The 72,089-nt window shown below is 38.0% G+C and overlaps 1 protein-coding gene, 1 non-coding gene and 1 pseudogene across 2 annotated transcripts; 1 reads left to right on the forward strand and 2 right to left on the reverse strand.

Annotated features, from left to right (window-relative positions):
• Nucleotides 1-11,977: 11,977 nt before the first annotated feature.
• Nucleotides 11,978-12,085, reverse strand: LOC148578399 (small nucleolar RNA R71). Its single transcript, XR_015904055.1, has one exon. It is a non-coding gene; the product is annotated as a small nucleolar RNA R71 (small nucleolar RNA).
• Nucleotides 12,086-33,769: 21,684 nt separating this feature from the next.
• LOC107611551 (uncharacterized) lies at nt 33,770-36,601 on the forward strand. The gene is made up of 2 exons (XM_021124026.2): nt 33,770-35,487; nt 36,010-36,601. Exons 1-2 carry the CDS (start codon nt 33,809-33,811, stop codon nt 36,302-36,304), a joined length of 1,974 nt encoding a protein of 657 aa, XP_020979685.1. The 5' UTR covers nt 33,770-33,808; the 3' UTR covers nt 36,305-36,601.
• A 17,388-nt stretch (nt 36,602-53,989) lies between these two features.
• Nucleotides 53,990-55,410, reverse strand: LOC148578400 (uncharacterized; annotated as a pseudogene).
• Nucleotides 55,411-72,089: the final 16,679 nt, after the last annotated feature.

Here is a 72,089-nt window from a genome sequence, read left to right on the forward strand (position 1 = left end):
AATCCAACATCATCAGCAGTCCTTCTTCAACCTCTGAATCTGATTTTTGCTCAAGTCCCTCAATTTCAGCCAGAAAATACCTGAAATCACAGAAAAACACACAAACTCATAGTAAAGTTCAGAAATGTGAATTTAACATAAAAACTAATGAAAACATCCCTAAAAGTAACTAGATTCTACTAAGAACATACTAAAAACAATGCCAAAAAGCGTATAAATTATCCGCTCATCACAACACCAAACTTAAATTGTTGCTTGTCCCCAAGCAACTGAAAATCAAATAGGATAAAAAGAAGAGAATATACTATAAATTCCAAACTATCAATGAAACATATCTCCAATTAAATGAGCGGGACTTATAGCTTTTTGCCTCTTGAATAGTTTTGGCATCTCACTTTATCCATTGAAGTTCAGAATGATTGGCATCTATAGGAACTCAGAGTTCAGATAGTGTTATTGATTCTCCTAGTTCAGTATGATGATTCTTGAACACAGCTACTTTATGAGTCTTGGCCGTGGCCCTAAGCACTTTGTTTTCCAGTATTACCACCGGATACATAAATGCCACAGACACATAATTGAGTGAACCTTTTCAGATTGTGACTCAGCTTTGCTAAAGTCCCCAATTAGAGGTGTCCAGGGTTCTTAAGCACACTCTTTTTTTTTTTGCTTTGGACCTTGACTTTAACCGCTCAGTCTCAAGTTTTCACTTGACACCTACACGCCACAAGCACATGGTTAGGGACAGCTTGGTTTAGCCGCTTAGGCTAGGATTTTATTCCTTTAGGCCCTCCTATCCACTGATGCTCAAAGCCTTGGGATCCTTTTTATTTGCCCTTGCCTTTTGGTTTTAGGGGTTATTGGCTTTTGGCTCTTGCCTCTTGGTTTTAAGAGCTTTTGACTTTTTCTGCTTGCTTTTTCTTTTTCTTTCTATTTTTTTTCGCCTTTTTTTTTTCTGCAAGCTCTGTTCTTTGCTGCTTTTTCTTGCTTCAAGAATTATTTTTATGATTTTTCAGATTATCAAATAACATGTCTCCTTATCATCATTCTTTCAAGAGCCAACATATTTAACAGTCTTAAACAACAACTTCAAAAGACATATGCACTGTTCAAGCATTCATTCAGAAAACAAGAAGCATTGTCACCACATCAATATAATTAAACTAAGTTCAAGGATAAATTCGAAACTCATGTACTTCTTGTTCTTTTGAATTAAAACATTTTTCATTTTAAGAGAGGTGATAGATTCATAGGACATTCATAACTTTAAGACATAGTTACTAACTACTAATGATCATATAATAAGACACAAACATGGATAAGCACTTAACATAGAGAAACGAAAAACAGAGAATGTAAGAACAAGGAATGAGTCCACCTCAGTGATGATGGCGTTTCCTTCTTGAGGAACCAATGATGTCCTTGAGCTCTTCTATGTCTCTTCCTTGTCTTTGTTGCTCCTCCCTCATTGCTTTTTGATCTTCTCTAATTTCATGAAGGATGATGGAGTGCTCTTGATGTTCCACCCTTAATTGTCCCATGTTGGAACTTAATTCTCCTAGGGAAGTGTTGATTTGCTCCCAATAGTTTTGTGGAGGAAAATTCATTTGAGGCATCTCCGGGATCTCATGGTGATGAGCTTCCTGCGCCTCTTGAGCTCCATGAATGGGCTCTCTTGTTTGCTCCATCCTTTTCTTAGTGATGGGCTTGTGAGATGAATCTTTCCATCTCCCATGGCTCAGAGGTGGAAGCAATTGTCTTTCCTTTCCTCTTTCTTGAGGTTTCTCTAGCCTTAGGTGCCATTAATGGTTATAGAAAAACAAAAAAGCTATGCTTTTACCACACCAAACTTAGGATGTTGCTCGCCCTCGAGAAAAAGAAGAAAGAATAGAAGAAGAAGAAGAATAAGATATGGAGGAGATGGAGGGATGTGTGTATTCGGCCATATGGGTGGGATTGGGTGGGAACTTGATTTTGAATTTTGAAGGTATGTGGAGTTTATGAGGTGATTGGTGAAGAGTTTTGGGAAAGAGTGTTTATAGGATTGTGTGAAAGAGGGGTGAGAAGAAGTGAGTGGAGGTAGGTGGGGATTCTGTGGGGTCCACAGATCCTGAGATGTTCAAGGATTTACAACCTTGCACCAAATTAGGCATGTAAAATGCCTTTGTACACAACTCTGGGCGTTCAGCGCCAGATTGGTGCTTGTTCTGGGCGTTGAACGCCCATTTGTAGCCTATTTCTGGCGTTGAACGCCAGAACCATGCTTGTTCTGGGCGTTCAGCGCCAGCTCTTCTCCAGGGTGCATTTCTGGCATTCAAACGCCCAGATGCTGCCCATTTCTGCGTTCAGCGCCAGAACCATGCTCTGTTCTGGCGTTGAACGCCCAAAACATGCTTCTTACTGGCGTTTAAACGCCAGTAAGGTCTTCCTCCAGGGTGTGATTTTTCTTCTGCTGTTTTTGATTTTGTTTTCAATTTTTATATTTATTTTGTGACTCCACATGATCATGAACCTAATAAAACAAGAAAGAACAAGAGAAATAAATAAATAAACATTGGGTTGCCTCCCAACAAGCGCTTCTTTAATGTCAATAGCTTGACAGTGGGCTCTCATGGAGCCTCACAGATGTGCAGAGCTTTGTTGAGATCTCCCAACACCAAACTTAGAGTTTGGTTGTGGCCTCCCAACACCAAACTTAGAGTTTGACTGTGGGGGCTTTGTTTGACTCTGCTTTGAGAGAAGCTTTTTATGCTTCCTCTCCATGGATGCAGAGAGAGATCCTTGAGTTGTAAACACAAGGTTGTCCTCATTTAATTGAAGGATCAATTCTCCTCTGTCCACATCAATCACAGCTCTTGCTGTGGCTAGGAAGGATCTTCCAAGGATGATGAATTCATCCTCATCCTTCCCAGTATCTAGGACTATGAAATCAGTAGGGATGTAAAGGCCTTCAACCTTTACTAACACGTCCTCTACTTGTCCATAAGCCTGTTTTCTTGAATTGTTTGCCATCTCTAATGAGATTTTAGTGGCTTGCACCCCAAAGATTCCCAGTTTCTCTATTACAGAGAGGGGCATGAGGTTTATTCCTGAACCAAGGTCACACAGAGCCTTAAAGATCATGGTGCCTATGGTACAAGGTATTAAGAACTTTTCAGGATCCTGTTTCTTCTGAGGCAATGTCAGTTGATCCAGATTACGTAGTTCATTGGTGAACAAGGGAGGTTCATCTTCCCAAGTTTCAATGCCAAATAATTTGGCATTCAGCTTCATGATTGCACCAAGGAACTTGGCAGCTTGCTCTTCAGTAACATCCTCATTCTCTTCAGAAGAGGAATACTCATTAGAGCTCATGAATGGCATAAAGAGATTTAATGGAATCTCTATGGTCTCTAGGTGAGCCTCAGATTCCTTTGATTCCTCAGAGGGAAGCTCCTTATTGATCACTGGACGTCCCAGGAGGTCTTCCTCCTTGGGATTCACGTCCTCTCCTTCCTTCACAGGTTCGGCCATGGTGATTAATTCAATGGCCTTGCACTCTCCTTTTGGATTTTCTTCTGTATTGCTTGGGAGAGTACTAGGAGGGATTTCAGTGATCCTTTTACTCAGCTGGCCCACTTGTGCCTCCAAATTTCTAATGGATGACCTTGTTTTATTCATGAAACTTACAGTGGCCTTGGACAGATCAGAGACTAAGTTTGCTAAATTAGAGGTATTTTGTCCAGAGTTCTCTGTCTGTTGCTGAGTGGATGATGGAAAAGGTTTACTATTGTTAAACCTATTTCTTCCACCATTATTAAAGACTTGTTGAGGCTTTTGTTGATCCTTCCATAAGAGATTTGGGTGATTTCTCCATGATGGATAATATGTATTTCCATAAGGTTTACCCATATAATTTACCTCTGCTATTGCAGGGTTTTCAGGATCATAAGCTTCTTCTTCAGAAGATGCTTCTTGGGTACTGTTGGATGCAGCTTGCATTCCATTCAGACTCTGAGAAATCATATTGACTTGCTGAGTCAATATTTTGTTCTGAGCCAATATGGCATTCAGAGTATCAATTTCAAGAACTCCCTTCTTCATAGGCATCCCATTATTCACAGGATTCCTTTCAGAAGTGTACATGAACTGGTTATTAGCAACCATGTCAATGAGTTCTTGAGCTTCTGCAGGCGTTTTCTTTAGGTGAATGGATCCACCTGCAGAAGTATCCAATGACATCTTTGATAGCTCAGATAAACCATCATAGAATATATCCAGGATGGTCCATTCTGAAAGCATGTTAGAAGGACACTTTTTGGTTAGCTGCTTGTATCTTTCCCAAGCTTCATAGAGGGATTCACCTTCTTTCTGTCTGAAGGTTTGAACACATCAACTCTAAGCTTGCTCAGCTTTTGAGGAGGAAAAAACTTGGCTAAAAAAGCCGTGACCAGCTTGTCCCAAGAGTTCAGGCTATCTCTAGGTTGAGAATCCAACCACACTCTAGCTCTGTCTCTTACAGCAAAAGGGAAAAGCATGAGCCTGTAGACTTCAGGATCTACTCCATTAGTCTTAACAATATCACATATCTGCAAGAATTCAGTTAAGAACTGAAAAGGATCTTCAGATGGAAGTCCATGAAACTTGCAGTTCTGCTGCATCAGAGAAACTAGCTGAGGTTTCAGCTCAAAATTGTTTGCTCCAATGGCAGGAATGGAGATGCTTCTTCCATGTAAATTGGATGTTGGTGCAGTAAAGTCACCAAACATTCTCCTTGCATTATTATTATTTTCGGCTGCCATCTCCTCTTCCTGTTCGAAAATTTTTGAAAGGTTATCTCTGGATTGTTGTAATTTAGCTTCTCTTAGTTTCCTCTTCAGAGTCCTTTCAGGTTCTGGATCTGCTTCAACAAGAATATTCTTGTCCTTGCTCCTACTCATATGACAAAGAAGAGGGCATAGAAAAAATAATAATAATAATAATAGGGATCCTTTATACCACAATATAGAGGTCCTTATGTGAGTAGAAGAAAAGAAGAAGAAAATCTGAACTCAAAGAGAGAGAGGGTTCGGATTTTTGGGGAATGAGGGAGAAATGTTAGTAGATGAATAAATAAAATAGAAGGAGATGAGAGAGAAGGAGAATTTTCGAAAATTATTTTTGAAAAAGAGTTAGTGATTTTCGAAAATAGTTTTTGAAAAAGGTTAGTAATTTTTTGAAAATTAAGATCAAAAATTAAAATAATTAGTTAATTAAAAAAAAATTTTGAAAAAGGGGGAAGATATTTTCGAAAATTAGAGAGAGAGAGTTAGTTAGGTAGTTTTGAAAAAGATAAAAAACAAACAAAAAGTTAGTTAGTTAGTTGAAACAAATTTGAAAAGATAAGAAGATAGGAAGTTAGAAAAGATATTTTGAAATCAAGTTTTTGAAAAAGATAAAATTTTGAAAAAAGATAAGATAAAAAAAGATATTTTTGAAAAGATATGATTGAAATTAGTTTTGAAAAAGATTTGATTTTTAAAATCACAATTAATGACTTGATTCACAAGAAATCACAAGATATGATTCTAGAACTTAAAGTTTGAATCTTTCTTAACAAGTAAGTAACAAACTTGAAATTTTTTAATCAAAACATTAATTGATGATGTTATTTTCGAAAATTAGGAGATAAAGATAAGAAAAATATTTTTGAAAAATATTTTTAAAATTTTCGAAAATAACTAAGAAAAATGAAAAAGATTTGATTTTTGAAAAAGATTTTGAAAAAGATAAGATTTTTAAATTGAAAATTTGATTTGACTCATAAGAAACAATTAAATTTTAAAAATTTTTGAAAAAGTCAATCCAAATTTTCGAATTTTATGAGAGAAAAAAGGAAAGATATTTTTTTGATTTTTTTTTGAATTTTTATGATGAGAGAGAAAAACATGAAAAAGATGCAATGCATGAAAATTTTGGATCAAAACAATGAATGCATGCAAGAATGCTATGAATGTCAAGATGAACACTAAGAACACTTTGAATGTCAATATGAACATCAAGAACTTATTTTTGAAAAATTTTTGATGCAAAGAAAACATGCAAGACACCAAACTTAGAAATCTTTCATGTTCAGACACTATGAATGCAAAAATGCACATGAAAAACAAGAAAAGACACAAAACAAGAAACATCAAGATCAAACAAGAAGACTTACCAAGAACAACTTGAAGATCATGAAGAACACTATGAATGCATGAATTTTTCGAAAATTTTATGCAAACTTTAAAACATGCAATTGACACCCAACTTAAAATTGACTCAAGTCTCAAACAAGAAACATGAAATATTTTTTTTTATTTTTATGATTTTCTAAATTTTTTTTTTGGAATTTTCGAAAATTAATGTGAAAAAGAAAAATAAGGATTCTAAAATTTTTAATATGAATTCCAGGAATCTTGTACTCTTAGTCTAAAGCTCCAATCTGAGGGTAGGACATGGCTTAATAGCCAGTCAGCTTTAGGATATACATCAGGCATGCAACAGCTGATATTCCAATTAACTTGCCTCTATGCTGATGGTTGGAAGCCCCTATCCTAAAAGAATTAGGCATGGCTTTACAGCCAGCCAGGCTTCAACATTTTTCATGAAACTCTAGAATTCATTCTTAAAAATTCTGAAATAATTTTCGAAAACAGATGAGAAATTTTTGAAAGATTTTTGAAAAATTTTTGAAAATTTTTGTGAAAACAAAATAAGAAGAAAATTACCTAATCTGAGCAACGTGATGAACCGTCAGTTGTCCAAACTCGAACAATCCCTGGCAATGGTGCCAAAAACTTGTGCACGAAATTGTGATCTCTGGTAATGGCTCCAACAACTTGGTGCTCTAATCTCAATTCATAATTTGTCACAACTTCGATACAACTAACCAGCAAGTGCACTAGGTCGTCCAAGTAATAAACCTTACGTGAGTAAGGGTCGATCCCACGGAGATTGTTGGTATGAAGCAAGCTATGGTCACCTTGTAAATCTCAGTCAGGCGGATATAAAATAGTTATGGAGTTTTCGAAAATAAATAATAAAGTAAGGATAGAAACACTTATGTAATTCATTGGTGAGAATTTCAGATAAGCGTGTAGAGATGCTTTCGTTCCTCTGAATCTCTGCTTTCCCGCTGTCTTCATCCAATCAGTCTTACTCCTTTCTATGGCTGGCTTTATGCAAGGGCATCACCGTTGTCAATGGTTACATCCCATCCTCTTGTGAAAATGGTCCAAATGCTCTGTCACAGCACGGCTAATCATCTGAGGTTCTTGATCATGTTGGAATAGGATTCACCCTCCTTTTGCGTCTGTCACTACGCCCAGCACTCGCGAGTTTGAAGCTCGTCACAGTCATTCAATCCCTGAATCCTACTCGGAATACCACAGACAAGGTTTAGACTTTCCGGATTCTCATGAATACCGCCATCAATCTAGCTTACACCACGAAGATTCTGATTAAGAGATCTAAGAGATACTCATTCAATCTAAGGTAGAATGGAAGTGGTTGTCAGGCACGCGTTCATAGGGAATGATGATGATTGTCACGTTCATCACATTCAGGTTGAAGTGCAAATGAATATCTTAGAAGCGGAACAAGTTGAATTGAATAGAAAAACAATAGTACTTTGCATTAATCTTTGAGGAACAGCAGAGCTCCACACCTTAATCTATGGAGTGTAGAAACTCTACCGTTGAAAATACATAAGTGATAATGGAGTTCATTGGTCTCGGCCCCAGAGGGGAACCGGAGTAACCAAGACTTCTATGATCCGAAGATAAAACTCAGGATGTCTAATACAATAGTAAAAAGTTCTATTTATACTAAACTAGTTACTAGGGTTTACAGAAGTAAGTAATTGATGTATAAATCCACTTCTGGGGCCCACTTGGTGTGTGCTTGGGCTGAGCTTGAATGTTACACGTGTAGAGGCTCTTTCTAGAGTTAAACGCCAGGTTGTAACGTGTTTCTGGCGTTCAACTCTGGTTTGTGACTTGTTTCTGGCGTTTAACTCCAGACAGCAGCATATTATGTCATCTAAACTCGGCCAAAGTATGGACTATTATATATTGCTGGAAAGTCCTGGATGTCTACTTTCCAACGCACATAGAAGCGCGCCATTTTGAGTTCTATAGCTCCAGAAAATCCATTTTGAGTGCAGGGAGGTCAGAATCCAACAGCATCAGCAGTCCTTCTTCAACCTCTGAATCTGATTTTTGCTAAAGTCCCTCAATTTCAGCCAGAAAATACCTGAAATCACAGAAAAACACACAAACTCATAGTAAAGTCCAGAAATGTGAATTTAACATAAAAACTAATGAAAACATCCCTAAAAGTAACTAGATTCTACTAAGAACATACTAAAAATAATGCCAAAAAGCGTATAAATTATCCGCTCATCAATACTCTTCTTGGCAATAACTGATGCGTGAGCATATTTTCTATCTTTTCCTAGTAAATTTGCATTTAAATTGTTGAGTTTAATCAAGAATTAATTATCTTTTAGCCACTATGGATGCTACTTTGAGTCTTGTGCAAATTTGTTTATTTTAGGTAGCATTCAGATGGATTTGATAGAGTTTCTGCAGAGAAAGAGAAGAAACCAAGGAGCTGACCAGCGAGGAGCGACGCGTGCGCGTGCCTGACGCGTACGCGTGATTTGGAGCTATTCATGGCGACGCGTGCGTGTAGTTGAAGCAAAAGTTGCTCAACGACGCATGCGCGTACGCGTGACACCCGAAAAAGGCCATCGACGTGTACGTGTGACTGACGCGTACGCATGACATACGCATGCAGAAAACACAGAAAACGTTGGGGACGATTTCAGGCCGAGTTTCGACCCTGTTTTCAGCCCAGAAACACAGACTAGAGCCATGGAATAGCAGAGACTCAAGGGAGATTCACACAAGAATGGTTATGCCCACTCCAAATTAGGCGTGGACCCTACAAAGCAAGTGGTCTCCATCCATTAATTGAAGACATGCTGATTGCTTAAATTAATTCTGATTTAAACTTTAATTTTTATTATAAAATAGGAAAAGATATTTAGAAGATAGATTTTAAATAAATTAGGATTAGATATAAAAAGGGATTCCAACAGGGGGATTCCAGCCCAACATTATTCCAATTCACAATTCACAGTTTATCACAATCCTAGTTTTGACTCTTTTTTATGAGCAACTAAACCTCCACTGTTAAGGTTAGGAGCTCTGTCTATTTTATGGATTGATTTTATTGTTTTTCTATTTTAATTCATGTCTTGATTTATATTTAAGAATTGTTTTCATTCTTTATTTTATGAATTTGGGTGGAACGGAAGTATGACCCTCTTTCTAATTGAGTTCTTGTATAACTTGGAAAAGCTCTTTACTTGAACAACAACTTGAAAACAACTTCTCATAAATTTCTAGTTTATCTGAATTTAACGGGATACGTGACATATAATCTTTTTATATTTGGTAACTAGGATTTCTGTGGCATATAACTAGAATTGAACTTCACCCTCTAATTGGAATTAATTGACCAAGGAATTGGCTGTTGATGAATTTTAAAGGAGACTAGGAAGGTCTAAGGAATTAGGGTCTAGTCACATATAGTTCGCCATGAATTAAATCTTGCATGATTAAGATAAATTAATAAGAAAAGTCAATCCGAAAAATAGATAACTCTGAAGCCTTAACTGTTTCTCCATATTTTATTCCCAACTTATTTATTTGCCTTTCTTTAATATTCTTGCTATTGTTTAATGTCTTTGAACTCTCAAACACTATTTTCTGTTTGCCTAACTAAGTAAATCAATTAACCATTGTTGCTTAGTGATAAACCACTATTTTATGGTTTATAATGTGTTTAATTGTGTGGTTTTATTATGATCTTTACCCACTTATTCATATAATTAGCATGCATTTATAATTCCTTCCTAAAATTATTACATGATTGAAAACTGCTTCCTAGAGACTTTTAATTATGTATTTTAATTCTCCTTTATTCCATTCGATGCCGTGATCTATGTGTTAAGTGTTTCAGGCTTTATAGGGCATGAATGAGTTGGAGATTGGAAAGGACGCTTGCAAAAATGGAAGGAACACAAGAAGTTGAGGAGATGACCAGCGAGAAGTGACGCGGCCGTATGACTCACGCGACCGCGCGAAAGAGAGAAAATCGCAGTAACGCCGCATAGCTCACGCAACCGCGCGGATTGGAATAGCACAAGTGATGCGGAGGCGTGGACGACGCGCCCGCGTGGCAAGCAAAACGCCGAATGACGCGTCCGCATGAATGACGCGATCGCGTGACGTGCGCGATCTGTATAATCTGCAGAATTCGCTGGGAGCAATTTTGGGCCCTACTTTGACCCAGTTCTCGGCCCGAAAAAGCAGACTAGAGCCAGAGAACATGCAGAAACCAACAACAACATTCATTCTACACAGTTTTTAGTTTTTAGATCTAGTTTTACTCTTCCTCTAGGCTTTCTCTGTTTACACATTCATAGTTCTTAGGATTTTAATTTCTATTGTTCTTTGCATTGGGATATTGAGAAGAGTTATTACCTCATCAAGACTTCGTCATTCTAGTTCGTTTTCTTTACTTGGCTTTACTCTTCCATGTCCTTTAATTTACTCAATTTTACTATTGGATTATTTTAGAATTTATTAATACAAGTATTACTTTTATTTTTAATTGATTCCTTTGAGTTTTATTTATCATGTCTTCCTTTAATTCCCTTTCTTATGTTATGAGTTCTACATTCACAATGAGCGAGTAGTTCCTTAACTTGATGGGGAGTTGATTAAAAGGAACGTTTGAGTTGGGGTGCTTAAAAGAAAAATTGTAATTGGGTTTATTGTTGGAATGCTCTTTAATCACTGACACTAATCCTTTTCAATTGAGCGGATTGGGACTTGTGAATAGAAACAGCATTCCGACTTGTTTGACCTTCCCTTACCTAGTAAAGGATAACTAAACAGAACAGCCTTCAATTATCAATTAATCTTGAGAGTACTGCAACAAGAATAGGGCTTCCAACTAATCTACTCCCAGTCAAGGCTTCTATTTAAATTACTTAATTTCTCCAATTTAATTTCCTGTTTATTCAACTCAAACTCTTTTTGAAAACATCTGATTAATAAAATAGCACACCTTTCTGCAACTCGTTGGGAGACGACCTGGGATTCATACTCCCAGTATTTTAATTTTAATTTTTGTGACATCCTTCTAAATTGATAAGCGGATTTCTGGTTGGTTAAGAACTATACTTGCAACGCACATCTTATAACAATTCTTGACTCGCCAATTTCCGCCACGTCAATTTTTGGCGCTGTTGCCGAAAAGTTGCAATAGAGTGCTAAAGTTATTAATTGGAATTTATTTATTTGCATTTTATTTTATCTTGCTACTATGAGCTGCTTGTTTCTTTCGCTAGATGACGCGTTCACTTCCTGATCCAAGCTTGCCAGTATTCGATCCTGAGATTGAAAGAACTATTTCATGAATAAGGCAAGCTCGGCATCAGTTAGTCCTCTCAGAGGGCGGATCTGAAATGTCATTTGAGGAAGAAACCAGCCCCCGTTCTACTGATTCGGTTGATTTACGTGTAGGTGACATGGCAGCACCTAGGAGAGTTACTATCCAGGAGGCTGGAGCCCCTGATTTTACAATGCAACCGTTTCAAGCGCATCACCCAGCGGTGGCTACAGACTTTGAAATAAAGACTGCACTGCTCAATTTGATGCCCAAGTTTCATGGCTTACCTGCTCAAGAGCCTATCAAGCACTTGAGAGATTTTCAAGCAGCCTGTTCTACTGTCAGGCGTGATGGTGCAGATGAAACTTCAATTTTGCTGAAAGCTTTCCCGTTTTCTCTTGAGGAAAAGGCAAGAGAGTGGTACTACACTCAACCCGCAACAACTGTATCCAACTGGGATACACTTAGAAGAGAATTCTTGGAAAAATTCTTTCCAGCTGAAGTTACTGATAAGCTGAGGAAAGATATTTCCATGATTGTTCAGGACGAATCTGAGACTCTCTATGAATACTGGGAGCGCTTCAATAATCTTCTGGAAGCATGCCCCCACCATATGATTGACAAGATAGTGTTGCTCGGTTACGTCACACAGGGCATGAGGCCCCAAGATAAGACCACATTGGAAAGTGCTAGCAATGGGTCTATGAAAAAGTACAAGACCACTGATGAGGTATGGCAACTGATCAACGACTTAGCTGAATCCACTCGGAATCACAGGCAGAAACAAGGCCGTTCAAAAGCCGTTGCAGAAGTATCCTCTAGCAGAGAGACTGCTGCTCTAACTCAGAGTATCTGTGAAATGACCAACTTGCTGAAGCAGATGCAATTGAATCAACAAGTTCAGCAAGCTCAACCTTCTCCACCATAGCAAAGCCAACAGTTAGTCCCACAGAGAGTTTACGGAATCTGTGCTGATTATAGCCATTATACTGATGAATGTTCGCAGCTCCAGCAGGAAGACAACACCGTGGCAGCCACTCATAACTTCTATGACTGCCCCAACCAAGGGTACAATCAAGGTGGCAATTATAGCCATGGATGGCAAGACAATTCTAACCAGAATTGGAGGGACAATAACAACAGAGGAGGTAGAGACAATCAGGGAAATCAGAGGTGGAATAACAACAACAACAAGCAGCAGAACCAGAACCAGCCTTACAAAGCACCTCACATGAGACAATCCCAAGGACCACAGAATAACCAACAGCAGACCTCTCAACTTACTTATCCTTCCTCATCTTCTAATGACGACTTACTACAATCTATTGATCGGAGGCAACAGACCATGGAAAATAACCTTTATGCTACACTAAATGTTCTAAACTCTACCCTGCAAGCTCTTGTCTCACAGATTGGATCAATGAATAACTCCAATAACCAGCCCTTGAGCTCCAGTGGAATCCCCTCTCAACCATTACCCAATCCAAAGGGTGGCATTAATGCCATCACCCTAAGGTCCGGAACCACACTGCAGGAGAGGAATCAGGAGGAGCCAAGCCCACCAGAACACGCCTCAGCTGAAGAGGTAGTGGAAATAGAAGATGTTGAAGAGGAAGAAGACATGCAGGACATAGATGAAAAAGAAGAAGTTCAACCACAGGAGGAAGTACCAAAGGGCGCAGACACTGCAGAAGACACCACTCCCATTCCATTTCCACAACTTGTAAGAAAGCCCAGGAAGCAGCTGGAACCTGATCCCAAAATGGTAGAGATATTCAAAAAGGTTGAGGTAACTATTCCTCTTTTTGATGTTATTCAACAGGTACCTAAATATGCAAAGTTTCTAAAAGATTTATGTATACATAAAGACAAAATTAATGAATTAGAAATTATTCCTTTAGGTAGTTCCATATCCGCTTTAATGGGAGGTTTACCTAAAAAGTGTAGTGACCCAGGTCCATGTATGGTTAATTGTACTATTGGTGGTGTAGTATTTTCTGACTGCATGTGTGATTTAGGAGCATGTGTGAGTATAATGCCTTTGTCTATATATGATATTTTGAGGCTCCCTCTCTTAAAAAGGTCGGCAGCTCGTTTTGTGTTAGCAGATAAAAGCATTATTACAGTGGCTGGAGTTGCTGAAGATGTATTAGTGGGCATTAAGAGGCACACATTTTCCATTGATTTTTATATCCTGGAGATGCCCCAAAATGACTCAGAGAAGTCATCATCAATCCTACTCGAAAGACCATTCCTGAAGACCTCGAAGTTCAAATTAGATGCTTTTTCAAGAACATACTCTTTTGAAATAGATGGCCGAGTAGTAGTCTTCAATCTGAATGGAGTTATGAAGCATCCTCCAGAGGATCATTCTATCCTCCAGTGTGACATTATAGATGAAACCGTGGCTGAAGTTCACCAGGAGGAATTTGAAGAGAAGTACATAGGACAAGGTCCAAGTGTGGGGATATTCTCTGAGGACAATGACAGTACTTTACCATTGTCACCAGCTCCAGACAACCCAGAGCCTGACCATGATCAGAAGTTGGAATTAAAACCCCTTCCTCCACACCTCAAATATGCTTACCTTGAAGCCGAGCAGAAGTTTCCAATTATCATTGCAAGGGAACTCACTTCTCAACAGGAAGAGCAGTTACTTAGTGTGCTGAGGAGGCACAAGAAGGCAATTGGTTGGAGTTTGGCAGACATAGTAGGCATCAACCCTCAAGTCTGTGAGCATAGAATATTTTTAGAAGGGGGAGCAAGACCTGTCCGTCAACCCCAGAGAAGACTAAATCCCACTATCTTAGAGGTTGTCAAAAAGGAAGTGACCAGACTACTGGAGGCAGATATCATCTATTACATCTCAGACAGTGAATGGGTAAGCCCAGTACAAGTGGTGCCCAAGAAGTCTGGAGTCACTACAGTGAAGAATGAGCACGGAGAGCTCATGGCAACCAGAGTTCAGAACGCCTGGAGGGTCTGCATTGACTACAGACGCCTCAACCAGGCCACTCGTAAGGATCACTATCCTCTTCCATTCATTGATCAAATGATGGATCGCCTGTCAGGTAAATCACATTATTATTTTTTAGATGGTTACACACGTTATTTCCAGATTCATATAGCTCCTGAGGATCAGGAAAAGACCACTTTTACATGTCCTTTTGGGACTTATGCTTACAGGAGAATGCCCTTTGGCTTGTGCAATGCACCAGCTACCTTTCAAAGGTGCATGATGAGTCTTTTCTCTGATCTCATTGAGGACTGTATGGAAGTTTTTATGGATGATTTTAGTGTGTACGGCGATTTCTTTAGCCTTTGCTTAGATGGATTATCTAGAGTATTAGATAGATGTGTCAATACAAACCTTGTATTAAATTTTGAAAAATGTCACTTTATGGTAAAACAAGGTATTGTACTAGGACATGTTGTGTCTAATACTGGCATTTCTGTAGATCCAGCAAAGGTGGATGTTATTTCTAGTTTACCTTACCCCTCTTCTATGAGGGAAGTCCGTTCGTTCCTTGGCCATGCAGATTTTTACAGGAGATTCATTAAGGACTTCAGTAAGGTAGCACTTCCCTTATCCAGGCTACTGCAGAAAGATATTGAGTTCGAATTCAGTGAAAATTACAAACAAGCATTTGATAAGCTGAAGACCGCCCTGACTCAAGCTCCAATTGTGAGAGGACCAGACTGGAGCCAGCCATTTGAAATAATGTGCGATGCCTCCAATCATGCAGTAGGAGCAGCACTGGCTTAGCGTGAAGGTAAGGACCCCTTTGTTATTGCTTTTGTGTCTAAAACTTTAGATGCCGCTCAGTCCAATTACACTACTAATGAGAAAGAGCTGCTTGCTATTGTTTTTGCTCTGGATAAATTCAGAGCCTATTTACTTGGTACGAAGGTAGTAGTGTACTCAGATCACGCAACTCTAAAGTATCTATTAGCTAAAAAGGGGTCCAAACCAAGGCTTATACGTTGGATACTGCTATTACAAGAATTTGATTTAGAAATTAAGGATAGGAGTGGTAACCAGAATTTAGTGGCAAACCACTTGAGTCGCCTTGAGCACATTACAGATGACCCTACCTCTATAGCTGATAATTTCCCATTTGATAACCTGCAAGCAGTATCTGAGGTAGTCCCTTGGTATGCATCTGTAGCTAATTATCTTGTTAGCCGCACCTTTCCTCCAAACTTTTCTAAGCATCAAAGAGACAAGATGAAAAGCGAGTCTAAATATTATATATGGGATGACCCATATTTATGGAGATGTGGCGCTGACCAGGTAATTAGACGGTGTGTACCTCAATCAGAATTCCAGTCCATCTTAGAGGCATGTCACTCATCTGAGAGTGGAGGACATTTGGGCCCTCAAAGAACAGCTAGAAAAATCTTAGACTGTGGATTCTGGTGGCCTACACTTTTTAGAGACGCTGCTGAATTTTGTAGATCTTGTTTTTCATGCCAAAAATTTGCTAATATATCCAAGAGGGATGAGATGCCTCAACAAATTATGCTTTTCTGTGAAATCTTTGACGTTTGGGGCATTGACTTCATGGGTCCATTTCCAAATTCTAATGGTTATTTTTACATATTGTTAGCTGTGGATTACATTTTCAAATGGGTGAAAGCAATTCCTACCTGCACTGATGATGCTAACACTGTTGTTTCCTTTATGAGAAACCACATTATTTGTCGCTTTGGATCACCACGAGTAATCGTGAGCGATCAAGGCACCCATTTTTGTAACAGGAGACTAACAGGATTGATGAAGAAGCATGGGATAATTCATAAGGTTGCAACAGCCTACCACCCTCAGACTAATGGGCAAGCCGAGGTGTCAAACAGAGAGATAAAGCATATCTTGCAGAAGATAGTCAAACCTCATAGAAGAGACTGGAGCACCAGGCTACAAGATGCACTCTTGGCATACAGAACATCATACAAAACACCCATTGGGATGAGTCCTTTCCGCTTAGTTTATGGTAAAGCTTGTCATCTCCCTGTTGAAGTAGAGCACAAAGCCTTTTGGGCAGTAAAAGAGTGCAACATGGGAATTGAGAAAGCCAGAGCTGAAAGGAAATTGCAACTGCAAGAACTGGAAAACCTTCGCCTAGAAGCTTATGAGAACTCAAGACTATACAAGGAGAAGATGAAGGCTGTACATGATCAGCACATCAAGAGAAAAGAGTTCCAACCTGGAGACTTAGTCCTCCTTTATAAGTCTCGACTAAGGCTCATGCCAGGCAAGTTGAGATCAAGATGGGAAGGTCCATACAGAGTAGAGAAGGCCGAACCATACGGAGTTTACCACCTAAGCCATCCTTCAAGCTCTGAACTTATCAAGGTTAATAGACATCGTTTAAAGCTGTACCATGGCAAGAAGCTGAAAAAAAAAAGGAGCTCGAGATCTTCCTCTTGGAAGATCCCCACATAGCCGATGCCTGAGCTAGTGGAGCGTCCAACTTACGGACGTTAAAGCAAAGTGCTAGGTGGGAGACAACCCACCATGGTATGATCGTTCTTTTCTTTCTTCTCAGTTTTCCTATTCAATAACTCTTCTCTTTATTAGTACATTTCGTGCATCTGCATTTACATACTTTTATTTAAAAAAAAAATTTCACACGACGCGACCGCCTCATTGACGCGTCCGCGTCGCAGAAGATGGGAGGAAATAATAAAACAAACAAAGAGTCCCGCAAGAGCGTGGCTGGAGGCGTGCCAGTGGCACAAAACGCCCCACGCGACCGCGTCGCCGACGCGTCCGCGTCACTAGGGAACATTGGCCTCCCACGCGACCGTGTCACTCACGCGGTCGCATGCCCTGAAATTCGGCGTGAAAAGGGTGCACGACCAAAAGTTGTGCTAGAGTGGTGCTGGATTGGTGCTGAACGCACAATCTTTTCCACGCGGCCGCGTGACCGACGCGACCGCGTCATGTCCTTCTCATGGCCACTCACGCGATCGCGTCACCCCAGATTTGGTAAAAATAAACTTTCAAACAGAGAGTTGTGCGAGTGCGAGGCTACCGTCGCGCCAGTAGCATGAAACGGGTCACGCGACCGCGTGACCGACGCGACCACGTCAATTATCATAATCGCAATTTGCGCGACCGCGTGCCCCACGCGGCCGCGTCGCTTGCGCTGCACAGCTTCCCTGATTTGCCAATTATCTTATCTTTCTTTTACCCAAATCCTATTTTCTCTTTTCCCTCCTTATTTCTTCCTTCTTCTTTCTTCCTTCTTTCTCACTTTCTACTTTCTCTCTCTCTCTCTCTCTCTCTCTCTCTCTCTCTCTCTCTCTCTCTCTCACCTCCATTAACAAGGTTTTCTTTTCTTCTTCTCCCCTTACTTTTCTATTATTATTCTTCTTTTATATTTTACTTTCTTTTATTTTCTTTTTACTTTCATTATCCATATTTTCTTTTTCTTTCTTTTTCCTTTTTACTTGGTGTTGGAATTTTATTTGAGTCATTATTTCTCACTATATGCTTGTGGATTGTTGTAAAATTGTTTGGAAATTATATATTGTTTTTTTTAAAAGTGTTGCTTGCATGTTTAATTTAATACTTTCTATACCCTCTTTACCATGCATGCTATGTATTTGTAAAAAAGCCCATATGGCATTATGCATTTTCCTACGTTATTCTATTCTACTACTCTAAATGCTTGCTTTTCACAAAACCCTTTTTATATTTTATTACTTAAATATAATTGTTATTATAAACAAATTGTTAGTTTGAAAGACTTGGTAACCTAACTTGGACATTGAATGCTTGATCTATACTCCTCATGCCTTTGCCTGCATACCAATAAACCTCTTGCATTTAATTGTCCTCATATGCACTTGCTATATTTCCATTGATGACCTTTTCACATGTAGTCATGACCATGTGTTAATGACATCCTCTTTACCGTGCATTGATTATTACTCCTACAACCCTCTTCCTTGCTCTTTCTCTTTGAACTTAATTTCCTTCCTCTTCCCTTTTTCAGGATGGCCACCAAGAAAGGAAAGGAGAAGGCTACTCCTAAACAACCAGCAAGAAGAGGAACAAAAAGAGCATTAGTGGCAGAACCCTCTTCAACTGCGGTTAAACCCTCAACAAAAAGAACTAAGAGGATTATAAAGGTTGATGATAAAGAAAAAGCCTTCCCAGCAAAGGACACTGCGCGATTTTCCAATCGCTACTGTGAGCAGATGTTCCCCATCCTGGCAGAAAGGAGCTACAACAACGAATACCTTCTTCTCCTCCCAAACCATATTGCTACCTTTGTTGAGCCGCAAATTGCACAAAGACAATGGGGTTTCCTACAGAGACAGCCGAGGCAGGTCAATCTTTCTTGGGTAGTCGAGTTCTACTCCAACTTCCACCTGCCAACCCTGCAGTCTGTTTTTGTTCGTCAGAAGCAAGTCCCCATTACAGAAGAGGCCATTCAAAGAGCTCTAGGTCTTCCCCCTATTCCAGAAGGTTTGGACGCCTTTCAAGAAGCCGCACTCAAGCGCCAGATGTACCAATTTGACTGGGACGCCGTTCTCAGAGTTATCGCACTACCTGGCAGCCGCTGGATCTACGGATACCATCGTACCTGCCCTAAGGGAATATCGGCTTCAGCACTTACCTTGGAGGCTCGCGTATGGGCACAGATCATGTCCCATTACGTCCTCCTGAGCACTCACGAGTCCTCCTTCACTGCGGACATGGCCGTTCTACTATGGTGCATCCTTACAGACCAACCTCTGAACCTACCAAGACACATCCGGAATGTCATGGGACACGTACAAATTGTGGGCAACTCACCTTTTCCCGCCTTGGTCTCAGATCTTGTCTCAGCAGCCGGAGTCTCCTACAGAGCTGGGGACACCAAAGCCATGCTTCCACGGGATGATCAGTATGCCCCTAACGGGAAATACATCAGACCTCCACCAGCCGCCACAAGCCATCAGACTGAACCGGTTGAAGATATTCCTTCTTCAACACCACAAGTACCTACAACAGACCAACTGCTCCATCAGATACACGAAAGGTTGGATCTGCAGGAACACAAAGCTAAGATGAGAGAGTGCCGTAACAAGCGCCGATTCACATACCTCAAGGAGCTGATTATGGGAAAATTCAAGGACTCAGACACCCCAGATTCTACTTTCTTTACCAACACAGGAAGCCATGATGGCCCAGACTGTGGAGATACTGCTACCAGCCCACCTTTGTTTCTGATAGATGGCACCGAGGACGGTGCAAAGCCTTAAGTGTGGGGAGGTCGGTTAGTACCTGACTTCCGGAGGTAATTTCTCTTCCTTAAACACCAATAAATTAGGATATTTAGTTAGTTTTTCTTTTATAGAATAGGATAAATTGCATAGTAATAGATTAGTTGCATGCATGTTCTACTTGATTGAAAAGATAATAAGTTTCTTCTAAGACTCTATTTTTGGAACAAAAATTTCACTAATTTTAATTAAAACTTTTATGTTAAATTTGCTTGAAGTTGTATTTGGAACATGATTTTTGAGCTAAAGAACACACAACCTATGAGATTTGAGCCTTTATGCATGGTTACATTATTTAACCATAATTATTTTATTCTTGTGTGTTTACTTCTCTATGATTGTAATCTATATTTTGTTCCATCCTATATATATGAGGCCATTAATTGTTTAGCTCACTTATCCAAATTAAGCCTACCCTTTCAATTACCTTTGTTAGCCACTTTGAGCCTTTAAATCCCATTTGTTCTATATTTTACCACATTACTAGCCTTAAGCAGAAAAATAATTATATATCCCAAACTGAATCTTTGGTTAGCTTAAGATAGAATTGTGCGTGCTAATTAAGTATGGAAAATTGTGGGAACAAAAGATAATAAGGGAATGTGTCATGATAATATAATGGAAATTTGGAGACCTACTCATGTGAAACTATAAAAATTAAAAATCTATGTGCATTGATAAGCTATGTTTATTTTTATGCTTATGAAAAAAATATTCAATAAATAAATAAGGGGATAAAATTACCCCAATGTAAAGTTAAGAATTCAAAGATCAATGCATGTATGATAAAATTAAGATAAAAAGTTGATACATGAGTATGGAATGTGAAAGGGAAATTTTGGGTAGCTAGGTATGAATTCTAAAGTTATATAGAATATATATATAGGTTATGTTAAAGCTTGGGTTAATTAAAGATTCAGTTTATAAGCTTACTTAGCCATATATGTATCCTTACCATTACTTTAGCCCCATTACAACCTTGAAAAGACCTCATGATGTTTGCATTAGTATATTAAATGTTGTTGATTGGTTAGGAGAAGAACAAAAATTAGAGAGCACGATTAGAGAAGGATAGAGTGATTGCCCTATACACTAGAGAGATTAGAGCGTACATACATCATCAGTGAGGGTTCAATGCTTAAAATTCTATGTTCCCTGCTTTCATGAGCTACCTTCTTGCATTTTTATCTGTTCTTACTGCATGAGAATTGAATTAGTGGAATTTGATTTGTAATTGTTTTGAAGAGCTTATTTACTATTGATTAAGTGGACAAGAATCATATAGTTGCATTCACATATATAGGTTGCATTGCATTGCATGAGTTTTACATGTTCCTACTCATCTGTTTTATCTCCTTCAACTAAGTATGAGGACATGCTAATATTTAAGTGTGGGGAGGTTGATAAACTACTATTTTATGGTTTATAATGTGTTTAATTGTGTGGTTTTATCATGATCTTTACCCACTTATTCATATAATTAGCATGCATTTATAATTCCTTCCTAAAATTATTACATGATTGAAAACTACTTCCTAGAGACTTTTAATTATGTATTTTAATTCTCCTTTATTTCATTCGATGCCGTGATCTATGTGTTAAGTGTTTCAGGCTTTATAGGGCATGAATGAGTTGGAGATTGGAAAAGAAGCTTGCAAAAATGGAAGGAACACAAGAAGTTGAGGAGATGACCAGCGAGAAGTGACGCGGCCGCATGGCTCACGCGACCGCACGAAAGAGAGGAAATCGCAGTGACGCGGCCGCATGGCTCACGCAACCGCGCGGATTGGAATAGCACAAGTGACGCGGAAGCGTGGACGATGCGCCCACGTGGCAAGCAAAACGACGAATGACGCGTCCGCATGAATGACGCGATCGCGTGACGTGCGCGATCTGCATAATCTGCAGAATTCGCTGGGGGTGATTTTGGGCCCTACTTTGACCCAGTTCTCGGCTCGGAAAAGCATACTAGAGCCAGAGAACATGCAGAAATCAACAACAACATTAGTTCTACATAGTTTTTAGTTTTTAGATCTAGTTTTACTTCTCCTCTAGGTTTTCTCTCTCTACACATTCATAGTTCTTAGGATTTTAATTTCTATTGTTCTTTGCATTGGGATATTGAGAAGAGTTATTACCTCATCAAGACTTCGTCATTCTAGTTCGTTTTCTTTACTTGGCTTTACTCTTCCATGTCCTTTAATTTACTCAATTTTATTATTGGATTATTTTAGAATTTATTAATACAAGAATTACTTTTATTTTTAATTGATTCCTTTGAGTTTTATTTATCATGTCTTCCTTTAATTCCCTTTCTTATGTTATGAGTTCTACATTCACAATGAGCGAGTAGTTCCTTAACTTGATGGGGAGTTGATTGAAAGGAACCCTTGAGTTGGGGTGCTTAAAAGAAAAATTGTAATTGGGTTTATTGTTGGAATGCTCTCTAATCACTGACACTAATCCTTTTCAATTGAGCGGATTGAGACTTGTGAATAGAAACAGCATTCCAACTTGTTTGACCTTCCCTTACCTAGTAAAGGATAACTAAACAGAACAACCTTCAATTATCAATTAATCTTGAGAGTACTGCAACAAGAATAGGGCTTCCAACTAATCTACTCCCAGTCAAGGCTTCTATTTAAATTACTTAATTTCTCCAATTTAATTTCCTGTTTATTCAACTCAAACTCTTTTTGAAAACATCTGATTAATAAAATAGCACACCTTTCTACAACTCGTTGGGAGACGACCTGGGATTCATACTCCCAGTATTTTAATTTTAATTTTTGTGACATCCTTCTAAATTGATAAGTGGATTTCTGGTTGGTTAAGAACTATACTTGCAACGCACATCTTATAACAATTCTTGACTCGCCAATTTCCGCCACGTCACTTAGTCCTTCAATCCTCGTGGGATCGACCCTCACTCACCTGAGGTATTACTTGGTACGACCCGGTGTACTTGCCGGTTAGTCTGTGGTTATAAATTACTGCACCAATAACCTCCTCCGGTTTCGTATGGGTACAATCCAACTCCTAATGCATACCAACCTAATGGATGTGGTGACCCTCATTGTGGTTGTCAACCACAATCACCATATGCATGTGACTCTCTTTCTCAACATAGCTTTTAACAACCCTACTCACTAGCTTCATACCACCATTCACCTCCATATGATCCTAACCCATATCCACCATACTAACCACCATATGAACCATACCTAGAATCACCACATTTCCAACACCAATACTCCCAAGAACCACCAATTCCATATATACCACCTCAAGACTCTCACCAATATGAACCACCTTCCAAATACCATACATTTCTCTCAAACAATGAACCCTCTCTTCCACCACCACCTTCATTGGACAAATCTCTCCAACTCCTAATGCAAAAACAACAACAACTTCGAACTCGTTGCCAAAAGTAAGGGAAAGTCGTGGCTAGCTTAACCAAAGTGATGAGCCAGTTGGCATTATTGTGCTCAAATATCCAAGACACCCTTATTGTTAAATATGGAGGATTAATTGAGGAGTACAATGAGTAGGAGAATTTGGAGTTTCAAGGAGAAGAGAATGAGTTGAAGCAAGAGTTGCAACAAGAGAAGGAAGTAGAGATAATTGAAATGGAAGAAGTAGTTGAAGATTTAGGAGATGTTGAATGCAAAGAGGAATCTAAAATTATAGAACCCTCTTCCATGGAGTTTGAAAGTGATGTTGAGGAGGCTAGTGCACAACCTCCAAAGCATAATGTGATTAAAGAATTGGAAGAAGTGGGACAAGCAATAAGTCCCCATATTTATGATGATTCCGCATCAACATATGATCCTTTTGAGCTTGATGAATCATTTCCCATTGAATTTGAAGTGGATGTTGAGGTAGATTTCACTCAACCTCCAAGATATGATTTGAGTGATGGGGAAGAGCTACAGTATATTAGTGAAGAAGCATTTGAACTTGAGGAAGCTTGGCAAGAGGTAGAGCTTGAAGAATCTTGTCAAGTGGTGGAAGCCCTTCAAAGAGGGTGGGTGGGAGTAGAAATTGTCCTATCAAGACCGTTAGAAACTTCTCTACCTAGGCCGTCATCTAATCCTTCATTTGAGTGGGTAAAACTTATTACTCTTAGCTTTATTATCCCACTTGAATTTGATTTGCTTGAAAGGAATGGCCAACTTAGGGCGCTTTGTGGAATGAAGCGTAAGAGAATGATGTTTAATGGTAGGCGTTGTAAATCTAGGCTCATTATGGTTGAGGCTTCAAGGTTTAGATGCGAAGGTTGGACTAGTGCTCAATTGGATGGGTCTAGGAGGATAGTTTGGTGCCTACATGAGAATTCCAAGGCAAAATCACCCAATTGGAATTATGATGATCAACTTGAAGACGGGTGTGAAAACAAAGTGTGGGACCCCGGATTACAAAAAGAGGATAAATTTTGGGAGCTCATGGTTTGTGAAGAAATCCGTCAAAACTTGGAGTTATTAATTTTGAATAATGGAGCTTATTGGAAGTCCAAGCATTGGTGAAAGTTCCAAGATGAATTCAAGCACAAGCCACCTTGATGAGAGCTCCCCATAACTCCAACATAAGGACAATAAATAAAAGTACTAGGTATGAGACACCCCACCATGGTAAAATCTTTTCATTTTCGTCTTTTTTAAATATTAGTACAATTAGTTTAATTTCATGTTTATTTTGGATTGTTGAGTTTATTTGGTAGTCTAGTATGTTAAATAAGGTTTTATAGTGCTTTGGTAGTTGTTTGGATGTTTGGAATGCTTGGTTTGGTGCAAGAAATTGGAAAATTTTGAAAAATAGAGCACCCAGCCACGCGTACGCGTCACCCACGTGTACGCGTGACTCCCAAGTTTCCAACATCTCATGCATACGCCTCGCCCACGCGTACGCGTGACCCCCAATTTTTTTCAGGCGCAGTACAAAAATCAGAGAGTTGTGCACGTAGTGTGCTGAAATTGTGTGTCTAGCACAATTTTGACCTACGCGTACGCGTCACCCACGTGTACGCGTCGTCTTCTTTTCTCTCCCATCACACGTGCGCGTCGATGATGCGTGCGCATCGTGCTCCATTCCTGCCATGCACGCGTACACATGACCTGACGCGTACGCGTGACGCCCTGCCCTGTTTCACTCACCTTCTTTTCTTCTCTTCTCTCTATTTCTTTTCTTCTTCCCTCTTCTTTTCTTTTCTTTCCCTCCTTCAACCATTATCCAACACTACCAATTACCCTCTATCACCATCTCTTTTAGTTAGTTAATTAGTTAGTTACTTAGTTAGTTTAATTTCTGTTTAATTTTCTATTTTTCATGATAAGTGTTGGATTATTAATCTTGTTTGCTGTTTATTGCTACTGATTACTAGTAGGATGTTATTTTAACATCATTATTGTTAATATTCATTGTTGGGTTTCTTTTATTGAGGTTGCCTTTTATTGCTTGGTTTTGAATTGATCATGCTTAACATTCGTGTATACCAAGTACTTATAACCTTCAAGAATGTTTTTAGGTTTCTAAATTGCATGTTTTGGCCAGCATGTGATTTGATTTCATTATCTATGATGAGGCAATTGTGTATTATCAATGCATTTTTTGTTAGGTGATGCGTGTTTATGATTGACCTTTATTTACATTATCTATTTCATGCATTGAAATTTTGGAATTATGAAATTGGATCGTAAGCTTACCTAATTGCATATTTTTTAGCTTTCCAAGTTTTGTGGACCATGTTTGCTATATGATTGATTTTCACTTCTATCTTATTTTTCCTAAGTTCCATAGCACCCATGTGTTCCACCTCTATGTCACTTAGGTGTTGCAAACAAATTTCAATATATGTCATTGTTTGATGTGTGAGCTCTATATTTCATTTGGTTCACTAAATTTACTTGCACATCAATCAATGTCCATTCCTTATCCATTTCACAATTGCTCTTTATTGCTTGAATGCTTTTATGCTTCTTTATTGCTTGTTTGGTTGTCTTAACCTACAAGTTTTCTTTGAAGTATTTCAAGCACACTAGAATGAGTGAAGTGTATGCTTTCTTTTGTGTACTTGTAACATAACTTTTAATATCAGTGTGTGTGTTCTAAATTAAACTGCATGTAACGTAGGACTCACACACTATTCTTCATTAATGTCACACTAATTCACTCACTTCATTCTAGTGATCATGACCTCATTCCAACAGTTTATGCTTCCTTGCTTTTCATTTTACAGTGTTATTTTCTATTTTTCATGGGTGAGTCATCATAAACAAAAATGGAAGTGAAAAAAAGAACATGCAGCAACCGGTTGACCCACCAGCTGAAGGTGGCAACCCGGACAGTCGCCGTACCCCCTTGCTCATCTTTACATGCACCGAAGACGGTGCAAACTTTTAAGTGTGGGGAGGTCGTCCGACCAATCGGCCATTTTTGGGTGACAAATTTCTAATCCCAACACTTTTGCATTTCATTTTTTTAGGTCTTTTAGGATTCTTAGTTGCATTTTCTTGTTTTGCATATATATATATATATATATATATATATATATATATATATATATATATATATATATATATATATATATATATATATATATAATAAGCTTAGTCAAGATAATGAAAATTTCCAAGAAATTCATCTATAGGGCACCCCAATTGATTTGAGTAAAAAAAAATTTTTTTAGAACTTGCTTGAATTATATATTGTGGAACATATTTTTTTGAGCTAAGAACACATAAGCATGTGAGTTTTTAGCCTAATTGTGTGGTTACATCATATAACCACTATTTTTCATTCTTGTGTGTATTATTCTCTTTCTATGATTGTAATCTTTGATTTGTTTGATTCTTTATGTCCATTATTTTGTGTATGAATGCACTTATATGATTGAGGTCATTGTTTCAAATAGCTCACTTACCCAAATAGCCTACCCTTTTATCTTCCATTATTAGTCAACTTTGAGCCTATGCTAAACCCATTTTTTCTTAATTTTAGCACATTACTAGCCTTAAAGCGAAAAATAATAAATGTCTTTAATTTGGATCTTTGATTAGCTTAGGCTAGTGAGAGTGTTTATCATTCAATTATGGGAGAGTTGGGAACATTAAGTGAGATAAAAGAGTGTTTTGAGTTTTCATTGAGAATATTAGGAATTGGGTACATACTCATGCATTAAATATTTAAAACATATACATTGGTACCTTTGTATATAATTCATCAAAAAGAAAAAGAGAAAAACAAAAGAAAAAAATGTAGAAAAATAAAAAGAAAAAAAATAGAAAAAGAAAAGAAAAAGGAACCAATAAAAAAGGGACAAAATGCTCCAAAGTAAAGTAATAATAATCAATGCATATAGGTTGTGATAAAAAAGAGAATGCATGAGTGTATGAAAAAGTAAAGAATGGGTAGTTAGGTTAGCTTTGAAATTATATAGGTTGTCATAGGTTAGGTGGGAAGTTTAAGTTAATCAAAGATTCAAATTCTAGTCCACTTGATCAAATACAATCCTACTTTGACCCTAGCCCCATTACAACCCATGGATAAGTTCTCATGATATTTGTATGCATGCATTGAATAATTGTTGATTCTTATATGAAAAACAAATCTTGGAAAGCATGATTAGGGGAGAATTGATTGAATCAATCCTATACACTTGAGCGACTAAAGCGGATACACATCCGGTGAGGGTTCGATTGCTCAATTACATGTTTTAACCTATGATCATCTCTTTTCTTGCAAGTTTGTAAAATCTTTTTAATAACTCAATTCAATTTTGGGTTTGACTTGGTTGTTAATATCTTTAGCCCTTGTGTTCATATATGTATTTTTGGGAATTGATTTATTTTGACCAAGTAATTGCATGCATGTAGATAGATTGCATATAGATAGTTTACTTGCATTGAATAAATGTTGATACCCTTTGTCTCTTTTTTGAGTTTAGCATGAGAACATGCTTAGTTTAAGTATGGGGAGGTTTAATAAACCCCAATTTTGTGGTTTATCTTGTACTTAATTTAAGGGATTTTATCAACTTATCTCACATTTATTCAATGAAATAGCATAGTTTTGTAATTCTCCCTAAATTTGTGCTTAAGTGTGAAAACATATTTTTTTCCTTTAAATAGCTAAATTTGATTCACTTTGATTCCATTCGATGCCTTGATATGTTTGTTAAGTGATTTCAGGCTTATAAGGCAAGGATGGGATAGAAGAAGTGAGGAGAAAATCATGCAAAGTGGAGAATTCATGAAGGAATGAGCATTTGGAGGATTCAAGCCCACGCGCATGCGTAATCCACGCGTACACGTGAGGAGAAAATTTGCTAGCGACGTGCACGCGTTGACCACGTGCACACGTGACGTTGATCACGTGACCTCATTAAAGTGAATTCGCTGAGGGCGATTTCTGAGCTTTTCAGGCCTAAATCCAACTCATTTCTGAGGCTATTTGATGCAGAATTCAAGATTGGACAAGGGGGGAGTAATTAATTAGTGTAGGAAACATGCCTTAGGTTAGTTCTAGAGAGAGAAGCTCCATCTTCTCTCTAGAAATTAGGGTTCTTAGCTTAATTTCCTTCTAGATTTAGGTTTTGATTCTCGTTTTCAATTAGTTTCTCTTGTAATTTCTTGTTCCTATATCTTTTTTCTCTTAGTTTATATTGTTAATTTTTCCTTTATGCCTCTTTTTATGTTGATGAACTCTTGTTGGATTTGGATTTCATTTAATGCAATTTATGTTTTATGTTCCTTTATTGTTTAATTGAGTTGTTATTATTGTTTTCTTGCAATTGGTAGTTGTGGATTTATTATTCTTGCACTTTTATGATGCTTTCCTTTTATGCCTACCAAGTATTTGACAAAATACTTGGTTGGGTTTTAGAGTAGCTTTTTGAGCATTCTTGGCTTGGAAAGAGAAATTAGGTAATCTTGAGTCATTAACACCTAACTTATGTTGGTGATCTAGAGTTGTTAGTTAATACTGTTTCCATTGACTCTAATCTCTTACTAATTCAATTAGTAAGTTGATTAGGACTTTTGGATTGAGATTAACTAGTCCTATTTGACTTTCTTCCTATATTGAAGATAACATTGTACATTCTTCCGATGTTGGAGATGACTTAATAGGATTAGCTCTTGTTAATCATTGTATGATAATTAATGACTAGGATAGAAAACCTATTTTCTCAATCCTTGCCATGAATGTCTCTCTTTTTAGTATTTGCTATCTTTAGTTGTTTGCTTTATTTTCTTGCCATTTAATTTCTTGTTTTATCAATCCAACCCCCTTGAACCTCATAACCAATAATTGAGCACTCGATTGTAATTCTTAGGGAGAACGTTTTGGGACTAATACTCTTGGTTATTTTACTGGGTTGGACTCGTGACAACCAAAAATTAAATTTTGTTGGAGGATTGGTTGTTAGTCTAGACTATACTTACAACGAAGTGATTTAATTTTATTGAGAAATTCTAGATCAACACAAAATACTGCATCAAGACGTCGATACCTGAACCCCACATCGGTCTCCCAATGAACTAACATGGCGTTCTTTACCTCCGGTCGAAGACCGCCCGTCCGCTGGTCCCGCCCATGATGAACATCATCTAGCATCTGCTGGAACCACCAACGCATTCGATAGTCGAATGTCTTCTGGATGGCCAAGTCGTATTCAGCATCCCAAATGAAGTTAACTGGAACAAAGAAACGTTAAAATTAATTCAGCAAGATAGAGGATATAAACTAGTTAAAAAGGTTTGAAAGAGAAACAATGAAAGTAATTACCGCCCATTTCTCAAACCAGCGCTGCTTGGTCTCAGCAAGGATCTTCATATAGCTGGGTCAGGGTTGGTCGTACATCAGTTTGATGACATTGGTCATCTTCTGAGTATACGCGTTGGGGTTCGGGAAAAACCTAACAACAACCAACAAACAAGAATTTACCTGAATCCACCCAAATCAACCTAAATCCACTAAACAGGAATCAATTTTCAGAAACTTTCAGTAATAACAGGAATTATAATCAGTAAAACTAGAAATCATTAACTAGCTTTTCAAATCGATCTAAATCCACTAAACAGGAATCAATTTTCAGGAACTTTCAGCAATAATAGGAACCATGAACTTTCAGCAATAACAGGAACCATAATCATTAAAACTAGAAATCAGTAAGCAGCATTCCAAATCAACATAAATCCACTAAATAAGAATCAATTTTCAGGAACTTTCAGCAATAACAGGAACCATAATCATTAAAACTAGAAACAATATCCAGCATTCTAACCTAAATCAACTAAACTAGAAATAATTCTGGCATTTTCAGCGATAACCATAAACAGAAAATATGTGAGCATTGAACGTGATAGTTACCTCGTGCCGCCATCAGGCCAAATGCTCAACCGTACGATGGAAGGTGGTAGAGGGGCATCAGTTGGTGTCTCACTTCTGTGGCTAAACTCCGGGGCTGCGGCGGCATCCAGAGGCTGAGTCGCCGTGGACGTGGGTTGCTAAGCAGTAGGAGGCGGCATCCTCGCCGTGGATGGAGGCACGTAGTTGGGGTTAGGGACCATGATGAACGGTTGGTCTGCTAGACTCACAACCTGTGGTGTGATCGGGGTGGTTGGAGTAGAGGGAGAGGATCCAGAAGTCCCGGGAGTACTGGATGAAACCCTCCCTCTACCCCGACCACGACCAGCAGCCTGATCCGCAACACCTCTTCCTGTCGTCATGTCCGCATATATCAAATTATCAAACAATCTCAGCAACAATTTCTCAGCAAAACAGTCATCACCGCAGCAATTAATATAATTAGACAATTCCAAACACTTCAAGCATTCAAAATCTAATGTGGCGAGTCAAGCATAACTTAATCAATCTAAATACACTAAGATTAGAAAACTAAACTGAACTAACTTTGAAACTGATTCAAAAGTAAAATTCTAATTGTACTCAAACCTAAATTAAATTAAACTAAAATTTAAAAAATTATCTAACAATCTCAGCAACAATTTCTCAGCAAAACAGTCATCAATGCAGCAATTAACATAATTAGACAATTTCAAACACTTCAAGCATTTAAAATCTAATGTATTGAATCAAACATAACTTAATCAACCTAAATACACTAATATTAGAAAACTAAACTAAACTAACTTTTGAAACTGATTTAAAATTAAAATTTTAATTCTACTCAAACCTAAACTAAATTAAACTAAAATTAAAAAATTATTTAACAATCTTAGCAACAATTTCTCAGCAAAACAGTCATCAATGCAAAAATTAACACAACTAGACAATTCCAAATACTTCAAGTATTCCAAATCTAATGTATTGAATCTAACTTAACTTAATCAACCTAAATCCATTAAAAGTAGAAAACTAAACTGAACTAACTTCAAAACTGATTCATAATTAATATTGAAATTCTACTCAAACCAAAACTACATTAAACTACAATTAAAGGAAGTGAAAAAGAGTTGTTCAAGAACCTGTAATGAAGAACAGAGCAAGAAATAAGGAAACACGTGGATGTTGCAGTGGTAGTCGCCGAAGTTGCTGTGGCGGCAGATGGTGGTGATGGCAAAGGAGAGAGAGAAAGTCATTGGAAGAAAGAGAAGAAAAAGGGGTATCCGTAAAGGTATGACGGCAACGGGGAGGGACTGGCGACGGCGGTGTTCTCGGCAGCAACGGGAGAGGGCAGAAAACTGAGGTGGTGGCGATGATGTGAGAGAGAGGGTAAAGATGAAGAGAGAAAGTGTGAAATTCGAAATGGGAGAGACAGCGTTCGCGCTTTCATTTAGGGTATTATTATCATTGGAGTTATCGTCGGATTCATCCGACAGTAACGTTTTCCATGTGCCCAAAATGCAGCGTTTCACTAAATATTGTTACTGTTGGATTGTCCTGCCGGTAGTAGCGCACCAAAAATTTGTTCTTTTCCCTCTAAATATTACCGTAGACGTTATCATCAAACATGTTCTGACAGTAATATTTTAGAGTGATAAATTTATTGTCAAATCTAACAAAAAATTTGTCGTTAACGTCCGACGCTAAATTTGACGATACTCAACGTTTTTCTTGTAGTAAAATTTACGTTTGATGACTTTATACAAGATAGTTATTTGTAATCTCTAAGGTTATCTTTACTAATTTTTATTTTAAAAATTCAAGCTTCACGTATTTATATTATCAACTATTTTGTAAGTACAAATGGATTTTATTTTTCATTCTAATTAGAACATAAATACTAAAATGAAATAACATTGAATGACCACTTGAAAGAATTCAAAAGTTAATTTTTTTAAGTTAACTATTATTATTTTTTATGATCTTATAAATGTGAATTACTTTTTGAGTATATTTATTAATAACTTTATATAACATTATTATTTATTTTCTTATTTTGACTATCATTTATCATAAATTAACGTTATAAAGACTGAATATAAGCTAAGTTGTAATTTTATCTAACATTATTATAATTATTTGTGTTTTTAATTTGTAAAACCATTAAAGTAAATACTAAAAAGTTTAAAATTTAAAGTAAATGCTCAAATCCGTAATAAAATGTAATTATTTTTTATAGTGTAGCAAGGAAATAAAATTTTATGACAACCTACTCCAAAGATTGCCTCTTATGTGTGTATGCATGTAAATTATGTGTTTTATAACATATGAATTGAATAATTAAGATATTTAACATTATTAAAAAAATATTTTAGCTATAGGAAGTGGAAGTCATCTTACTAATTATATGAGGATCGTTACAAGATATACATTGAATATAGTTGGAAGGACCACTTTACTAATTGTTGTAGGAATCGTTACAAGAATTAAGGTTAAAATGAGATATATTTAAGTTTATAATAAAATGATATTTATAAATTATAACAATATATTGACGTGATAAAATTATAAGTAATTTATGTGTCAAACTTAAATATAGAATAACTTTGTTATGAGCTTTTACGTAATATAAATAGATAGATTAGACTTAGAGAATAGTATAATAAGATTTAAAGAGAGTTATTTTCTTTAAAAGACATGATAGTATTATTAGTATCTTAAGTCTCCGCTAAGTTGTTATTCTAGAACTCATACACGTCAGGAAGGCCAAATAACCAGCTTCGGATTGTTTTAGTATGTATAAATTGAAAAATAGAAAATATTTCCAAAATTTATTTCATACCTGGATGTTAGCGTTTATATTAACGGTTTGTATAAATTAGACTTGTATGTTTATCATGAATTATTTAACTGAAATTGTAAATTAATACATCTATGCTGATTCCCATGTCCGTTTTGGGAAGAAAAATACTTGAAAAAAAATGATAAGATTAAACGGTTACTATTTGGCGTTAGTTATGCATAAACCAAAGTTTGTTAGTTAGGAGGGAAAAAAAACATACGCGCAACTTTTTCAGTTATTAGGAGAAAAAAATAAGAAGGGAAAGAATCAGAGTATGCAACGGCTATATTTGTGGAAAGCCATTTTTTGCACATCTGTCATGCTGTTGAAATTCTTAACTACCCTCTTTTTTTGTTAATTAGTTAGTAGAAGAGGCAATGAGACTGCTGATTTCTAGGCCATATCCGGCTTAGTCGAATTTCAGCCGTGGCGGCCTTCAACTCTGTAGTCTCTCTAGATCTTTCTGGAAACAAAATTCATATTATTTAGTCTTCAATATGTAATGTTCTCATTTCTCTCTGTTTCATTATTTATTTTGTAACTAAATGTTTTGCTTATGCATGGCATGAAAACTTCAATCATTGCTTTGGATTTGTTTGCATAGGAAGCTATTTTTCCAAACTTTTGTGAAGTATTGATAAGCATATATACCGTGTTGAATTCCAGGTTTGGCAAAGATTCATAAACTTATTTGTTGAAGCCGAAGATTTACAATTGTGCATGCATTTTATTAGTTCTGATTCTCTGCATTTTGCTTAGAAGAAAAGAGAAAAAAAAAACTATGGTTAAGATTATGCCTTCAAGGTGTTTGATGTTATGATTCTGGTTTTGCAGAGTAACTCAGGAGCCTGAATCACATAAAGCTGTTTAGATATGGAAGCTACGAGTTATGATAAATTCAATTCTGTTTGGAGTACTGATCCTCCCACAAAAAAAGGTGATTTGCGTAAAGAAACTGTAGTAACAGAACAAGGACATGGAAGCACAAACAATTCAAGCACCCCTTCATCATCATCATTACAATCCCAAAATCCCTTGGTACAGAATGATTCAAAAAATGACATTATAGAAGGTAATAATAATATGAGCTTCAAGAACATTGGTAGTTCTAGCACATGTCATTTATCATCCACATCTGAATCATCATCACTAAGGAATGATCCCTTAAAAGGCACAGATAGAGGTTCTAAATCTTCTAGTCAAGAATCAAACCAAGTTTCTACAAACAATTCAAGCACCCCTTCATCATTGTCATTACAATCCCAAAACCCCTTTTTGAATGATTCAAAAGATGACACTACAGAAGGTAATAATAATAAGAGCTTCAAGAATAGTGATAGTTCCAGAACATGCCATTTATCATTTACAGCTGAATCATTATCACCAAGGAATGATCCCTTAAAAGCCACATACCATGGTTGTAGATCTTCTAGCCAAGAACCGAACCAAGTTTCTACAAACAATTCAAGCACCTCTTCATCATTACAATCCCAAAACCGCTTTCTGAATGAGTCAAAAAATGATATTATAGAAGGTAATAACAAGAAGAGCTTCAAGAATATTGACAGTTCTAGCACATGGCATATATCTTCCACATCTGAACCATTATCACCAAGGAATGATCCCTTAAAAGCCATAGATCAAAGTACTAAATCTTCTAGCCAAGAACCAAACCAAGTTTCTACAAACAATTCAAGTACCCCTTCATCATCATTACCATCCCAAAACTCCTTGCAGCAGAATGGTTCAAACAATAACATTATAGAAGGTAATAATAAGAGCTTCAAGAATAGTGATAGTTCTAGCACATGCCATGTATTATCCACATCTGAACCATCATCACCAAGGAATGATCCCTTGAAAGGCACATGTCAAGGTCCTAAATCTTCTAGTGAAGAACCAAACCAAGTTTCTACAAATGCCACCAATAAAAAAACCAATGTAGACACTTCAAACTCTAGTGATGATGATGACAATGATGATGATGATCACACACAACCAGAATCATCAGCTGCAGCTTCAAATGATGAATTTGGCTCAATGAACAAAGGGTTAGAACTAGAAATACAAAAGCCTGCAGTGCAAGTAATGGAGCGGCCAGATTTAAGCATCGATGCTAGCTCGTCTTATGTATTTCCACCACATGTGTTTGCTAAGAACACCACAAATGCCCAAGCAGATTGGAGTCTTGCCTCCAATGAATCACTTTTCAGCATTCACATGGGAAACATGAGCTTCTCACATGAATTGGCTTGTTTGAGCAGAAATGATTTTTGGATTGATACTCCTCTTGCCTCTCCTCTTGCCTCACCTCTTGCCTCACCAAGTCAACCTCAACCACCACCACTGCCACTGCAAACGCCGAGTAAATTCAACGATATAAGCCAAAGAGCTGCTGAAATACATGAAGAGAGTGCAGGAGTAAGTGAAATGGCTATTGAGACAATGAGAGAGGTTATAATGGAAACTTGTCAAAACAAACCAAATGCTACTAAACGGGGCAAAAAGAGTAAGAACACACCTGTTGTTGCTGCTGCTACTGCTTCTCAATTGTAAGTATTGTCCACTAACTACTTATTTGTTATGTGTAAATGTGGTTTGATTCACTACATGAATTAGGAAAAACTAAACTAGCTATTTAGTTCTTTAAAGATATATGGGATATGTGACATCAAATTAGTCCATGAAAGATTTCTAATATTAGTTTATTCGTTTGAAAAATGTATATTTGACATCAGTTTATTCCCTGAACAATATATTCACATTGATTTGTGTTTTGGAATATTATTGACAATGGTTATTCCATGAAAAAGATATTTGACAGACTTTGATCTTAAAAGATGCACCTGACATCAAATAAATTAATGAATTTGACACTAGTACATGAATTTTTAGAAATGTATATATTTTGGTGACTAAATTGATGTTTTAAATCTTTTGTACAACAAAATGGTGCCATACCTATCTTTAAGAGAAATAAGTATTATTAACAAAAACTTTTATTCTGAAATTCCTATGGAGATTGTAGAGAAATGAGCTGACACTCTTTTTTCTTTTTTGGGTTCAATGTGAAGATCAACCGATCAAGATCAAAATGTAGCATCTAAGAGCACTGATGAGAATGCAGATAAAACTGTGGCAAGTAACGGTGCTATGGGGAAGCAGCAACAACAACAACAAACATCAAATGCATTTTATCAATCACCAAAGCCAATGAAAGCATCTAGGGATGCTGAGGAGGAGAATCAAAAGAAACAAGAAGCACCAAATGTAGTTGAGGATAACTCCTCAAATCCACAAACCATAAAGAACCCTCCTAAAGCAGGAGGAGGAGGATGGCTGTCTTGCTTCCTATGTTGTTGTCATTAAAAGTAATTAATATTCCAAAGTTCTTGGTGGCTTCTTCTGGCCAAAACCACATACTATTCCTCTATTCTAATCTTGTCCAAGCTAGTTTAAATTCACTAGCATTGCAGAGTAGCCTTAGCTAGTATGTTGTACATCTTAGTTGAGAAAATCAGAGATGAATTTCACTGATTTTAGCATTGTATATAGGGTTGTTAGTTCATGATTGTACTATTAATCAGGAGTGTTTAGGAACTCCATTGGTGAGGTTGTGCATAATTGTATTGCATGCTCTCTAAACTTCTTGTTGAGTTGTTGAAATGCCTCTTATTTAAAGAGAAACTAGATAATAAAGAAGAAACAAAATATAATTTAATGGACTCCAAATTTGAAAACACTGCAGATAAGATAGTTAGCTTATACATGAAAACTGAAAAAATGGTTCCAACCATTAAGGGGAACTAGCAGTTGACCCGCGCCTCCGCCTAATGTCAATCGTTTGAAATAGCACAAAAAATTTGAAAATATTTGACCCTGTAATGTAATTCTTATTTGATGAAAAAGAAATGTTCACATTGATTTTCATTAGAATATTACATTCCAAAGCCAACATTGCACAAAATTACCTAAAGATGATTTTGATTCACAGCCACCATTGCCTCAATATCCCCATATGAGCTAATACGAAAGGGATTGTATACGAACGTGTTATTGGGACTACGTTGATAAAAAATTGTTCGTACCCTAGTCCAAATAATTTAGGATTGCAGACTCATTAAGGGTTGGATCATTCTAAGAACAACCCGTTAATCCTAGAGATCCAATCTAATAGGATTATAGATCTACTAACCCGACTTATTGAAGTATGGGTTCTGTAACTCCCGACCAACCCGACTTGTGCAACAAGCAAAGTCTTGTCTCCTCACTACCCCAAATGCTATCTACAGCAAACATTACAACGTGAGATAACCTCCCTAGAAATAAGGTAAAACCATCCACTACTACAAGTGCAAAGAAACAAAAGTGATGGCCAAATCATTTCCTCTATAAATATTTCATTAATTTTAGGTATTTCTCAAGTCAAATTCAATTAAATTTGCCTAAAACTTTTGCTATTATAAACATCGAAGTTCTTTGCAGGTACTCCCACCACTATTTATTCGTGGACGTCGGACATTTTTACCATTCTAGTAAACAAGTCAGAGCCTTCATTCAAAGGGGTATGGACCTAACGTCTACTACCGGGGACCCAGAAATCAACCATCAACCATGCAGATGTTCACCGAGAAGATGGACGTACTGCACCAGACTCATAATCACGAAGTGAAGGTCACCACAATGAAGATTGAGCGCTCTCTATACCTCAGCATTTTGAAAGCGATAAAGGGGGGCAAGGTAGACGAAAAATGAGCTCCCAAATTCACATCCCAGAAGTATTGGGAACTAGAAATGCAGCAGAGATCATGGGCCTTGTTCATGGTCACCAAAAATGACTCAAACAACTAGAAATCGAGCTGGAAAACAAAGTGAATCCGAGCGATAATTGCGGAGGGAGTTATGCAACCGCAAAGAATTAGAAGACAAGTTGAAAAAGTTGGAAACCAACCTAAGGAACTAGGAAAAGTTGGGAAGAAAAGAACTCAAATCCCTCAGGAAGAGATCATTTTTCCAAAGTAATCATGCATGCTAAAGTTTTCAGAAACTTCAAGAGTCTAGATATGAATCTTTACAACGGCAGAATTAACCCCTGACATCACCTCAACAACTTTAAGAGCCGTATGTTAGTAGATGCGTCTGATGCGATTCGGTATAATGCATTTTCGACCACATTAACTAAGGCGACCATAAAATGATTTGACAATCTACTCCTAAGGTCGGTAACATGTTTTGATAATTTAGTCAAAAACTTTCTCCCCCATTTTTCCATTCAAAAAGACAAAATCAAGCACACTCTAACTTTGTTCGGCATAAAACAAAAGTTAGGATGAGTCTTTTAGAGCCTATATAAAAAGTTTCAATAAAGCTTGCTTAAAAATCCAGAGCCTACCAATAGAAGCGGCCATCATAGGGTTAGTGAATGACCTCAAATATGGACCCTTATCGCAATCAATCTCAAAGAGGCACCCGATCTCTCTCTATAAGGTACAAAAAAGAGCAAAAAAATACATTAACATAGAAGAAACGACACAGCTAAAAAGGACTCATCAGAATAAAGAAGTCGGCCAAAGTGGCAGGAAAGAAGAATAGAGAAAGAACGAAGACTATACTAGTCGAATAAAGAGGTACTATTCCGAGGGTTACCTAAAACTGGAGGTCGATCTCGGTCGAGATCTTCTGTACTGGTCGGTGTCGACGTGTCCGGCTGGTGAGTGGCGGCCGGAGCTGTACTGCTGATCCTTGGTCACCGGAGGGTGGGGGATACCTGCAAGAGACTCTGATGCTTAAGTTAGCACGGGTATTAAGCAGGTTTTTAGTAGAATCAGAGTATGAGTTATACATGGGTGCTCCAGTGTATTTATAGTAGTGTGGGCTGACCTTTCTGAGAAGATAAGTTAGTTATCTTATCTTATCTTATCTTATTTTGAGTGAAGTCAGCTTATCTTTAAGGGAACTGCCTTTATCTCTATGGGCTTGGGTTGCCTTTGGATTTGGGTCGTGTTCCTCTATTTGGGCCCTTTATTGGGCTCTCCTGTCGATTTGGCCGACCTCTTTGAGAAGAGGTCGGGTAGCCTGAACTGAAGAGGTCGGTCGCTTTATCGCCAATCATCCCAGGTGGGATAACTCGACCCAGGGTATAAACAGTGCCCGTGCTTGAGCTCGGTCTTTTTGTTGAGGTCGAGTCTTTGACTTCGGTCCTTCTCTGGCGAAGCCGAACTCAAGCATTTTGTCGATTCCTTTCTTTGTAGAGCCTTTTTGAATGTGAAACGTTTTCCTTTAAAAGCGCGCGCTTTTATATCGGCGCTTTGGAAACGTGCGAAGGTTTAATACCCTCATTAATTGACTTCAAATGCCCCGTTTTCCTTGGTTTTATTTTGAATTTTGCCATCAGAAACGGTTTCTCTTATTCGTTCCTCTTCGTAACTTCTCCGTTTACTCTCTCATTTTCTATTTTTTTTTAGAGTTTCACAGTTTCTTCCTACGACGCCTGCTCTTCTACCGCTTTCTGTGGAAAAGGAGTGATTCTGGGTTTCTCCTTCTGTCTTCTTCCGGCGAATTTTTTTTCGTTCGAAGGGTGGCTCTGTCGCTTCTTGCTCTTCAGCTTTCTTTTGAGGTTTTCTTCTATTTTCCAGGTTCGATTTTTCCTCTTCTGTCATTTTTATGCCTGAGTTTGATTTTTTCTTGGAGAAAGTTTGGATCTTTTTGCTTTTACTGCGCCTGATTGTTGCGTATTCTGGAGTTTCTTCGTATTTTTTTGCCTTTCCTATTACTTGATGCTTTTAGGGTTTTTTTGCATGTTGTCGCCGTTTCTGCTTGTGCTTCTGATTATGGTTTTTTGCTTGGTTCAAAAAGGTTGTGTCTTTGACGATTCTCTTTTTGGCATGTTTGGTGTTGTCGAAGCTTTTTGCTGATAGACTGTAAAAAGACAGTGGCTTTGACTTTTTGTACTTTTTTGTGTTTTGTCTTTTCTCCTATGAAAATGCTTGCTGTTTGAATTCTTCTTTTCTTGTTTGGGGGATGCCGAGACGTAAGCTGTAGATTTTTCCTGAAACCTTGCTTTGTTACTGCCTCCAAAAGATGCCCCAGGACTTTGGTTTGAGTCTTGGGATTTTCCTTTTCTGTTTGTTCTTCTGTATACTAGTCGAGTTATTTTTCCCCTTGTCCGAGATGTTTTTTGGTAATCCCATCTTCTTTTCTTATTGTAGGATTAGTTGGCCTCATGTCTTCTCGCAATAACATTGTAGAGATGTCTTCTAAAGTTTTCGAGGGGATGTCTGATTGGCTGGACTCCCTTGTCTTGATGTGTGTCTCTGTGGTGGATGCTAATTTTTGTGTAGAGCTGAGAAAACGTCATAAGATTTGTGGTAGCGGCGCCCGAGAGAGGGATTATGAGCTTGTAGCGCCCGATTCTGATGAGAGGATTTGTTTTCCTACTTCGGTCGAGGGGGAGCGTCCCTTTTTTTATGCCTATGAGTATTTCTTCAGCCAGTTGGACATTACCTTTCCCTTTACTGCTTTTGAAACCGATTTGTTGTGGTCTTGTAATATTGCTCAATCCTAGCTTCATCCGAATTCCTGGGGTTTTATCAAGATTTTTCAGCTGCTTTGCCGAGAGTTAGGCATAACACCTTCTCAGGCTCTTTTTCTCTATTTTTTTGTATCTGCCAAGCCCGGAGGGTCTGCCAAAAAGAAAGCTTCATGGGTTTCTTTCAGGTCGGCCCAAGGGCATAAAGTTTTTGCCATGTATGATGAATCTTTTAAAGATTTTAAGAATTATTTCTTCCGAGTATGTGCTGTTGAGGGGCCCGCTCCTTTTTTCTTGATGAAAATGATGAGCCTGCATTTCCTCTGGAATGGCAAAAGAATGTGAAAGTGTCTCGCTATACCTGGGAGATGCTTGAAGAGGTTGAACGAGCTTTTGTAGTTGTTCTCGAAGATTTATGGGGGAAACCACCCCATCTTGATACAAAAAGGTTTTTGAGTGACCCGTCTTTGGTTCGAACTGTTTTAGGTACTGTCCGACTTGTTTACATGCTTGCTTTTTAGTTTTACTTCTTCTTTTGTGATTATAACCCATTGCTGTGGTTGATTCTGTTTTTCAGAGATGTCGAAGAACAACGATTCTATGCAGGCCTACAAAAAAGCGAAGAAGGTTGCTGCTGCTCAAAATATCTCGGCCAAGGCGGCGGGAGAGGGGTCTTCGCAAGTTCAGATGAAGCCACCCGTAGCGAGCTCTCCTGGGCCAAGGAAGGTGGTTCCCACTCCTCGGGTTCGCCTGGCCGAGCCTCCATAGTCTTCCACTGCTACCTCTGGTGCTCCTCCCAACAAGAAACAAAAAACAATTGAGCCTTTCAACCTTGATGTCCCTGACTTTGACGCGGTCGAGTTCGTAGATCAGCAGATCGGTCCTTACGGTGTCCTTCCTATGGATGATGTATCACTCATTCGTCATTTGGACTTTATAACTCGGAGTAGTGTAAAAATGGCACATATGGGAGCTGCCTTGTACCGAACAGCTCAAAATCTTCCTTTCCATGCCACCAAAGCCTTCATGGAGGAGGCAAAACAGGAATTCGATCGGATGAAGGGCTTGAAAGAGGAGCTTGAGATGAAGGTGGCCAAACTGGAGAAGGATCTGGAGAATGAGAAGGCGAGTTCTCTTGCTCTGGCGGCTTCTGTGCGGTTGGCTGAGGACACGGCATTGAGGCATAAGGACAGTTATGTTACATCTTATCGGGAGGTGGTGCGTCTGAGGGAGGAGCTGAAGTCTGCCCGAGTTGATTACTCCGAGCTCCAGGGGCATCTCGTTGGCAGTGTGAATGCTGCTTACGAGAATCTGAAGGACCAGGTCCGAATTATTGCTCCCGAGGCCGACCTGACTCTTTTTAGCTTGGACAATATTGTGAAGAATGGAAAAATTGTTCCCGACGACCAAGATGACGATGATGTCGAACCTCCCTCTGCGCCTGCTGTTAAAGTGTCGACCTCTATAGTTCCTCCTGCTGGGATTGCTCGTCCAGAATTAGATCCTGATTGTCAAATTCTGAATAGGGACGATGGTACGGTGGATGCAGTGCCTCTCCAAACTCGCCCTCCTTCACCCCAGACTGATGCCACTGAGAAGGCTCCCAATCTTAACTAATCTTTCTTGGATGTTTGTGTAGATAGCCCGACTTGTGGGCTTTTTAAACTCTTTATTTCTGTAATTTGAATATTTTGCTGACTGTTGATACTCCTTCCGGTTGCTTGTTCAGCAACTTTTGATTTTTTGAAAAAACAAGTAGTTTTCAAGCTTTTGGGCTCGACCCTGAAGCTTGTTTATAATATTGTATTTTATATCATGCTTGTTTGCACTTGTCTTGGCACTTTTCTGGGTTTTGAGGATGCTGAAACCTTGCTGCTCGGCCTCTTTTAATTGCTTTTGTGCTTATTGCTCGTAGCTTGGATCCTTTGATGTTGTGGATGTGTGTATCCCACTTGTATTTCGGTTTTCTGGCTCTTACTAGCAATCCATAACCGATTTCTTTTCGTTGGTCCTTTTTCCAGTTATTTTTGTAGTCATCTTTTTTGGACCTTTGTCAGGTCTCTTTTCAGGGACTACTCTATAACTTGTTGGTTGTAGAAGACCGTCTTCTTTGCGTCATCCTTTTCCAAGTTATTTTTGTAATCCTCTTTCTTGGACCTTTATCAGGTCTCTTTCAGGGATTACTTTTATAACTTGTTTGTAGGAGGTCGACTTCTTCATGTCGTCCTCTTCTAAGTTATTTTTGTAATCCTCTTTCTTGGACCTTTGTCAAGTCTCTTTCAGGGATTACTTTTATAACTTGTTTGTAGGAGGTCGACTTCTTCATGTCGTCCTCTTCTAAGTTATTTTTGTAATCCTCTTTCTTGGACCTTTGTCAGGTCTCTTTCAGGGATTACTTTTATAACTTGTTTGTAGGAGGTCGAGTTCTTCATGTCGTCCTCTTCTAAGTTATTTTTGTAATCCTCTTTCTTGGACCTTTGTCAGGTCTCTTTCAGGGATTACTTTTATAACTTGTTTGTAGGAGGTCAACTTCTTCATGTCGTCCTCTTCTAAGTTATTTTTGTAATCCTCTTTCTTGGACCTTTGTCAGGTCTCTTTCAGGGATTACTTTTATAACTTGTTTGTGTAGGAGACCGACTTCGTTAGGTCGATCTCTTCTAAGTTATAGCAATTCCTCTTTTATAGGGTTGGCCAGACCTCTTTCCAGGGATTTGCTGATAACTTGGGTTGACTTGGTCCGACTTCTCTATGTTGGCCAGTCTTTAAGTTATTATTTAGCAATCCATAAGACCTCGTCAGGTTCTTTTTTCGGATCACTTTTGATAACTTCTTGCATTATTCTGTGTTCATCTTTGCCGATTTGTAGAAGGTGGTTTCTGTCTTTCTTTGGTCGACCTTTAGATGAATCGCGTTTTCATCTTTATTGGTCTTTTATCGTGATCGTGCAGTGAATCTGTTTTTCACTTTCTGCCGATCTATTACTTTATAATCGGACAATGAATGCTTCAGATTAATGCGTCTTGAGAGTTTGTAGAATATCTAAAATATTTTTTATCCAAAAGAAAGTGCAAATATATACATGTTTGGAGTTTTTCATCATTTTAAGTCGGATAATATCTGGATCTCAACTTGGTGCCTCATTAAAAAACCTATTCAGGAAAAAGAGTGCATCCTATGATGAGATCTTTTACCTTCTCTAGCTATAGTACCTTCTTAGGTTGCAGGCGTGCCACGATCTGGGAAGCTCTCGTCCATCGAGTTCGGACAGTCTGTAGTAGCCCTTCCCAAGTACTTCTAGGACTTGGTAGGGTCCTTTCCAGTTTGCTGCCAGCTTTCCTTCTCCGGGTCGAGTTGTTCCAATATCATTTCGGATTAGGATGAGATCATTCTCCGCAAAACCTCTTGGCACTACCTTTTGATTATATCTTGAAGCCCTTCGGCGCTTTAGCGCTTCTTCCCTGATCCGAGCTCTTTCTTGGATTTCCGGAAGTAGGTCGAGTTCCTCTCTTTGAAGTTGAGAGTTGGCTTCTTCATTGTAGTGGACTACTCTAGGCGACCCTTCCTCGACCTCTACTGGGATTATTGCCTCTACGTCATACGCTAATCGGAACGGTGATTCGTTTTTGGTGGAATGTGGCGTAGTTCGATATGCCCATAGGACCTGTGGAAGTTCTTCAGCCCAAGCTCCCTTCGCATCTTGCAATCTCCGTTTCAACCCAGCCAATATGACTTTGTTGGCAGCTTCGGCTTGCCCATTGGCTTGAGGATGTTCGACGGAGGTGAACTGGTGCTTTATGTTCAAGTCGGCTACTAATCTCCTGAAGCCTGCATCTGTGAATTGAGTGCCATTGTCTGTGGTGATGGAGTATGGAACCTCGAACCTCGTGACAATGTTCTTATATAGGAATTTTCGGCTTCTTTGAGTAGTGGCGTTGGCTAGGGGCTCTGCCTCAATCCACTTTGTGAAATAGTCTACTCCGACTATGAGGAATTTGACTTGTCCTGATCCCTGGGGAAAGGGTCCAAGAAGATCGAGTCCCCATTTTGCAAATGGCCAAGGCGAAGTTACGCTGATGAGCTCTTCTGGCGGGGCGATGTGAAAGTTGGCATGTTTCTGGCATGGGGGACATGTCTTTACAAATTCTGTAGCTTCCTTTTATAGAGTTGGCCAGTAAAATCCCACCCGAAGTACCTTTTTGGTGAGAGCTTGTGCCCCGAGATGATTGCCACAAATACCGCTGTGTATTTCTTCTAAAACTTCCCTTGTGTTAGAGGTCGGCACACATTTTAACAATGGTATTGAAATCTCTCTTTTGTATAGGGTGTTGTTTATGATGGTGTAGTACTGAGCCTCCCATTTTAACCTCTTTGCTTCCTTTTCATTTGTGGGGAGTGTTTCTTTTTTGAGGTAATTAATTATGGGGGTCATCCATCCTTGATCCTGATTTGTTATAGCTAGGACTTTTTCTACTTCCGAGATTGACGGGTTCTGTAGCATTTCCTGGATGAGGCTTCTATTGTTGCCCTCTGGTTTGGTGCTGGCTAGCTTTGATAGTGCATCAACTCGGACATTTTGTTCGCGGGGTATGTGGCAGATCTTATATTCCCCGAGTTGTCTGAGATGTTCCTTGGTTATATCCAAATACTTTTTCATGGTGGGATCTTTGGCTTGGTAACTCCCTGTTATCTGTGAGGTGACTACTTGTGAGTCGCTGAAGATGTTGAGTTTTTGAGCTCCAACCTCCTTAGCCAGCTTCAAACCAGCTAGTAACGCTTCATATTCTGCCTGGTTGTTTGAGGTCGGGAACCCAAATTTGAGGAAAAGCTCAACTTGGGTTCCTTGGTTGCTTTCTATTATCACACCTGCGCCGCTTCCAGTCTTATTTGAAGACCCGTCCACGTAGAGATTCCATTCTGTGGGGGCTTCCAGGGTATCTGTGAATTCTGCAATGAAGTCGGCCAAGTACTGTGATTTGATGGCTGTCCGAACTTCATATTGGAGGTCGAACTCGGATAACTCGACTGCCCATTGTAAAATTCTGTCTGCTAGATCTGTTTTCTGCAGTATCCCTTTTATGGGCTGGTCGGTCCGGACCTTAATGGTGTGAGCCTGGAAGTACGGGCGTAGTCGTTGAGATGTCAGTATGAGAGCATAGGCAAACTTTTCTATTTTTTGGTAGTTCAGCTCGGATCCCAGCAGCGCTTTACTAATGAAGTATATAGGTTGTTGCCCTTTGTCGTTCTCTCGAACTAGTGCTGAGGCTACTGCCTGACTTCTTACCGCAAGGTACAATACGAGTGCCTCTTCCTTTCGTGGTCGAGTTAGGATAGGTGGTCGTCCCAGGAAACTTTTGAAATCCTGGAAGGCTTGCTCGCATTCCATTGTCTACTCGAAGTTCTTTCCTTTCCTTAGAGTGGCATAAAAAGGAAGGGATATTATCGCTGATCCCGCTAGGAACCTGGACAAGGCCGCTAACCTCCCGTTGAGTTGTACTTCTTTGACACAAGTTGGGCTTTTCATGTTGAGTATGGCCTGGCATTTATCCGGATTTGCCTCAATTCCTCTTTGTGTGAGTATAAAACCCAAGAACTTGCCTGCTTCTACTGCAAAAGTACATTTTACGGGATTGAGGCGCATGTCATGCTTCCTTATAGTGTCGAACACTTGGGCCAGGTCGGACAATAATGTCTCTTCACTTTGTGTCTTTATTAACATGTCGTCCACGTAGACTTCCATGATCTTTCTGATATGGGCTGAAAAGACTTTATTCATTAGCCTTTGATATGTAGCTCCCGCATTCTTGAGACCGAAAGGCATTACAATGTAGCAATAATTTGCTTTTGGCATAAAAAATGAGGTCTTTTCTTGATCTGGTGGATATATGGGAATTTGGTTGTATCCAGAATATGCATCCATAAATGAGAGGTATCTATATCCAGATGAAGCATCTACCAGAGCGTCGATACTTGGGAGTGGGTAGGGATCTTTTGGGCAGGCTTTGTTGAGGTCGGTGTAGTCGGTGCACATTCACCATTTTCCATTTGATTTTTTCACCAAGACGACGTTAGCTAGCCATAGTGGGTACTTGACTTCTCTTATGAATCCTACCTCCAGTAGTGCTTGTACCTGTTCTTCCACAGCTTGGGATCATTCTGGCCCAAGTTTTCTTCGTCTCTGTTATATCGGCCGAGATCCTGGATAGACCGCCAACTTGCGACTCATTAGCTTGGGGTCTATGCCTGGCATGTCTGCAGCTTTTCATGCGAAGAGATCGACATTATCTCGTAAGAATTGTACTAGTAATTCTTTTGCGTCTCCCTTCAGGATCGTGCCAATATTAGTTGTTTTGTCCGAGGTATCCCCGATCTGAACTTTCTCTATTTCTCCTTCAGGTTGTGGACGGAGTTCTTCACGTCTCTGAACTCCACCAAGCTCAATTTTATGGAACTCTTCTCCTCTACCTCTGAGGTTTAGACTTTCGTTATAACAGCGACGTGCCATCTTTTGATCTGCTTTTATCGTGGCTATCTCTTCTGTAGTTGGAAATTTCATACATAGATGTGGAGTCGAGACTATTGCACCGAGTTGATTTAGTGTTGTCCGACCTATTAGGGCATTGTAGGCTGAACTCACGTCGACCACAATGTAGTCTATCTTGAGTGTTTTGGATTGATTCCCTTTTCCGAAGGTTGTATGTAGCGACACATATCCCAGTGGTTGTACTGGGGTATCCCCTAGTCCAAACAGGCTGTTCGGGTATGCTCTAAGCTCTTTTTCTTCTAAGCCGAGTTTTTCGAAGGCAGTTTTGAATAAGATGTCGGCAGAACTCCCTTGGTCTATTAATGTGCGGTGGAGATTGGCGTTTGCCAGTATGATGGTGATGACCATGGGATCGTCGTGTCCTGAGATGATACCGGATGCGTCTTCTTTGGTGAACATGATTGCAGGGATGACGAGTGCTTCCTCCTTCCCTTCGACATGATATACTTCTTTGAGGTATCTTTTGTGGGATGATTTGGAGATTCCACCTCCTGCAAATCCTCCGTGTATCATATGGACATGTCTTTCTGGCGTACAAGGTGATCGCTCAGCTCGTCCGACATCTTCATCTCTTCGTCTTTTTCTTTGTTCATCATCTCGGGTGGCTAGATACCGATTTAGTTTTCCTTCCCTTACTAACTTCTCTATGATGTTTTTTAAGTCGAAGCACTCGTTGGTGGAATGTCCTTGGACCCGATGATATTCACAGTATTCGTTCTGATTTCCTCTTTCTCTTTTGCCTTTGAGTGGTCGAGCCGGGGGTATCTTTTCTGTGTTACAGACTTCTTTGTAAATATCCACAAGGGACACCCGAAGAAGGGTGTAATTATGATACTTTTTGATTTTTTCGCCCGTTCGATCTTCCTTCTTCTTGGATTCTTTATCTTTATCTCGGTAGGTGAAACCGGATTTCGAGGCTTCTCCAAGTCGGAAATTTTCTTCCATGTTGATGTACTTCTCTGCCCGCTCTTGTACCTCATCTAAGGATGTGGGATATTTCTTTGATATAGATTGGCTAAAAGGTCCTTCTTGTAGGCCGTTGATGAGGCCCATGACGGCAGCCTCTGTTGGTAAGCTTTGCATGTCTAGGCACGTTTTGTTGAATCTTTTCATGTAGTTGCGAAGACTTTCCCGATCTCCTTGCTTGATACCAAGTAGACTGGGGGCGTGCTTAGCCTTGTCTTTTTGGATGGAGAATCTGGCCAGGAGTTTTTTGGCCAGGTCGTCAAAGTTGGAGATGGACTTTGGAGGTAGGTTGTCAAACCATCTAATTGCTGTCTTCGTGAGAGTCGTTGGAAAATCTTTGCAGCGAACGGCGTCTGAGGCGTCGGTGAGGTACATTCTGCTTCTGAAGTTGCTGAGGTGATGGTTGGGATCTGTAGTGCCATCATACAAAGTCATATCCGGAAGTTTGAAGTCTTTAGGGATTTTAGTCTTCATGATTTCCCTAGTGAATGGATCTTGATCTTTGCGAGAGTTGTCTTCAGGGGTGGTCCGGGTAGTCTTTGCTTTGAGATCGGCTTCAAGTTGTAGAAGTTTATCTTCTAATTCTCGACGTCGCCTTACCTCTCTTTGTAGATCCTTGCAGACTTCTTGCTGGTACTGGCTTTCTTTTTCGAGTTGCTTTAGGCGATCTTGAAGTGCTTCTATTACTCCCGGATGTGATGAGTTTTTGTCTCTGTTAGATTCCGGAGTGTCCTTTGGTGTGGCACCCGTGTTTTTGTGCGGTGTTCTGTCCTCTAAATCTGAGTTGTGGTCGTTATCCTATTCGTCCACCATGGTGAAGGGATGACTTCCAGGTTCCCCGGCAACGGCGCCAATGTTCTGAGGGTTACCTGAGACTGGAGGTCGATCTCGGTCGAGATCTTCTGTACTGGTCGGTGTCGACGTGTCCGGCTGGTGAGTGGCGGCCGGAGCTGTCGTGTCCGACCTGTTGACTGGCTGTACTGCTGATCCTTGGTCACCGGAGGGTGGGGGGTACCTGCAACAGACTCCGATGCTTAAGTTAGCACGGGTATTAAGCAGGTTTTTAGTAGAATCAGAGTATGAGTTATACCTGGGTGCTCCAGTGTATTTATAGTAGTGTGGGCTAACCTTTCTGATAAGATAAGTTAGTTATCTTATCTTATCTTATCTTATTTTGAGTGAAGTCAGCTTATCTTTAAGGGAACCGCCTTTATCTCTATGGGCTTGGGTTGCCTTTGGATTTGGGTCGAGTTCCTCTATTTGGGCCCTTTATTGGGGTCTCCTGTCGATTTGGCCGACCTCTTTGAGAAGAGGTCGGGTAGCCTGACCTGAAGAGGTCGGTCGCTTTATCGCCAATCATCCCAGGTCGGATAACTCGATCCAGGGTATGAACAGGTACCACTCCTACCTCCATTAAGAGTGTCTCTAGTTGAAGTTTACAAGGATATCTGTCAAGTCAAAAAGTTACCACCTATGACCTATTTGAAGCAATAAAGGAGGCAAGAAGTAAGAGTATTGTAAATACCATCACATCTATGGTCACTACACCAGTGATTGTTACGACCTCAAACATGTCATTAAAAAATTTGCACAAGATGGCAACCTTGGTAAACATCTAAAAAATTGATTGGTCGAATAAGAAGCACAGGACACCTAGGAAAGATCATAAGAAAAGAGAATAAGAGGGATCAGATCAACCAAGAAGAACCCCAGAACTTCATATCCATATGATTGCAGGAGAGTTTGTAGAAAGAGGCATCTCAAAGACATCCATAAAAAGGCACCTAAATGAGGTATATCAGGTAAGAGTAGGGAAGCAAAATATTTATCTACCTTAGATCACCTTCACCAAAGAGGATGCCCGAGGTGTGTTACCCAGTCATGACAAGCCACTGGTAATCACAATGGTTCTAGCAAATGCCAACTTGCATAGAACTTTAGTAGACTAGGGTAGCTCAGCTGATATTCCCTTCAAAGAAGCATTCGACAAACTTGGGCTGGACGTGAAAGACTTGATAGCATACTTGGATACTCTGTTTGGATTAGAAGAAATACCTATTCATCCTCTAGGATTCATCAGTCAATACACAATTTTTGGAATGAACCCCAAGAGTAGCACTATAAAAATCGACTACATAGTGGTCAATTTTTCCTTCGGCTTACAATACACTCACTGGAAGAGGTACATCAAATCGATTAATATCTGTAAGCTCTATACCACATTTATGCATAAAGTTCCAATAAATGAAGGAATTGCAACAGTCCACAGAGACCAGGCCCTGAGCAGATGATGCTACATTCAAAGATTAAATCTCAAAGGGATAAAGGCGAACAAGCTTGTTTTTGTGCTAGAAGTCGAAAGACCAAGGGAACGGAATTATTTCTGACTTCATCTAAAGGAAAGGTTGGAAAAAGTACAAATTGAAAAGTGTGCTAGGCAGAACTCTATCAAGAACTCAAGCAGGAGCTGATCCAACTCTTGCAGGAGAACTTGGATATGTTTGCATGGAAGGCATTTGACATGCTAGACATCTCACCTGAGCTAATGTCACATAAGCTATCTATCTACCCTGGTTCAAGGCCAATTCAACAAAGAAGGAGAAATCTTAGTGATAAAAATACTCATGTAATAAAAGAACAAGTAGATGCACTCTTGGAAGTCAGGTTCATTATAGAAATCAAATACCTACTTTGGCGGGCTAATGTAGTCTTAGTCAAGAAACAAAATGGGAAATGGAGGATATGTGTTGACTACACCAAATTAAACAAAGCATGTCCCAAAAATTCTTACCCTCTCCCTAGCATTGACGCTTTGGTGGATGTAGCATCATGGTACAAATTCCTATCATTCATGGATGCTTATTCAGGATACAGTCAAATACTCATGCACATCCCAAACTAGGAAATGACCTCATTCATCACCTTAGAGGCAAATTATTGCTATATACTAATGACATTTGGATTAAAAAATATAAAGACTACATATTAAAGGCTACACAAAGTCTTCCACGAACATCTCGGGCCTCTAATGGAAGTATATGTGGATGACATGCTTGTTAAAAGCAGAGAGGAAGAAACTTTAGTATTTGGCCTGCAAAAGGTGTTTGGTACGATCAGAAAGCATAACATGAGGCCCAACCCTACTGAATCTGCATTTGCAATATAAGCAAGAAAATTTCTAAGATTCATGCTCACCTAAAGATGGATAGAAGCCAACCTGAACAAATGTTTTGCCATCATAAACATGTCAAGTCCGACCTGTCTCAAAGAGGTATAACAATTGAATAGGAGATTGGCAGCTCTTTCCTAATTTCTTGGGGGATTAGCTCTCAAGTCGTTGTCTTTGTTTTCCCTATCAAAGAAAAACACCAACTTTAAATGGACCAATGAGTGTGAAAAAGCATTCTAAGAATTCAAAGAATACCTAGCTTAGCCTCCAATTCTAACTAAGTCAAAAGTCAGGGATGAGCTGATCATCTATCTACCAGTAGCTATAAAGGCCATGACAATAGCTCTCGTTCGAGAAAAGAAAAGGGCAGAGCAACAACCCATATATTTACAAGTAAAGCACTACAAGGAGCTTAACTCAATTGCCATAAGATTGAAAATGTAGTCTATGCACTTATTTAGCATCCAGAAGGCTACGAGCTTATTTTTAAGCCCACATAATTAAAGTTCAGACCAACCAATCCATGAAGAATATCCTGCAAAAAACTGATGTGACAGGACATATGTTACAATAGGCAGTGAAATTGTTCGAGTTCGATCTCAAGTATGAATCAAGATTAGCCATCAAGTCTCAATACTTTATTGAATTTGTAGCAGAACACACTGCTCAAGAATCTGAAAAAGTGTCAACAACTTAGAAGATCTATGTTGATGGATCTTCCAACAAGGTTAACAATGGCACAGGAGTAATCCTGGAAAATATAGAAGGCATTACAATAGATATGCATTCGAAATTAAATTCTAAACCATTTAATAACCAAGAAGAGTATGAAGCAGTGCTAGAAAGATTACGACTGGCTCGAAAAGCAGGAGCTACCAATGTGCCTATATTCAGCGACTCTCAAGTCATTACATCACAAATAAATGGAAGAAATCAGGCAAAAAGTATCAACATGAAGCAATATTTGCAAAATACCCTAGACTTGCTATCTGGATCCATGAGGCTGAGGTTCAACGCATAGAGAAAAAGGAAAATGGCTGAGCTGATGCATTGTCAAAACTTACAAGCACAAAGCCAAGAGGGAATGACAAGAGTTTAATACAAGAAAATCTCAAAGTTCCCTCTGTTATAAACAACTCGGACACAATGGTACTCATGGTAACTAGATTGGATATGGGTTGGATGAATCCCATCTTAGAATACATCAAATTTAATATCCTTCCGACTAATCAAAGAGAATCTAAAAGGCTCGTTCGAGAATCACAATACCATGAGAGACTCTTTACCGAAGGGGGTTTTCCATACTACTGCTCATGTGCATCCCAACGTCCAAAGTTGAGAAAGTATTGGAGGAAATCCATGCAAAAATTTGTCGAAACCACCTCGGAACTCGGTCACTAGCCAAAAGGTGCTCCGACCTGGATTTTATTGACCTACTCTATAAAAAGATGCCACTAATTATGTACAGAGATGCCCGACTTGTCAACTCTATGCCAACATTCATGTAGCACTGCCCGAAGAGCTCATCAGTCTCACGCTATGAAGCACAGACACAGACACGAACACGGGACACGACGGTACACCAATTCTAAAAAATTGTCGAACATGAGGACATGTATATATAAATAATATATATCCATTAATATTAAATTAATAACTATTTAAAAAAATAAGATATGCATTTCTTCCTAAGTGTATAGATATTAAAAAAATAAAATCCTAAACTCTTATATCTTAATAGAGTTAGTAAGAATTTTGTACATCACATGTGCATAAAAAAATTATCTAAAGTCATATTATTTTTTCATTATATATGGTTGATATCGTCATTATTAGAAAAAGTTACTCTTTCCAACTCTGGTTCATCAAGAAAAAGATGAAAAACTATAAGGATGCCATTTTCTTCATCAATTGGTGAAAAATCATCTCCAATAAAATCCGACATCATAGTTTCTCTTTCATTGTATCGTGGAGTTTTTCTTGAAAAAAGACAAAGATTAGTGTGGATAAATACTAAATTTTCTGCACGTTTAGGCTTCAATTTTTTTTTAGGAAATGTATAAAGGAATAAGTGCTCCAATTCCTTTCATAATAAGAGATGAAAATAGTTGCCCAAGTAGCTTAAAAGCAACTGGATCAACTATATTTTTATCATTCAAGGAGTCATAATCATCAAAGACCCAAATTTTATGTTTACTTTTCTCCTCTCTTCTTCTTTAGGAAAATACTTCTTCAAATATTTAACTCTTTCATTAGTAATCTTAATATCTTGATGAGGAAAAACTCGTGCAGGGTCTTCTCTCAACCATTGGTGGCTATAATACCTAAATAATTAGTGGTTAAGAAGAAATTAATAGTAATTCAATTATCTTTACTTAAACTTATAAACACAAGATATAAATTATAAATGTAAAAGGTTACCTTAAGTTCAATAAATGTGCTAAATAATGAAGAGGTGTGCTAAACTCTTATATATCATTTTTTATCTTTTTGATCATAGAATCCTACATCTCATAAACCAAATGAAGAGTAGGTGCATCGGTGTCTGTGCTTCTTAAAATATCATAAATAGGATTTGTGAAAGCTAGAATATAATCAATTTGTTGCCGTTAATTTCACTCAATTTTCTTTTGTAACAAACTCAGTTTTGCCAACATTTATCTTTCTTGTATGAAGACCACTTCTCACTTATAACCATCTCTTTGAGTCCTTGCTTTAACAACCTAAACCTTTTGAGTATCACAATGGTAGAGGCAAATTGAATAAGAGCAACATTAAGCAACTTCAATGTATTAAATTCATTAAATATAGATAACCTCATAATCTCATATGATTATTAACAATGTTTTTTTATAAAATAAGCATCTTCAGCAATTTGAGTAATCTATAAGCATTCTTCATAAATAAAATTGTTCTTCTATGTATTCTTAGCTGCACAAATATCCTTTAAAGCAAGATTGAGAGTATGAACAACACAAGGAGTCCAATAAATAGATAGAAATTCAACTTTAATTAATAAATCAATTTCTTTACAAATCGATGTATTATCAATTATAATATGCACTATATTTGAGAGACCAATAAATTCTCTTCTCTTATCACATCTCTTATTTGCTTTGCAACATAATCCTTGTCTTTGATCTCATCTGAATAATCTACAGCTTTCAAAAATACAGGTCCACTTTCAGTCACAGCCATAAAATCAAGAAGTGGCCTTCTGTGGGGATCACTCCATCCATCACTTACAATGCTCACTCCTTTTCCACTCCATGAATTTTTTATAGGCTCTAAAATTCTTTTCTCGTGTTACTTTTCTTTCTCAAGTAAAATTGTCCTCAATTTATTGTAACTAGAAAGAATATAACCATCAATATAATTATTGGTAGCATAAGAAAAAACTTTGACAAAGTAAGGATTCTTTACTAGATGAAAAGGTAATTCAGATGAAAAAAAATATTCTAGTAATGTGTAAATTTAGAGTCTCCTTTGCATTCAAATTAAAGGCATTCATTAAAGACCCAATAGCCCTTCTTTTTCTTGAATCAGGTTCACTTGCATTAGATAAAGGTGGAAGATGAATTGACTTAGACTTTTTACTTTCATGCAATAACGCACTTTCACTATCAAATTTCTTAAGTTCTTCAAGCTTTATTGATGTAACTTTTGCACAAAATCTAATTTCTTTTCCTAAAATCTTCAATAAATATGCTCTTACTCTAATATAAGAACTACTAAATAAAACCTTGCAAAATTTACATTGAAACTCAAGACACCGCCTTCAATCTTATCTTTCTTTATTACAAATTTTCATAGAGGCTTATCTACACTTTTTCAAAATCATTTTAAAAGATTCTCTAAGCTCATCTCTCTTAATCCTACAATAATTTAAGAAAAATAATTATTTTTCACAATCTAATTCTTTTTGTACGAAACAACAGCCACTAAAGAATGCAATCACTAGTTAAATGTAAAATATTAGAATTGATACTCACTATCCTAATTATATATATATATATATATATATATATATATATATATATATATAATCTTATCCAAATTTACATTTTACATTCAAATTTTTTATAGTTTTAGAACTCACTAAGATCTAAGAGAGGGAAGTGAGAGCAAACCACAAACAACAAGTTTAAAAAAAAAGTCACAACAGACTAATACAACAACCAAACATATAACATAAGACTCTAAGCTAAGAACCAAGGCTACAACTATAATATCATAAACCGTGCAAGCACTAATACATCTAGGATCACCATCAAAGCCTTTAATTATTACGAGCAGGGTGCCCTACTAAACAGTAGCTTACTATTTTTCATCTGAACGAAATTAGTGGATTAGGTTCTTGAACAATGAATAATTAAGCATCTGTGTGGATCAAACCAAAAAGAAGTACAGAGCAAATCAGAAGTATAGAACAAAAATGAATGACAAAAAAAAGAAGGATTCTCTCTTAATTGAAATGGAAAAGGCAGGCGGTGACCAGAGGGATGATGAACACGATAGCAAGCACAGGAGCAACAACGACAAGCACAGTGGAGGTGGCGGAAGTGAGGAGAAGATGTTAAGATTGAAGCGACTGGAGCACTTTGGAGCATGTATAGCAACAGGAACGAGGGATGAACACTCGTACAATGGCGACGATTGGAGGTGGTGGCAATGACGAGAAGAGGGTGAGACCGTGAGATTGAGGGGGTGTGACACTAGAAGTGGGTGGAAAGGAAAAAGTTAGGGTTTTTACTACCTTTGAATGAATTTTACTGATGTAAAATTTGGGGAGTTCACTACGCCGTGTCTGGGCAACGTTCGACTATTTTTTTTGTTTTTTGGACAAGACACTTGAGGACATGAGAAACATGCGTGTCGGACAAATGTCTCTGTGCATCATGTCCATAAGGTGTCCGACATGCTGACACGACAATTTAGGAATGTGCCTGTGCTTCATAGGTGTTACGTCACCTTGACCCTTTGCAAAATGGGAAATGGATATACTCAAACCATTCCCGCAAGCCCCTGAGCAAATAAATACTTGATTGTGGAAGTAGATTATTTCACAAAATAGATAGAGGCAAAACCCTTAACTTCTATCACAGCTCAGCAAAGTAAAAGGTTGTTACTCAGGGGAATATCATTATGAATAGGATTTGTACCGGTCTAGAATTTCTCAATAAAAGAATCACTTCGTTGATAGCATAGTTCAAACCGGCAATTAAATCCCACCATCAAAGTTTAATTCAAAGATGTCACAATTCAAATCAATTAACCGAGAGTTTTAATTTTCGGGTCGTTCTCTCTAAGAATTGCAATAGAATGTTCAATTATTGGCTATGAGGGAATGGGGGTTTGATGGCAAGAGGCAAGAAATGTAAATAGCAAGAAATTAAAGAAACGAACAATAACTAAATATTAAAAGTAATCAAGCTCAAGGCAATTAATCAAAAGAAAGGAAAAATCAAGTGCTAAGAAACCTCTTGGCAAGGATTGAGAGTTAAGGTTATCTATCATAGCCATTGACCACAAACATATGATGATTATGAAGAGTTAATCCTACTTAGTCAACCCTTACATCGAGAATAAGTCAAATAGGCATAATTGATCTCAATCCACAAGTCCTAGCCAACTCACTAATTAACTTAATGAAAGACTAGTGTTAGTGAAAACCAAATCAACTAACTACTTTAATATATCAATCAAGAATGGACATCAATGACTCAAGGTCACCTAAGTCCTCAATTCCAAGCCAAGAGTGGGAAAAAACTACACTAAAACTAAGCCAAGCATTTTATCAAATACTTGGTATGTATGAAAATAAAATCATATTAAATTACAATAATAATAAATTCTAAAGCTACCAAAAACAAGAAAATAATATTAACAACTCAATTAAATAACAATAAACAAAGAAACATTAAATTGCATTAATAGAAATTCAAATTAACAAGAGTTCATCAACAATAAAATAACCAAATAAAAGAAATAACAAGTAAAACTAAAAGAAGTAAGATGCTAGAACAAGAAATAGCAAAGAAACTAAATCAAGAGATGAATTAAAGCATCAATCTAAGAGAAATTTAACTAATCTACCCTAAATTCTAGTGAGAAGAGAGAGCTTCTCTCTCTAGAAAAATTAAGCTAAAACATGTAAAAACCTAAACCTAATTGTTCCCCCCTTTGTTCCCTCTTGAATTAGGCTTGAAATGGCTTCAGAAACGAGTTGGATTGGGTTCTGGAGGCCCAAAAATCGCCGCCAGTGTTTTGCATTTAAGGGAGTCACGTGCCAGGACTTGTGCATACGCATCGATGTGTACGTATGCACACTTGCTGATTCTCTTCTCGTGTGTACGCACGCTGATAAACCCTATTTTTAGGGTTTTTCTGGTGCTTAATTTAGGGGATTTTATGACCTTTTTCTCACATTTATTCAATGAAATAGCATGATTTCATGATTGTCTCCTAATTTGTGCTTGAGTGTGAAAACATACTTTTTAGGCCCTTAATTACTAATTTTAATTCACCTTTGATTTTACTAGATGCCTTGATATCTGTGTTAGTGATTTCAGGTTGAAAAGGCTAGGAATGGATCAAAAGAATGGAGAGAAAAGCATGCAAAGTGGAGAAATCATGGAAAAGCAAGGATTTGGGATGAGATCAACGACGCGCAAGCGCAGCAGACGCACACGCGTGGACTGTGACGTCACATGGCGACGCGTGGAAAGAAAATTGTCAAGCGACACGTACGCGTACATGACGCGTACGCGTCGGTGTTCGCATGTGACCCACTTAAAGTGAATCTGCTGGGGGCGAATTCTGGGCTTCCTAGGCCCAAATCCAACTCATCTCTGATGCTATTTAACCCAAGGACTGAAGGGGAATCACATGTCTAGTCATCATTAGTTTAGTTTTAGTTTTAGTTTTGGAGGGAAAGTTAGTTTCTAGAGAGAGAAGCTCTCTCTTCTCTCTAGAATTAGGATTAGGATTAGGTTTTAGTTCTCTTCTCTTAGATCTAGATCTACTTCTTCTCTTGCTTCAATTTTCCTTTTGCTTTATGGATTTTTATGTAGATCTTTATTTCTCCTTCAATGTAATTTATGATTTCCATGCTTTTTCATGTTTGATTTGATTTTCTATTATGGATTTATTGCCTTTGTAGTTAGATCTCTCTTTAATTCTTGCAATTCATATGTTTATCTTTATTGTCTTTTATGTGTTTGATAAAATGCTTCTTTTAGCTTTAATGTAGATTTTATTCCTCTTGGCCTAGGTAGAGTAATTAGTGACTCTTGAGTTATCTAATTCTCTTGTTGATTGATAATTAGAAGTTGCTAATTGATTTGAATGCCACTAAAGCTAGTCTTTCATCATGATTAGGCTAGGACTTGTGGACTCAAGTTAATCCATCCACTTGACTTTCCTCCATGGTTAGGGGTTAACTAAGTGAGAGCAATGGACAATTGTTGTCACAATTGAGGAGGATAACTAGGATAGGACTTCTAGTTCTCATTCCTTGACAAGAGCTTTGTTAGATGTTAGTTTATTTTCCTTACCATTTATATTTCTTGTCTATTAATTTAAAAACCCCAACCATACTTCATAGCCAATAACAAGAACACTTTATTGCGATTCCTAGGGAGAACGATCCGAGGTTTGAATACTTCGGTTATTAATTTTAGGGAGTTTGTTACTTGTGACAAACAAATTTTTGCATGAAAGGATTATTGTTGGTTTAGGAACTATACTTGCAACGAGATTTCATTTGCGAAATTTTATACCATCAAAAATTCATTCATCAAAATGGCGCCGTTGCCGGCGAATCGCAATAGTGTTATGTTGTTGGTTATTGTATATATGTAAATATTGTGAATAGCTTGATTTTTGGATTGCTTGTTAGTTTTTGCTAGCTTTAGGACTTTATTTTATTCTTTCTTATTAGTGTTAGCTTCTATTTTCTCTTTCTATTATGAATTCTCACTTTGGCTATGAGTTTGGTTCTAACTATATTGTAGGAAATGAGAGCTACAATGAGGATGTGTATCAAGGATGGGACAATCAAAGGTGGGAGGAGCCATATGCATATGATCAATCTTCATGGCAACAACATCCACCAATATACTATGAACAAGAGCCATTCTATGATGTATACCAATCAAATGGCTATGGTGAATCCCCTTGTGACTTTCAAGTACCACCACCATATGCCTATGAGTCATATCCTCAACATAGCCATCTACCACACTCACAAGTCTCTTTTCACCAAACACCTCCATATGACCTTGACCCATATCCACCATACCAACCACCTTTTGAACCATATGAGCCATACATAGAACTACCATTCCAATATCAATACTCCCAAAAACCACCGCAATATACACTACCACATCCTTATCATAATGAACCACCTTCCTACCATGAACCCTTTCTCCAAAATGATGAACCCTCCTACCCTCCCCAATCCTCAATGGATGAAATCCTTGGCCTTATACTTCAAGGGCAAGGCGAGATGCAAAGGGAGACACTAGAATTTGTGGCTACCTTGACCGAGGTAGTAAGCCGGTTAGCCTCCCAATGCTTGAGCACTCAAAGCACTCCCATGGTCACATGTGGAGAATCAAGTGAAGAGCATAGCATGAAGGAGAGATTGGAAACTCTGGTGGGTGATGAGGGATGCCACTTTGTATTAGAATAATTGGAGGAACCTATGCTTGTTGAAGAAAAAGGAGAAGTGGTTGAAGACCTAGGAGATGCGGAACCTCCATGGGAAGCTATAATCATAGAGAATTCCTCCAAAAGGATTGAATTTGATGTTGAGGAGGAGAGTGCACACCCTCCAAAATAATTGTTGAATGAAGACTTGGAAGGAATGAAGCAAGGATTGAGTTCCCTTGGAGATGAAGATCATGCACCCAATTTTCTTGGTGGTGAATCCTTTGCACTTGAAGAACCTTCTCCCAATGAGATAGAGAGCAATGTGGAGGTAGATTTTTCTCATCCTCCCATTTATGATTTAAGCGATGGAGAAGAGTTAGATAAAATTGATGAATAAAGGATTGAAGTTGAAAAAGTTTGTGAAGAGGTGGAAGCAACCAAGGAAGAATACAAGGGAGTAGAGCTTGTAAGGATATTGAAGATACCTCTCCCCAAGCTATCACCACCCATTCTTTCATTCAAGTGGGTAAACCTCTTATCTCTAAGCTTTAAGATTCCACTTGAATATGGGTTGCTCAAGACGGGTGGACAACTTAGACATATTTGTGGCTTTAAGAGCAAGAGAGAGATGGTTAGTAGTTGGCATCATAAATCAAGGTTCATTATGGTGACATGTTCAAAGCCTAACAGCAAGGGTTGGTATAGAGCTAGATTGCTTGGGTCTAGGAGAATGTTTGGTCACTTAAATGAGAATTCTAAAGTCATGCCACCCGGATGGATTAATGATAATCATTAGGGCTGGCAATTCATACCCTACCCGCGGGTATCCAACCCGGTCCAACCCGTTCGGGTAGGGTAGGCTACCCGACCCGCTGCGGGTAGGGTAGGGTACGGTCCGGGTATGCCTGCGGGTAGGGTAGGGTACGGGTTTAGATGTACCCTACCCTACCCTACTCGCACCTCATATATAACACATATTTTATAAAAATTAGGTATATAATGAAGGAAGTGAGATTTGAACCCACAACCTCCCTTATGTAATGACTTACAATAAGTGAATAACCACTAAAACTAGTTAGTTAATTTAGTAATTTAGAGCATTAGTTTTTTATTTTATATGTTATTAATATGTATAAAATTTAAAATGATTGAATTTTATATTTACTTTGAAAAAAATTGATATTTCTGCGGGTAGGGTAGGGTTTAGAATTTTAGGGTGCGAGTAGGGTTAGGGTTGAGAGATTCTCAACCCGCGGGTAGGGTTAGGGTAGGATCCAAACCCTACCCTACCCTACCCATTGCCATCCCTAATAATCATCTCCAAGATGGGTGTGAAAACAAAGTATGGGATTCCGGATTACAAGATGTGGATCAACCTTGGGAGCTCATGGTTTGTGAAGGACTCCATCAAAGTTTGGAGCTATTAATTGTGAATGATGAAGTTTATTGGAGGCTCAAGCATTGGTGGGTGTTCCAAGATGAGTACAAGCACAAGCCACCTTGATGAGGAGCTCCCCATAAGTCCAACTTAAGGACAATAAACAAAAATGCTAGGTGGGAGACAACCCACCGTGGTGAAATCTTTTCATTTTCCCTTTTGTACATATTGGTAATTAGTTTAAATTCATGTTTTGTTTAGTTTGTTGAGTTTATTTGGTAGTTTAGTAGGTTAAATAAGGTTTTATGGTGTCTCGGTAGCTGTTTGGAGGTTTGGAGGGATTGGTATGGTGCAAAAACATAGAAAAATTTTGAAAAATAGAGCACAATCCACGCGTGGGCGTGCCTCACGCGTACTCGTGCATCAAGCATTTTCGACCATCCACGCGCACACGTCATGCGCGCGTACGCGTGGATGCCACATTTTCACCTCCCAGCCAAAAACCCGAGAGTTGTGTGTGTACTGTGCGAACGTTGAGCCGGAGGCACAAACCAACCATGCGTAAGCATGGAGGATGCGTACGCGTCGCTCTCTGAATAAGCCATCGACGCGCACGCGTGACCCACGCGTACGCGTCGCGCCCAATTCACCACCATCCACGCGCATGCGTCACCTACGCGTACGCGTGGATTGCCCTCCTCCATCATCTTCTTTTCTTCTCTTCTTTCCATTTCTTTCCTTCTTCTTTTCTCTTCTCTTCTCTTTCCACCCTTCAATCATCATCCAACCTGACCAAACACCATCCATAACCATTCCTTTTGGGTAGTTAGTTAGTTAGTCTAATCTTTATTTAAATTTCTATTTTCCATTATAAGTGTTGAATTGTTAATCTTGTTTACCATTCATTGCTGCTGAGTATTAGAACAGTATATTATCTTAACATCCTTATGTTTATAATCTTTGTTAGATTTCTTGATTGAGGTTATATTTTGCTACTTGGTTTTGAGTTCTTCATGCTTACCTTTTGAGAATACCAAGTGATGAGAATTGTCTTGGAGCTTGTAACTCTTCTTGAATTGCATGATTTGGCCACCATGTAATTTGAATCCTTTTTCTCGATTAGGCAAGTTCTTGATGGTTGATGTTGTGCATTTATCTTAATGCATTGTGTTTCATGATTATATGCATCTATATGTTTATGGCTTGAATGCTTTCATGCTTCTTCATTGCTTGTTTGGTTGTTTAACCCACAAGTTTAAAGCGCCCCAAGCACACTAGAATGAGTGAAGTGCATGTTCCTCTTTTGTATAATTGCGACATAGTTCTTTTCATACTAGTATGTGTTCTAAACCGCGCGCAACTTAGAATGCACACTTACTTTTATTAATGTCACAATAATTCACTCGCTCCATTCTAGTGAGTAACCTCATTCCAACAATTTAGGCTTCTTTGTTTTTCTGCGTTTACTTTTCTTACTATCCGGTCTTCTATTTTTAAGATAGAGTCATTATAAGCCAAAACGGACGCGGGAAAGAGAACACGCAGCAAACCGGTTGATCTACCAGCTGAAGGTGGCAATCCGGAGAGTCGTCGTACCCCCTTGCTCATATTTGAATGCACCGAGAACGATGCAAACTTTTAAGTGTGGGGAGGTCGTCCGACCAATCGGCATTTTTGGGTGACAAGTTTCTAATCCCGACACTCTTGCATTTCATTCTTAGGTCTTTTAGGATTTTTAGTTGTATTTTCTTATTTTTGCGTATATATACACAATAAGCTTAGTCAAAATAATAAAATTTTTAAGATTTCTATCTATAGGACACCTCAACTGATTTGAGTGAAAGCTTTTCTTTAGAACTTGCTTGAATTATATATCTTGTGGATCATGTCTTTGAGCTAAGGACACAAACTTGTGAGTTTTGAGCCTAATAGTGTGGTTACATCTTATAACCACTTGTCTTCCTTCTTGTGTTCATTATTCTCTTTCTATAATTGTAATCTTTGATTTGTTTGATTCTTTATGTCCATTATTTTGTGTAGACATGCATTTATATGATTGAGGCCATTGTTTCACTAGCTCACTCATCCAAATAAGCCTACCTTTTACCTTCTATTGTTAGCCAAATTTGAGCATATGCTTAACCCAATTGTTCTTTATTTTATCACATTACAAGTCTAAAGTGAAAAATAATAAAAGTCCCTAGTTTGAATCTTTGATTGGCTTAGCCTAGTGAGAGTGTTTATTATTCAAGTTTGGGGAGATTTGGAAACATTGGTTGGGATAAAAGGGTGCTTTGTATTTTTATATTTGGGAATTGGGTGCGTGCTCATGTATTAATCAAATATTAGACCTTACGCATTGATGTTCTTGTATATAGAAAGAAAAAAATGAGAAAAACAAAAGAAGAAAGAAAAAATATATGGAAAAGAAAAGGAAAAAAATAGAAAAGAAAGAAAAAGAAAAAAGAAAAAAAAAATAAAAAGGGGACAAAATGTCCCAAAATAAAGTTCAATAAAGAATCAATGCATAAGTGTTGTGAAATGAAAAGAAAATGCATGAGTATGTAAAAAAGTGAGAAGAACGGGTAGTTAGGTTAGCTTTGAATTGTATAGGTTGTCATAGGTGTTAGGTGGGAAGTTTAAGCTTGTCAAAGATTCAAATTTCAAGCCCACTTGACTAAATATGCATCCTACCTTTACCCTAATCCCATTACAACCGATGAATAAGACCTCATGACATTTGTATGCATGCATGGAATAAATGATGATTGTTAGATGAAAAATAAATCTTGGAAAGCATGATTAGGGGAGAATTGAGTGAATCGACCCTAAACACTTGAGCGACTAGAGTGCAAACACTTCCGGTGAGGGTTCGATTGCTCAATTACATGTTTCCACCTAGAATCATCACTCTTCATGCAAGTTTGTAAAAATATTTACTAGCTCAATTCAATTGTGGTTTGGCTTGGTTGTTAATACCTTTAGCCCTTGTGCTTATATATGTTTTCTTGGGAATTGATTTATTTTGACCAAGCAATTGCCTTCATGTAGATAGTTGCATATAGTTTAGGTTGCATCTAGTTAGTTTACATTGAATAAATGTTGATACCCTTTGTTTCCTTCTTGATTCTAGCATGAGGACATGCTAGGTTTAAGTGTGGGGAGGTTGATAAACCCCATTTTTAGGGTTTATCTGGTGCTTAATTTAGGGGATTTTATGACTTTTTTCCCACATTTATTCAATGAAATAGCATGATTTCATGATTGTCTCCTAATTTGTGCTTGAGTGTGAAAATATGCTTTGTAGGCCCTTAATTGCTAATTTTAATTCACCTTTGATTCCACTAGATGCCTTGATATGTGTGTTAGCGATTTTAGGTTGAAAAGGCTAGGAATGGATCAAAGGAATGGAGAGAAAAGCATGCAAAGTGGAGAAATAATGAAAAAGTAAGGATTTGGGATGAGATCAACGACGCGCAAGCGCAGCAGATGCACACACGTAGACTGTGACGTCGCATGGCGACGCGTACGCGTATATGACACGTACGCGTGGAAAGGAAATTGTCAAGAGACTCGTACGCGTACATGGCGCGTACGCGTCGGTGTTCGCACATGACCCACTTAAAGTGAATCCGCTGGGGGCGAATTCTGGGCTTCCCAGGCCCAAATCCAACTCATCTCTGATGCTATTTAACCCAAGGACTGAAGAGGAATCACATGTCTAGTCATCATTAGTTTAGTTTTAGTTTAAGTTTTGGAGGAAAAGTTAGTTTCTAGAGAGAGAAACTCTCTCTTCTCTCTAGAATTAGGATTAGGATTAGGTTTTAGTTCTCTTCTCTTAGATCTAGATCTACTTCTTCTCTTGCTTCAATTTTCCTTTTGCTTTATGGATTTTTATGTAGATCTTTATTTCTCCTTCAATGCAATTTATGATTTCCATGCTTTTTCATGTTTGATTTGATTTTCTATTATGGATTTATTGCCTTTGTAGTTAGATCTCTCTTTAATTCTTGCAATTCATATTTATCTTTATTGCCTTTTATGTGTCTGATAAAATGCTTCTTTTAGCTTTAGTGTAGATTTTATTCCTCTTGGCCTAGGTAGAGTAATTAGTGACTCTTGAGTTATCTAATTCTCTTGTTGATTGATAATTAGAAGTTGCTAATTGATTTGAATGCCACTAAAGCTAGTCTTTCATCATGATTAGGCTAGGACTTGTGGACTCAAGTTAATCCATCCACTTGACTTTCCTCCATGGTTAGGGGTTAACTAAGTGGGAGCAATGGACAATTGTTGTCACAATTGAGTAGGATAACTAGGATAGGACTTCTAGTTCTCATTCCTTGCCAAGAGCTTTGTTAGATGTTAGTTTATTTTCCTTGCCATTTATATTTCTTGTCTATTAATTCAAAAACCCCAACCATACTTCATAGCCAATAACAAGAACACTTTATTACAATTCCTAGGGAGAACGACCCGAGGTTTGAATACTTCGGTTATTAATTTAGGGGGTTTGTTACTTGTGACAAACAAATTTTTGTATGAAAGGATTATTGTTGGTTTAGGAACTATACTTGCAACGAGATTTCATTTCTGAAATTCTATACCATCAAAAATCTATTCAACACACACATCACTGTGCGTATGCATGACTGCATGAACTTTCGATCGTGCGTACACACGCATCATTGTGCGTACACACACTTGCTGAAAAGCTCCAAACTCCATTTCTTCACGAATTCTCCACTTTTGCATGCTTTTTCTTCACTTCTCCAATCCATATTAGCCTTGTAAGCCTGAAATCATTCAACAAATATATCAAGACATCAAATAGAATTAAAATGAATAAAATTTAGCAATTAAGGGCTTAAAAAGCATGTTTTCACTTTTAGACATAATTTAGGAAGAAATCATAAAACTATGCTATTTCAATGGATAAATATGAGAAAAGTTAATGAAATCCACTCAATTAAAGAAAATAAATATCATGAAATGTGGATTCATCAATCGTCACTAGTGTGGAACATCCTGAAGCCAATGAACAAGCGAAAGCAGCAAACAAAGTCATTTTTGTAGGATTGAAAAGAAGGTTAGACACAATGAAGAGAAAATGGGCTAAGAGCTACTACATATCCTATGGGCATATCGTATGAAACCTCAATTAACTGAAGTCACTTTTTTTACTCGACATAATAGAAGGTATGATCCCAGTAGAGGTAAACGAAGAAAGCCTACATGTCCAATTTTACAAGGAGGTTAGAAACATCAAGCCTTGCAAAGAAGAGCTTGAGTCATTGCCCGAGGTCTGAGAAGAAGCTAAGATTAAAAAGGAGGTCATGAAGTAAAGAATGACAATCAGATACAATAGAAAGTTCATCAAGAGAAGTTCCAATGAATATGACCTCATCCTAATTTAAAATGACATCGGAGCACTAACTCTCGGGGAAGGAAAGCTTGTAGCAAATTGAAAAGGTCCTTACAAGGTTGTACAAGTCCTAGGAAGGGGATACTACCAAATCTCCTATCTATACGGCAACGAAATTCCAAGATCATGGCATGCTTTCAACCTTAGAAGATACTATAGCTAGATAGAAAACCTTACTTCTTGGTGTACTTTTTTTTCTGACTTCATGAATTTTTTTTTTCATAGGATTTTACTAAAGGAAATTAATGAGGTATCAAAGCAGGGGCTACGAGTGAAAACTTGTAAAACTCTTAGTAGCAACTAATGCATATATTGTAAAATTGCTTCATCAATAAAAAAAGCAAATTCATTCAACTATTTTCTCTTTTTTATTCGTTAATCGCACCCACTCAAGCTTGAAAAAAATACAAAAGCTATGACCGACCTCATCTCGTTGGCACCAAAGTGACGAGTTTCGAGTTGGGATGTAGGAGTTATATACACAATCTATGATCAAAATTGTAAAAAATAACTCGCAATCTAAGTTTTATAAAACAACAAACAAAAGCAACAACCAAGAAATAGGAAAATAAACATGTAGTTAAAAGGCTCTAAAAAAGAGAGTTAACATTGTACTTAAACTATTACAGAATAAAGTGTTCAAAATCCCATAACCCGAGCTATCAAATGTACAATATAAAAGGAAAAACTAAGTAAAGCCAGGAGTAGCTTCATCCTCAGTAGGCTGGGAGGCTTCGTCAATTGGAGCAGGAGCAGAAGAATAAGTCATAGGATCATCCAGCTCCTGCTCCTTTGGATAAGGATGATTTGACCATCGACCACAATCTTGTCGGGATCTATGATCGAGATATCGAGTCGGAAGACAAAACTTGAAATTGGGCTTTTAAGTTGTCTATTGTATCATCCAAGACCTTCATTGACATGTATTCCAAGTCCTCATTGATGATTATCAGTGGCTAAGAGAAGGGGGTTGAATCTTGGCCTCCTTTGTTGCTGAAAATTACTTTTTATTATTAACATAACTTAGGAGATATTTTTACTTTTGTCTCCTGTCGAGTAAAGAGACTCCATTTTTTGTCTCCTAAAATAGAAATAGAGTAGAGAAAAAAGAGTGACACCTAGATATATCCTGGTTCAGCTACTAAGTGCAATGTAGCCTACATCCAGTCTCCATCACAATTATGATAAAATTTCACTATCTTTTTCACAGGATTACAAACACCAATAATTCCCTAGGATTTATCCAATCCTATCTGGGATAAATCCAGATTCTAACCCAATCTGAATTTGACAAGGTCAAAACAAATAGAGAGAAGGCCGAATCTGAGACATGCAACTCACCTTCTTTTTCATCCTTTTTCTTCAAGCTCCATTGATCTTGTCCGTTGAGCTTGACTTTGGCCCCAAGTTTTATTTTTGGGCTTAATGAGCTTCTGACCGTGTTTGACTACACTGTCTCTATGGTTGCTTCATTTGAGCTTAAGGCTCGGTAGATTTCTTCACAGTTCCTTGGTGTAGCACAAATGGGAAAAGAAGCCTTTTGACATTCTCAGACCAAATGAGAATAGCTTCTTGGTTATAGTCCTTCTTCTTTGCTTAGATTTAGAAACAATCTTTTTCTCTTTCTCCATAACCTAGCTTCTACAGTTTCTTTTTCTTCTTTCTTCTTCGTTGAGTAACGTGACCGAAAGAGAGAGGAGAGAGAAGAGTGTGTTTGGCTTTTGGTGGAAGCTTCAAAAAAATTAATTGAAATGAATTTTGGGTTCAAGTTTTCTGAATGGTGACCTAGTGAAGAGTGTGGCTTTGGCTTTGTGATCACCGAATTGGACTTGGGATGATTTAGGCCATCTTTCTTTTTTTTTCTCTAATTTGGTTCAGAGGCTTGTTATAAGGCTTGGTTTAGTTATAATGGACCAAGGTTTGTTTTTGTGTGGGCTTGATGATTTGTTTCTTAGGCCATGTTTATTGGCTTCATTTTCTTGCACACTAAACCAACCAAATTACACAAACAATTGATAATTATCTAATAATGTTTGTTCATCACTTTAATCAAATATTAGTTTTCCAAATTCAACATTCATAATTTTACTTCATTTTCTCGAGCTCCTTCTCCAACTCGATTTTTTTGCCAAAAACTCATATATGGCTCTCCTTGGCCTTCTTTTTAGCCGCTAGCACTGCTTCGCAATCTGTGTCCACTTCACCATCTCTTTCAACATTGCATTGTCTGACCTAAGGTATATTTTTTAGTCTCAAGTTGATTTTTCTCCTTCTGGAGGGTCTCAACTTGAGTCCTCAACTCAGACAACTCAACTTTCATAACCCCGGGGAAAGGACTCTTTCAGCTTCTTCTGTATAGCTTGACACACAACAAAGGTACACTACCCTTTATCAAAGTTTCTAAATTCTTTTCCAACCCACATCATCAATAGCAACAACACTGCTAGGCATCACACATTCATCTACAAAATCCTGAGCATCAAAATCAGGATCAAAGAAGTTCTCATGTTTTCTACTAAGGGTCTTTCTCTTCCTAAAACCCCTTTCTCTGATGACTTCTTGGACTTATGAAACTTAGGAATAGGACGAAACTTAGGAGTAGCCTTAGGAGCCTATACCTCTGGCCGTGCTGCTTCAGGAACTAGTGAAGAAGTCGGAGAAGGACAGGATGCTTGTCTAATCTGCTGCATTTGTTGAGCCTTCTGGGCTTATTGCTGAGCAATATTCTTTTTGGAGGCTTTTAATCTTTTAAATGAAGCTGAAGAGCCAACTATTATCTTTGAAAACAGAAAAGACAATCTACAGTTAGAATAGATATAAGAAAAAGCAAGATATTTAATCTACAAAGACTTACCTAACTCGGTCCACACATAACTAGGCTTACTAATCAGTAAGATTTTGGTAGAAAGATGAGGAGATCAGCCCAACACTCTTGAAATATCTCTACCATCATAGTCTCTTCCTCAGCCAAGTCATTCAAATAATAATGAACAACATCGGGTTTAGAGTCCCAATACAAATGAAACATATATTCCAACTTGTCTTTTAACCAAAAATGTTGGAAGTCTCCCTTAGGCTAAAGCTTAAAATAATAGTTCTTAAATAATGAAAGGATTTCTCAAAAATGGAAAAAATTTTATGATCTTGTTGAGCTCGAAAAGATGCCTATTGTTGTCTTTTGGTTAAGCTAAAAAGTCTGATAAGGTAAAAGAAATAAAAGAAAACTTGGAGAAAAAAAAGGAAGTCTAAAGACATGGTATACAACCTGGTAAATGCACATGAAACTCCAAGAATTTGGGTAAAGTTGAGAAGGAACTACTTTAATTTGGTGGCAAAAACAACATCCATTTCGAACTCGATAAAAGGGATCTTAATTCCTATCCTATCAAAGAAGCATTCATAAATATTTATGTAATGAGGTTCCGAATTGTCAAGCAAAGGGTAACATACTCTCTCATTAGGTTAGGTGCTACCAGATCATAGTTCTCCTCCTCATTTTGATTTTTACAAAAAGTCTGAGTAAGTTGGAACTCTTCTAACATTTTCGTGTACTGACGGAGGAAAAATGTCGGTAAAGATTTTCACAAAAATATTGCGTTGCAAGTATAGTTCTAAACCGACAATTAAACCTCAATCAACGTTTAGATTGTTTGTCACAAATACAAACCCAATAAAATTAACCGAAGTATTCAAACCTCGGGTCGTCTCTCAAGGAATTACAGGGAAGTGTAGTTTATTATTGGTTATGGGGAAGTATATTTTTGGGATTTTTTTGAAATAAAGAACAAGAAAGTAAAATGGCAAAAAAATAAACTAATAACTAAGAAAGCTCTTAGCAAGGACAGAGAATTAGAAGTTCTATCCTCATTATTATCGTCAATTGTGATGGTAAATGTGAATTGTCTTCACTTAGTTAACCTCTAACCAATAGAGGAAGGTCAAGTGCATATAATTAGCTTGAGTTCACAAGTCCTAGTCAACTCATAGTGAGAGACTAGCTTTGGTGAAGTTCAAGCTAACCGACAATCTTCAATCACCAATCAACAAAAGACTTTTGATAACACAAGAGTCTCTAAATAATCAATCCAAGTCAAGAACATAAAAATCTAAATTAAAATCCACCCAAGCATTTTATCAAACACTTGGAAGGTACAAAATAAAAGCATAGAAAATTATCAAGACATAGCAAAATCTAAGACCAACAATTGCAAGAGAAAACAATAACAACAAATTAAAGAAAGCAATCATAAACATGGGAACATAAATTGCATTAATATGGATTAAAGGAAATAAGAAGAATTCATAAACTAAATTGGCAACATAAAGAAATCAACGAGAGAAATAGATAAACTAAAGTACTAGAACAAATAAAAGTAGAAGAAAAACTAAATTAAAGTAAGGTAGAAATCTGAATTTGAGAAGGAACAAGACTAAAAACCCTAAAACCTAGAGAGAGGAGAGAGCCTCTCTCTCTATAAAACTACATCTAAAACCTAAAATTGAATGAATGAAAAGTGAATGATTGATCCTCCCTTCCTTCCCCACTCTGCAACCTCTAATATGTATTTTCGGGCCTAAAACTGGGTCAAAATTATCTCAGAAATTGCCCCCAGCGAATTCTGTAAATTGCAGCACGTGATGCTCGTCACGCGTACGCATCAGCCACGCGTACGCGTCGTTGAACTTTTCACTTGGTCACGCGTAGGCGTCGGCCACGCGTGCACGTCGTATGTCTGCTGCACCAGTCACGCAAACGCGTCGCCCATGCGTACGCGTCGCTACCAGCTTCTGAAATTCTCAATTTCTTGTGTTCCTTCCACTTTTGCATGCTTCCTTTCCATCCTATAAGCCATTCCTTCCCTATAAACCCTGAAAATACTTAACAAACATATCACGGCATCAATGGTAATAAAAAAGGATTAAAATTAGCAAATTTAAGGCCAAAGAAGCATGTTTTCAATCATAGCACAAAATTAGAAAGGAAAATGTAAAACATGTGAATTATATGAATAAGTGTGAGAATAATGGATAAAATCCACTCAATTCAATACAAAATAAATCATAAAATAGTGGTTTATCAATCTCCCCACACTTAAACATTAGCATGTCCTCATGCTAAACTCAAGAGAAGCTATAAAGGAGGTGAAGAGGAATGGTAGAACTTAAGAAAATGCAACATATCTATATGAATGCAACTAAATGTAAAATGCTTTTACCGACTTGGTTAAAAGTAAATAGAATCAAACTTAAAACACAAGAAAATCATAATTTAGAATGCATTTACCAAGAGAATCTCCAGAAATCAAAACAAAAAACATCAAGAAGACAAAATGGTTTTAAGAAGATCAAATATTTTCTATAAAGGGAAATGTAAAAATGATGGGACACAATCTTTTACTAAAGAAAATACATGAAATGCAAGAAATGCATAGAAAACAACAACATTCATACATACAGAAAAATAAAAAAATATATATAATAATAGTAAC

Source organism: Arachis ipaensis, chromosome B1, assembly GCF_059453495.1.
Source record: "Arachis ipaensis isolate K30076 ecotype BB chromosome B1, ASM5945349v1, whole genome shotgun sequence".
NCBI classification, from domain to species: domain Eukaryota; kingdom Viridiplantae; phylum Streptophyta; class Magnoliopsida; order Fabales; family Fabaceae; genus Arachis; species Arachis ipaensis.

What these genes read in the sequence shown, in the direction of transcription:
- LOC107611551 (XM_021124026.2), top strand. Translation starts at nt 33,809, where the DNA reads ATGGAAGCTACGAGTTATGATAAATTCAATTCTGTTTGGAGTACTGAT. An exon ending in GCTGCTACTGCTTCTCAATT is followed by an intron (nt 35,488 to 36,009) that starts GTAAGTATTGTC and finishes TTCAATGTGAAG; the next exon opens with ATCAACCGATCAAGATCAAA.